Below are 72,089 nucleotides of genomic sequence, written 5' to 3'. Positions count from 1 at the left end.
TTTACCAGGAAGCCCAGGGATGGAAACCGAGTCCTCCCATATGGTAGATGGAAGCCCAATTACTTGAGCCACATCCACGTCCCTGTACTTCTTTACCTTCATTGAATTCTCAAAAGCAACTCCATGAAATAATATTTAATTGCATGTATTGTACAAACAAGGAGCCCCTGACCTACAACTACACAAAATATATTTGATAATCTAAGAAAATGGATATATTTATGGCAAACTGTGAAGTGCCAAAGGTATGATGAGGGAAAATGGAAAACATCAATAATCTAGAACCATTAAGAAAGTGAAATAATTGAAAATCTAATTGAAAAGCTTCTGACCTAGAAGCTTTTACCAAACTGATATCAAGAAGTAATTATTAAAGAAAGCAGAAAAAGATAAGGATGCTAAATATTTGTGAAGCTAGTATAACTTTTTATTTTACAAAATAGATAAAAACCACGAAGAAAATGCTGTACATCCATTTTATGTATGAAATATTTGCTAAAATCCCAAATCAATTATTAGCGAACAAAATCTAATTTATGTTATGAAATGCTTATCCCAGAAATGCTAGCATGTGCAACACCAGGAAACCTGCTACTACCACCACATTAATGAATTAGAGGAAAACTTAATTCACTTTTTAGATTTCCTTATAATTTATAGATACCAAAAAACTTTTGTTAAAAGCTAATGATATCAATTTACGATTAAGAAAAATCCAGAAACCTGGGAATAAAAGGCAACTTACTTAATGTGATAAAAGTGATATTCCAAAAATCTACAGAAAACATCACGTTTAGTGGGTAAATTCTAGATACATTCCCATTCCTATCTAGTAAGGGGCACTATCAGTGCTACTTTTTAACATAGTAGTGGATGCTCAGACTACACTGCCAGGGAAGAAAAAGGTAAAAGTAGTACAAGGTTTAGAAAAAAGGAAATTTTTCACCATTTGCAAATGATACAGTCCTCTACATAGAAACCCAATGGAATAAATAATATAAACTATTAAAACTAATAAGAGTTCAAGACTTTTGGGTATCAGACAAATTTTCAAAAATCACTTGCTTTCCTCTAGTTCATACTAGCAAAAACTGTCTAGAAAATATAATAGATAATTAGATAGCACTGGCAAAAAAGCAATGAATTCTCCAGAAGTCAGTTGAACAAAGCCTGTTCCAGATGTTTATAAGATTTAAAGCTCTATCAAGGGACATAAAATAAAAATTTGAATACATTTTTGACCTAACATTGCAAAGATGCCAATACTCCCAAAATTAATAGACAAATTCAATGTAATCACAGTCCAATTACAGATAAGTTATTATTTTTGATGGAATGCAACATTTGGAAGAATAAATAACAATATAGCATTTTACAAATACAGAGTATTTAAAATATTATGTTATTGGGCAGAAATAGACACATAGTCACAAAAAAGAGAGCTCAGATATGAAACCATGTGTGTTTCAGGACTTGATCATTTAGTAGATGGGTTGAGAAAACTGACTCAATATATGGGGAGAATTGAGTTGGATCTCTACCTTATATCATATATAAAACTTGCTCCAACTGGGTTAAAATCCTAAATGTGAAAGGCAAGTACATAAAGTTATGGGTAGGAGGAGTAGACTATGTCTAGTGTAGGGTACAAGAACTTAAAACTCTTCGAAGTCAAACCTGACCATGAAATATTGATAAGTTTGAATATATTCCTGGCCAAAGAGACCCACAAACAACTTAGTAATTGACAAATTGGGAAATATACTGGTAAACGACAAGGAAGCGATGTCAAATGTCAAGAATAGATAAATATTTCCTCAAATTCAAAGAGAATTTTAAAAAACAGGGAAGTGATAAGAAAATGAAGAAAAGATAAAATCAGAGATTTAAGAAGTCACCAAAATGGCTAACGAAATTTTGACAAGGTGCTTGAATCCCCCAGTGATCAGATAAAGTGAAGCAAAAACAATTAGATGTCACTTGACTGCTCACCAGACCAGCAAAAATTAGAAAGATGGATACTCTCCAGTGCTGGGGAACCTGGGAGGCAGGCAGGCTGGTTTATTGCTGGACTGTAGACTAGCACAACCATTCTAGAGGAGAGAGCCTGACAATCTTTAGTGAAATTAAATTTGCATCTGCCTCAGGGCCCTGCCATTTCCCTTCTGGATAATCTGCAAGAGAAATTCTCCCACAGATCCTTATAGCAATATGGTAGTGGGTACCTAAAGACAACCCAAGTGTCTATCCCAAATGGAATGGCCATGTAAACTGAGGTGGATGAACCTTATGGACTTCTCTACACCAGCCCAGAGCACGTGGATCCCAACAGCATAGTACTGAGTGAAAATTGGCAAAATAGTATCATTTCTCTTATCTCTCTCTAATTTTATATAAATTAAGACATCACAAGTTTTCAAGGATGGGTCGTATTTAAATGTGCATATTAAACACATTGTAGTAGCTGCCAATGCAGTAGGGGAATGGAAGTGTGATAAGAGATGTAGGGGCAAAATAACATGAAAGAAAAGAAAGCAAAAGAGGGGTCTTGCAGTGATTGATGATGATGATAAAATGCTCTGAATTGCCATAGGATTAACTGTTCACTTTTCTGTACCTGACATCTAAGAGAACAAACAAAAGTAGAGGGTCAGTGACTGCCCCAAGGTCACTCAGCAAGTGCGTGGTGGGTCCCAGACGATGCCCTCCCCTAACTCCTGTGGGCAGCAGGTGGAGGAAGAGGCTTAGCTTACTTCTTGCCAGGGTGGATCCACTCCCTGCGTGGGCTTGGCCAGGCCAGGCCAGGGCTGCCTGTGTAGTGCTGAGGACATGGCCAGCAGGCTGAGGAGGATGAGGAGCCTCCAGAGTGGATTCATCTCGGGTTCTGGTACCTGCTGCCAGGAAGAGTCAGGTAGGAATCAGGCAGATGGTGGCAGAGTGGTCGCCCAGATGGATGGGCTCATGGTTTTCTGCAGGAGGATGGCACCAGAGATAGCCCCCAGCATGATTTAGGGAATGTTATGATTAGCTGCAACTGGGGTCTACTCACATGGTGAGAGCAGCAGCTGGAAGCCTAGGAGGAGGCCTGGACTCCAGGGGGAGACTTTGTTGCTTGGAGACATCCAGCAGAGCCCACAGTTGAGTCATCCACCAGGAGCGCTCTCTCAGACATTGGCACAGGCTGGCTACTGGTGACTGGTGAAAAATGGATGAATGAATGAGTGAGAATGGCAAACTTGCGGCTTTCTGATGGGTAAGATCATCCTCAAAGCTTACCACGCTGTTCACATGCTAGAAAGTGGTGCTAACGAATGTTTGTTGGGTAACTAAACAACTGAATAAATGAGTGAATGAGGATGGCTGGTCTCTGAATCCCCCACCCCACCCCAAATTGTGAATTTCTTAGGGCAGATATGAGTTTAATGAAGCCTCACATCCATGGTGCCTCTTGTGATGCTTGCTACATGAAAGTTACAATGAGTGTGTGTTAAATGATACAGATGAGTGAATGAATGAGTGGAAGGATGGGTGAATGGGTGAATGGATTCTGGAGAGATTAAAGGAGGGGCACAGAGAAGCATGTGGCCAAAGCATTGGGTTTATCTTGGAGAGAATTCAGCGCAAATACCCCTGTCCTCCCCATCTCAAGAAATGGCACCACAATCCATCCAGTAGCTCTGTCCACAGCCCTGGGAATCATCCTCAACTCTTCTTTCATCTTCCATTGCCATCTGTCAGGAAATGCTGTTGCTTCTGGAATCTGACCACTTCAACAGCTTTGTCATCCACCAGCATTGGCCATGAATTATTGCATGGGTGTGCTGATTCGTTTCCTAGCTCTGCCCTTTGCCCACCTACAATCTCTTTTCCACACAGAAGCCTGAGAACTCATTTGAACACGTAAGAGCATGTCACTCCTGTGTCCCAAACGGTTCCAAGGTTCCCATGGCATGGAGCAAAAGCCAAACTCAGGTACCTTCTGGGCCCTGCAGGGCCCCCTGCTTTCTTGACCTCACCTCCTACCACCCTCTCCCTCACCTGCTCCACTCCAGCCACAACAACCTCGGGCACAGGGGCCCCCAACATTCCATTGCTGTGAGCTCTGAGACAAAGGCACTTTCCACTGTCTTCATGCCAACCTGTGGGGGATGTGCGGGGTCCTGCCCAGATAAGACATGATAACGTTCTTTGAAAATTTCACAAAAAACCCTGGGGCCATTCTTGGTCATTTCATTTCTGGTTTCATAAGATATTTTATCCTAAACATTAATTCAGGGCAATGACTTTCTCCCATTTGAGGTCCTCTCCCATTCTTTGGGAATGTTTGTAGAATATCAGTTACTGTGAAATGTACATTTCCTTCCTGATCTTTTGTAACCAGTTGGGTTTTGTTATTTGTTGTCAAGGAAATGGAGAAGAATGGTCAGTGTACGAAAGCAGAAACTGGTTGCCATTTGGATTTTCGGGTGTCTTACCAACTGGTATGTGTGTGGGGTGTCAGACCCATCAGAGGTTGTGGATCTCAGGGCTACGGAGTTTAAAGAAATGATGAAGAGGATTGTGTGGACTTTGGGGGCTTGATGCAGGACTAGGAAGATAGCTACAGCATAGAGAGGGGCCACCCTGGACCTATAGCCAGGTCGATGCAGAATCAAGTGGCACTAAGACAATGGGTTTAAATGCTGGTGCTGTCTCTTGGAAGAGTCAGTTTCCAAATCAGTAGAAGGAAGGTGACAATTGTGCAGTCTTCAAGACTGCAGCAAGGATTAAGGGGGATTATGCTTGGATCAGTGCTGAAAAATTGTGGTGTTATCATCACTGTCAACCTCCTCTTCGTCTCTCTGAACTTCAGCTCCCTCATCTGGTGGAAGCTGATGAAGTAAATGACAAAAAGCATCGAAAGTCCAGAGGCAGAGCCTGGGACCCAGTAAGTGCAAGATGCATAAAGCAGCTGCCTCTAGAGAACACTTTCACAGGTGAGAGTGGGCCTCTTTCAGCACCTCTGGTGGGCAGGAACTACCCACTGGAGCTGAAACAACAGCGAACGACCAAGCCTGGAAGGAGTTTTTGTATGACATTAGGTGACAGGAGTTGCTATCTTTCACTGGACAGAGAAACCAGCTAAAATGGTTGTGCTCTGACGAGTGCCGACGCTGAGGGCTCTGGGGTCAGGTGGAGAGCAGCCAGGCAATGCCTCGCCCTCATGGAGCACATGTGTCCTTGGCGAGGCTGACAGCCTTGGCCGTCCCTGCCACTGGGCATCTGATGAGGAGGCATGACAGGGTTGTGAAGGGGGTGGGAGGTGCCATGCGAGGGTACGTGAGGGGAGACCTGGCCAAAGGTGGAGGCAGGGAGGACAGACCACCCTGAGGAGGCACAGCTTGGGCTGACCTTTCTGTGTTGGGTGGCAGTGGCCGTGCTAAGCCTGCTCCGTGCAGTGTCTGCTTCCATCCTCACCCACACAGGTAAGCAGACAGGGACTCAGAGAGACCCTGTGGCCTGTCTGAGGTCCCAGGCAGGATGAGGCCATACTGGCATCCCAGCCACTCTCACCCTCCCCATATGTGCCCAAGAAGCTAATTCCAGGGAGGTGGAACCAACTGACACCCTGAAAACTCACCTATTAGCAAACTCCTTACTTTTTCAAATTGCCTCCTTCAGAACATGATTCTTTAACTTTTTTTGGGGGGGGGTGTATTTTGAAAGTGTGATGAAATTTTTCGTTTGTCTTTCCAGAAAAATAGACCTAGTGCTAAAGTGTTGCTAACAGAACTGGGCTTTCCATGGTCCTCCAGAGGCCTGCCCATTGACATGAGGTTAAAACTGGCTTTCAAGGAGTTTGACTTGGGAAACGTTCATGTATCTATCCATTATTCAATCATTATTTGTTGTGTGCCAGGCACTGTGCTTGGCTCTAGGCAGAAACAGACACCTGCTCTCCAAGGCAAGGTACAATAGGGGACCTCAGGGACGATGGCAGACAAGAAAGATTCAGGACTCTCTTCTCCACAAAAACAGCTAGAGGACAGGCTGAAATAGCCTAGAAAAAGATCTTCTAAGGTTTGGGACACCAGGAGAAGTCTGTACACTGTCCAGAGGAGAGAGCGACAGAAGAGGGTTATCATGACCACAGAACTGTGAGGCCAAACCAGTGGTTGCTGCTACTGGCACCCTCGTCCACACTAAAGACATTTTAGAATGCTCAGGTCTCTGGGCCTGTGGCTACCAACCAGAGGGCCCCAGGGATCCACCACCCCAGCAAAGGGGAGAGAGAGGGACACAGGTAACTTTGACTCAGTTTCTGACCCACAAATTTGGTCCAATGTGTCCCATGAGCCCTTCCAGGCCAGGTGCGGCTGCCCCATTGTCTGTCTTGTGAGCCAGCAAGGGACTGGAGGGGAGTGGAAATATTTCTTAATCAGGCCTGCCAGAAAAGGCTGGAGAATGTTTCTGAGAAAGTTTGAATGACAAGGCTCTTAGCCTCCAGGCAGGAACCTCTATCACATTGATTTGGTCTGTGTTGCCACAAACACACTCCAACCAGGCATTGAACTGAGAGCTGCTAAAAGGTGCCATCTTCTCCCAGGCCAAGGAAGTACATGTGAGAAAATTAAAAATAAATAAGGCTTTTTTTGGCCTTTATGTCCTCCTCCTCCAACGCCCTGGGAAGTCACAACGCAACCAGTTACTAGGTCCAGAGCTCAGTTTTGGGCAACAAACCAAGACAATCCTAATTATCGAGCTCAAAACAAGAATCAAAAGGCACAAGTAACACAGTGGCTCCTGTCACTAAATTCACATGAAAGAGAAAGAAATTGAGCATCTGAGTAAACTTCATCCTAATCAGATGCCTAGACATCAAGATGAATTGAACAAAATAATCACCAACTCTAATAAGGGGGAAAAGCAGGCTGTGAGGGCAGGAATAGGAAGGAGGCCACCGGAGGTTGGGGATCAGGAAAGGTGTCTCAAAGAAGGAGGCATTTGAGCAGATTCCAGAAGGTACAGATGATGAGGGAGGGCACATCCCATGCTGGCATCCACAGGTGCCAAGGTCCTCAGTTGGGCAAGGGCTTGGCAGGTTGGAGGAACAAAGGACAACTACTGTGGCTCCCTACTGGGTGAGCAGCCCCATGGGTGAGATTAGAAGTGAGCGTCCATGTGCCCAGGGAGAGCCCTCGGCTGATGTCCAGGGCTGCAGGGAAGGGTGGTGCAGAAGGACAAATAGCAAGACCTTCCCGGGCAGAACCCAGGGCAGAGAGCAGGCCTGGGTGCACGTGTGCCCTTCCGCGGCCTTCGGGACTCTCAGGCCATAGGTCCCTAGCCCAGGGCAGAGGGTGTGGAACTCTAGGGAACAACACAAGGGTAGAAGCATAAATTGCACATTCCTGCATGTGTTTCAGTAGGATCTGGGGTGGGCCCAGGAGCTTGCCTTGGAGCTATCACCCCAGGAGGATGATTCATGGGTTTCACCCATACTTTGAGCATCAACCTTATGACAAATTGAATTTGGTTATTCGGTTAATCATGTATCTATTCCATTCAGGACTTTTCTTCGCAAAAAAAAAAACAAACATGTATTTTTTAGCAATGTTAGAGTCAATAACTAGGGACTAGAGACTTGAACTTTAACCCAAAGGCCAATTTCCTTAAAATAGGGTGTCAGGCACCTTACTTGATGGAATATCAGCTTTGACAAAGGGTGATGATGACACCTCTTCTGAGTTCTGGTGTGGACTGAAAAGAGGCAAGGGAAAGAAAAGTGGAGTTTTTGAGGATGCGGCAGTGCTATTTTGGGAAAGAGACACTTATTAAAAATGCAGATTCCTTGGCCACCTCTGAGCCATTGAGTCAGAAACTCTTGGAAGAGGGAGCTGGGAAGAGGCTTCTGAGAAATTCTGAAGCACATGATGCATGAACACTACTGAGCAGAAATAATATGAATGAGGCCAGTGAATATTTATTGAGGTACAGGGGCCTTGCTTGTAATCACCTTATTTAATCCTCAACACCACCTTTTGAGGTAGGTGATGTTATAATCAGCTCCCCTTTGCAGAGGCACAGAAAGGTGGGTTAAATCCCCAAAGCCACCCAGCTGGAGAGGGCTTTGACTGGACAGGAGCCAGGAGCCTGCAGGAGAGAGCTCGGAGGCCTGGTCACTCAGTCCCCACTAACCCTCACATCCCACACTCCACTCTGCTCCCCAACATCTTTCCACATCCCACCATGAAGGCATTGCAAGGAGAGGCATTTCAAGTCATAGCAGCAAGCTGACACTGCCAGGCTTTGCTCAAACACTCTTGGTGGATTGACCAATTGATTTGAATAACCCTGTGAAGATTGTGCGGTTATGCCCATTTCACAGATGCAAAAGCTGGAGGCAAAGGGAGATGGTGGCATTTGCTCACAGACACACAGCTGGTGAGTCTGTGGCCAGGATTCCAAGCTTGCCTGGCTCTACTGTGTCTATCTCATCTCTGGATAAATTCAGTCATGGACATTGCCCTGCATCCCGGGATCTGCAAGCTTGTCTTTCCAGAGGTGTTTCCCCTCATAGTCTACAAAGGCCACTAGAGAATATGGGACATTCTCGGCAAATACTGAAGATTGTCAGTGAGCTGGAATTGCCCCATCAGTGGAGTGAAGAATGTAAGTTTCACCATAGCCATGAACTCTGAGGACCTCAGAGGGCAGGAATGGACTGGCCAAGCCCAGGGCCTTCCTTGGGACGATGTTCTCAGAGGAAAGGAAGAAGAGTGGGCTATGAGCGGTGACCAAACCATTCAGAGCCACACCTGCCTTAAATGTCAGCCAGCAGGGAGGAGGAAATGTGCTTGAGTCCTTGCCCTTATCATGCCCATCAGACCTTTGTTTGATCAATAAATTAATTATTCCAACAACTTGGCTTGCTTCCTCTTCCCTGCCTAGGACTGCCTTTTTCATCAGGCACCTGGCTTCCTTTCCTCTTTCTTCTCTTTTCTACTCTCAGTTCCCATTCCCCCTTGTATTATAAACAAACAGATGTCACTCAGAATTTGCTATTTTTGCTTTAACTGATCCTAAATTCTCATGATTGCTGAGAGTGGCTGCACTGGGGGGCTCTGGGACAGGGATAGGGGTCTCTGGCTGGCAGGAACCTTCCCCGTCCTATCATGTGTTCATGGCAGCTCCTGAAAGGTAGACTGTTTACAGTGAGTCAGTATATTTTACTGATAATCGCCCTGTACCAATAATCGAACAAAATAGATAAAACCTCCATCCTTATTGAACCTACGTTCCAGCAGGAGAAAAAGGCAACAAAGAAGTTAAGTAAGAATGAAAAAAGATGACTTCATAGAGAGATTGGTGCTCTGAAGAAAATAGAATAATGGGATGGCACCTTGAAGGGGTAGAGTGCAGGGGTCCCTCTAGATGGGCATAGGGTCCCTCTCAAAACAGAGACCTGGATATTTACAAAAGACATGTGCAGATTAAGAGGCACAGCATTCCAGGCCAAGAGAACTGCGAACAGGAAAGCCCTGAGGTAGGAATGAGCTTGGCATGTTGTGGGAAGAAAGCAAACAGGTGGAACCAGAATGCGTGAAAAAGGGGAAGAGCAGTGGGAGATGGGGCCATGGATGGGTGTTGGGAAAGATCAAGTGTGTCCTCACAGGTCATGGTGAGGACACTACGTTTTAGTCTAAGATAGACAAAGATTTGAATTCTGATAGCTGATTCCTTCTGAATCTGTTTCCCCAATCTAACAAAGGAGGTTTATCACGCGGATTAAATAAGAATAGGCACAGATAACGCCTGGCAAGCAGTAAGTGCCCATTGAGAATGTATGTGGCAGAACTGGGAACAGAGGACTGCAGATCTCATGAGTGGCAAGGCCTTGGCTGAGGCAGCCCGCTCACTCTGCTTCTTCACCATCTGCAAATAACATGTCCAACGTCCTTGAGGTATTGGGGCATTTAGCCTGTGGCCAAAGTTCAGAAGACATGGGAAGCTGAGGGAAACAGAAGTGGAAGTGAGGTCTGATGAGGAGATCCTGGAATGTTCCAAGTCAGGAGGCAAGCTCTGGGGAAGGAAGTGGCTGGGAAACACAGGAATGGCGAGGGACCAGCTAGAAAGGGCAAGAGAAGCAGATAAGCCTCATGTCTATGGAGCTCTCTCCAGCACCAGTCAGGGGATGTCTCCCTCCACATCTCTTGTTCTGACCTGCCCTGGAGGCAGGAGAGGTTGCATTCTTCTGTGGTCTGGGTGGTTTCACCAGCTCCAACCCTGTGCTATGTTGGCCTCACTCATTCCAATGACGACAGTGAAGCAGAAAAGAATCCACACAGGTAGAAAGGTCGGAGGCAGTCTGTTTGTTGGACTTACCCTGGCCAGCTGACAAGGCGTTCAAGAGGGTCAACCACCACATCACGGAGCCAAGAGTGACTACAACTTCAAGCAGGAGAATTGCATCCATCATCCATGCGGAATCTAAGTCCCCTCTTAATGTAGAGGGGGACTGGATATAAACATCCCAGGGTCCACAGGATGGAGGAAGAGAGTATGGATTTGAGTGGACTTACTGGTGATCTGCTGGGGAACTATTGTGATTAGTAATGGACAAAATTATAGTGATGTGGAGAGGGTGGTCATGGTGGCTGCAGATGGTAAGGAGAGAGAAGAAAAGATATGGTATGGGGGCATTTTCAGGATTTGGGGTTGTCCTGGGTGGTGCTACAGGAACAGATGCTGGACGTTGTGTGTCCTGCCGTGACCCACTGGGTGAACTAGGGGAGAGTGTGGACTACAATGTAGACCAGTGTCCATGTGGTGCAGGGGTGCTCCAGAATGTATTCGCCGGGTGCAGTGGATGTGCTGCGATGATGGAAAGATTGTTTATGTAGGAGGGGTGAGGGGGGTATATGGGGACATCATATATTTGAATGTATCTTTAAAAAGAGAGAAGATAAAATACAATACATGTACAATAAAAGTTATGAACACAAAAAAAAATTTAAAAAAGAGTCAGAGCAGGCAGAAGTGGGACCAGCTTCAATGCATCAATTTCTCATGGTGTGATTTTGGGCAAATCACACATAGAGTTTTTCTTATTATTTAAATATTTTTAAAGGATAATTGAGCATTTAAACAAAAATAACAATGTAGTACGGGGTTATAATATATATATATATGCAAGAAAACATACTTATGATACATAAAAGTTAAAAAATAAGAACAATATATCAAAGACTAGGAATTCTGGTACTATTTGTGAGGTGATATAATATAATCTGAAGGTATACTATCATATGTTAATACTAATTGTTAGGTCAAAAGCCTAAAGCAACCACTAAAGTAACAAAGCAAACTCTTTTAGCTCATAAGACAACAAAGTTGATAAAATCAAATGAACTCTCAGTTGCTGTCACTTCTGGGTTGGCCTGTGAGAAGCTTGGTAACTCTCTCCAGAAAAACAGCCACTTAAGTACTAAAAAAGATTGAACAAAACAAAACAACCAGTTAGCTTCTGGAAATTGTCCTGAGGGCATACAGCAAATGGAGAAACATTTATTCAAGGAAATTGAGTCTGTGCATTTGAGTCACAACATGCTCCCATATCTACACCCCAGATAAGTGTCATGAAGGTGAGTTCCAGGTTTGTATAGTCAAAACACTGGGGCTTCCTCTCTCCCCGGCTCCCAATCTAGGGCTGTAATTTTAATCCAGAAGAAGCATACCACTAGAATCTCACACGACTCTGAGCTCAGTGTTGCATCAGGTGTAGCTAAGAGGACTATGGCTTCAATTCCCCACCCGGACCCGACATGTACAACAGATGTTCTAGCCCAGACATGACAAACTGAGAACACTGGGTTCCAATTGCCCTCATATCAGCTCGCTTGTAGGGTAAAGATTCCACACATGGAGTGAGAAGCTGTGAAGACCAGTGGCTACAATGCCCACCCAGAGCCCCACTTACAGAGCAGGTATGCCACTATGGGACAGTGGACTGCTGTCCCTGAACCCAGCTCCAGTGGTAGAGGCATGCTGTAAAAACAGGAAGATGTCCCTAAAGGGACTGACTCTATTTGGAACAGAGCCTGGGGAAGAACCTGCCTAAGGGCATTGGCAATAAACAATGGAAATTTTGGTTTTAAGCAAATGATAGAGAAAATCAACAAAATCAAATGCTGGTTTTTATAGACGACCAATAAAATAGAAAAAACTCCAGTCAGACTGATCTGGAAAAAGTGAAAAGACGTAAATTATCAGGCATGAGAAGGCTGACATCATTACAGAACCTACAGATATTGAAAGGATAATGGGATATATGTGAACAACTTTATGCCAATAAATCCAACAACTTGCTTAAAAGAGACATACCACCAAAGCTCACTCCAGAGGAAATAGATAATCTGATCAGTCCTACCTCTATTAAACAATTTCCATTTGAAGAGAAAACCTTTCCACACAGTAACCTTAGGCCCAGACAGCTTCACTACTGTACTCTATCAAATATTACATTCTACTCGAACTATTCCAAAAAACTAAAGAGGAGGGAATACTTCTGATATAATTCCACAAGGCTGCCCTTATTCTGATATCAAAACCAGACAGTCATTACAAGCAAAGAAAATTCCAGGCCAATATCTTTCATGAATTAAAATCAAGGCTGAGTAGGAGAGAAAGTGGGAGCAGGAGAAATTCTGCCTGTAGACAAGGCACCCAGCAGCTCTAGGCCTTGTTGAAATTTCAGGCACACAGGTTTATAAGCATAGTCATCAGTATCAAGGGCTCACTATTGGACCTTCCTTCTTCACTGATCTTGGCCCTTGCACTTGGGTGATTTTTGCTGTTCCATTGGGGAATGTGACAGAGCTCCCCCTGGAGGAATAGATTTAGAACTGTGATATAACAGTAGCAGTCAGCCATCTTCCCTTCCCAATGACCTGCCTTATGGATTTTGGCCTTGCATAACCAATCCCCATAATCACGTACGCTAATTAATTGCAATAAAGCTCCCTCAGGCCCAACCTGTGCTTACTTCTTTTGTTTCTCTGGGTGAACTCTGACTGATACTAGCATTATCACCTTTTCATCCTTAAGTTTAAATTATGGTATTTCTCTATGAAATTCCCCCAGTGAAGTAGTATTGCTTTAGGTTTATTATCCTGAAGAGGGAGAAAGCGCCAGGAGTTTTCTACTTAGACTTTCCTACAAAAAAACTTTAACTCTATGGATCAGAGATTCCAAATGGGCATTCTGCCAGTTCCTTACCATATGCATTTAGGAACTGTTGAAATAATCACAGAATCAGTCCACAAAACTATGAGGGACTTTTGAATCAAATTTGTGCCAGAACTCCGTTTAACACTTGACAACAAGCCATGTTGACTATAAAGGTATATAAAGGACTATAAAGGTGTTTTGGGTTCCTGGGAAATTGCATAAATTCAGAGTCAGTATCACATGTCTCTGTAAGTCCTGGGCATTTCCTTTTCCCAGTGCACCACAACTCTAATAAATGACAACAGGTTCATTTGGGAAAGACGTGAAGATTTATAGCATATGCTTGTGGCAGTATTACAGGATCATTTGCCTCTCCTTCAATCAAGAGTGTTATTTTTCATTTTTTGAACTGCCTTAGAAGTGGAAATTGGGTGAGAAGCTCTGACTCTCCATTGTGGTAACCCAAGGCAGGTTTCTCCAAAACCAGAGATTTTTCTGATCAAGTAACATTTTATTAGGGTGTTCCTCTATTTCCTTTCTAGGGAAACTGTGACCAACTCATCTGGTGGATCAAATATTCATATTGCCCATTCAACCTTCTCGTTCATTATAATCAATATGCTATCTTGCTTCTGCCAGTTGAGCTTTGCCACTCGCCCTCTGCTACTGTTATATCACAGTTCTAAATCTATTCCTCCAGGGGGAGCTCTGTCTCATTCCCCAATGGAACAGCAAAAATTACCCAAGTGCAAGGGCCAAGACCAGTGAAGAAGGAAGGTCCAATAATGAGCCCTTGATACTGATGACTATGCTTATAAACCTGTGTGCCTGAAATTCAACCAGACCTAGAGCTGCTGGGTGCCTAAGAGTTACCTACTGAGAGCCTCCATGTTGCTCAAATGTGGCCACTCACTAAGCCAAACTCAGTATGTAAATGTATTCAATATCTTCCCCCCAGCATGGGACATGACTCTCAGGGATAAGCATCCCTGGCACAAAAGGATTGTTACCAATCACTAACTGGTGATTCAACTAGAAAAAGACCTTGAATAAAAGGGGGAAATGATATGGGAAGCGGACTTGACCCAATGGATAGGGTGTCCGCCTACCAGATGGGAAGTCCATGGTTCGAACCCTGGGCCTTCTTAACTCATGTGGAGCTGGCTCATTTGCAGTGCTGATGCATGCAAGGAGTACCATGCCACACAGAGGTCTCTCACATGTAGGTGAGCCCCACGTTCAAGGAGTGCGCCCCATAAGGAAAGCCACCAAGCATGAATGAAAGTACAGCCTGCCAAAGAATGGCACCGCACACTTGGAGAGCTGACACACCAAGATGATGCAACAAAAAGAAACACAGATTCCCGGTGCTGCTGATATGGATAGAAATGGTCACAGAAGAACACACTGCGAATGGACACAGAGAGCACAAAACTTGGGTGGGGGGAAGCAGGAGAGAAATAAATTAAGAAATAAATAAATAGATCTTTTTTTAAAAAGATGGAAATTATTAAGACAAATGAGTTTATATTGCTAAGAGTCTTCAAAAAAGAGTTGGGAGGTCATCAGAGGGGTTGCACTTATGCACGCCTCAGCAGGATCCCAGAGACAGCAAAAGTAGATGCAGCCCTGGGTACTTGTGGTCTTGAGGGCTATGAAGACTCAGAGGTTCTATGGTCATGGTGGATGGCTCTGGATTTCTGGATTACTTTGGAATTTGTGTTCCTGAGTGTGATAGAGTTGGACTCAGATGTGACCTTTCTACACATGCCTCTTCAGTCACTTTTACTGAAATTATGGCTTTTGGGGTTAGTGTATACTCAGGAGGCTTGAATCTCTGGACTGGCCATTTGTCAGCTGGGCCCTGAGCCTCAGCAGAGTTGTATCTCCTATTCTCCATTTCATTGGATTACCCAGGTCAGCTAATAGGGAGGTGAAGATTGTCAACCACCACACCAAGGAACTGAGAGTGCCTACAACTCGAAGCAGGAGAATCGCATCCATCAACCATGTGGGATATAAGACCCCTCTCAATATAGAGGTGGAGTGGACATCACCATCCTGGAGGAATAAAATATGGATTAAGGTTGAATTATTGATATTCTACTATAGAACTATTGTGATTAGTCATGGAAGAAACTGTAGCATTGATGTGGAAAAACTGGCTATGATAGTTGCAGAGGGGAGGGAGAGGGAAGAAGAGATGTGATGTGGGGGCATTTTCAGTACTTGGAGTTGTCCTAAATAATACTGCAGAGATACATACAGGACATTTTATATCCTGCCACAACCTGCTGGAAGTATTGGGGGAGTGTGTGAACTACAATGTAAACTCTAATCCATGCAGTGCAAGCAGTGCTCCAAAATGAATTCACCAAATGCAATGAATGTGCCACAATGATGAAAGAAGTTTTTGATGTGGGAGGATTGGGGGTTAGGGTGTGAGGTATATGGGGACCTCTTATATTTTTTTAATGTAACATTCTTTGTGATCTACATATCTTCAAAAACAAACTAGGAAACAAACAAAAAGAAATGCTTTTGAGCTCTCTTTGAGGGTGTGTGTGAACCAGGTCACAACTTTCCTACTATATGGCAGCTGTGTCCACTGGCACCAGCAGAGGCTCCTAATGAAGTCAGTTTGCTAATCTCTTTGTACCTTTCCTAGACTCTGTAACCCTCTTGGACTTGAATGTTTTACTCTTTGCCTGTCTTGAATTCCTGAAGTTCAGTAGGGGAACTGGGGGGCCCATGAGATGCCTCCCTTGAAGTCACCCACAAGAGTGTATGTTCCTGTGTGAACACTTACTACTTAGTCACCTAAGTGACTTCAGGAGAGGAGGAGGAGGTTACAGTTAGGAGCCCAGGCCTTGGAGTGGGTGAACGGGGAGACCCACCCGACCAGGGTGCATTGTGGGAGTGTGTTGAACATCAGTGGCATTCAGAAAGCACCCCCCTCCTTTGACCTAAACTCTATTTTCAGCACACGCTGCTCCTGGGCATGCTCTGAGAGAGTCCATTCCAGGGTTTCCTCACAGAGTGGGGCTGCCTTCTGACCTGTTCCACTTTTTCCCCACCTTGTGAGTCTCCCCACAAATGGTATCGTTGGCCATTCCTGCTCTCCACACCCACTGCCCATTCCTCACCTCTGGCCCATCACCTCTTCTGGCACAATTGCAGTAGTCTCCTCACTGGCCTCCTTGCCTCTGACTTGACCCCCTCAAGCTTATCCTCTGCATTGCAAGAACCACCTTTCCTCTCCCCAATATTTCATTGTGGAAAATTTGAAACACGGGGTGACGTTAAAGGAATTTTTGCAGTGGAAACCATGTATCTATCACCTAAATTGCACCAATAACTTTTTACAGAACTTGTTTTATTACATATCCATCCATCCATCCATTCATCCATCCATCTTATTATTGTTTTTGATTAAGTTTTTTTTTCATAATCATAAACTTTGCAATCCAACTACACTAGGAAGGGGAAGAAAAGGTGGAACCCAAGGAACTGTAGTGAGAGCGCAGCGATTATGGATACTGAGGGTGGACAGGGGGTGGTGGATGTTCTCCTGAGCTGCTGGAGGAATGGTCTGATGGTTAAGAAAAAGCACAAAGGAAATTTCTTGTATTTGTCCACAGGTGGCGACAGTGTCCGCAGTTGCCGGTCTTGCCGTTCCTGGACCCAAAGTGTTCCATGGCATCCACAGTACTCACACCCTCTGTCACCCTGCCAATGACCACATGCTTGCCATCCAACCACTCAGATCAAAAACCAGAAACCCTTTGTGTTGGGTCAATCACTGGCCATGGACAGGACGCCAGGACCAGTGTGCTTCTGGATGAAGTTCTGAACATCACACTTCTCTCTGTGCACAGAATTTCCACCATTGCCATTATGGCATGTAAAGTCACCACCCAGGCACACCAACCCAGGAATAATTCTGTGAAAGCAAGGGCCTTTATAACCAAACATTTCTCCCCAGAGGTCAGAGCATGAAAATTTTCTGTTGTCTTTAGAACTTTGTCTGCACACAGCCTGAAGGAGACTCAGCCCAAGAGGCCTTGTTGTAGACAAAAGTGTTGCGAATGTGTAGGGTTGACATAGACTGCAGCAGCAGGTGGTGGCATCTGCATGGCCTTGACTTATTTATTTTTTGATTTTTATTTTTAGGAGGTGCTGGAGATTGAACCCAGGACCTTGTTCATAGGAACCAGGTGCTCGACCACCGAGCTACACCTACTTCCCCCAACTTAGTTTTTGACGCTCTTCAAAGTAAAGTGCAGAGAAGCAGATGTGGGACAAGCAATTGGGCTCCTGTCTACGTATAGGAGGTCCAGAGTTCGGTAACCAGGGCCTCCTGGTGAAGTCAATTTGGCCTGTGTGGGAAGCTGGCTCACACAGAGTGCGGGCCTACATGGAGTGCTGCCCTGCTCGGGAGTGCTGGCCCACATGGAGAGCTGATGTAGCAAGGTGACACAACTAAAAGAGACACAGAGGAGAGACAAGAAGAGACGCAGCAGTCTAGGAAGCTGAGGTGGCGCAAGAAAATGATCGCTTCTCGGCCACTCCAGAAGGTCCCAGGATTGGTTGCTGGAGCCGCCTAATGAGAATACAAGCAGACACAGAAGAACAAACAGAGAATGGGCACAGCGGGCAGACAGTGGAGGGAGGGGGAAAAATAAATAAATAAACCTTTAAAAAAAAAACAGCAACAAAAAGAAAGTAAAGTGTAGATATGAGTACACATTTCCTTAAGCACTGTAGCATGCATTCATTACCTAGAGAGCACTATTAGTTTTTCCTTCATTTTTATTTAGTGGTATGATTATATTCAATGAAAAGCATTGATCTTAATGTCCATTTGTAGAGTTTGGAAAAATGCATGAAACAGTGTAACTCAAACCCCTATCAAGATATAGAAAGTTTCTTTATGTCCCTTCCCAGTCAATCCTCTGGTCCCCCAAGGGCAGACAGTCTGATTTTTATCCAGCATACATTCGTTTTGTCAGGTCAAGGACAATCTGACTTTTTTGCATCTGGCCCTTTCATTAAGAGTGCTGGTTTTGATATTCATCCATGCTGCAGGTATTGGCAGTTCATTCCTTTTTCTAGGTGCACAGTTTTCCATCACATGCACATACCAGTGTGTTAATTCATTTTGTTCCTGTTGATAGATGCATGGGCTGTTTCCAGTTTTTGGCTATTTTGGATGCAGGTAGTATGAAGGTTTTTTCCCTTCCTCCCCCCCCCCTTGTATCCCCTTCCCTCCGTGTCCCTTCCCCTCCCTACTGTTTTTGCGGTCTCTGTCCATTCGCTGTGTGATCTTCTGTATCTATTTCTCTTTTTGTCTTCTCTTCTTGTCTTTCTCCTCTAGGATACAGAGGGATTCGATCCTGGGGACCTCTGATGTGGAGAGAGAGGTTCCCTGTCAATTGCACCCCCTCATTTCCTGGTCTCTACTGTGCTTCACTTTGACTCTTCCCTTAGTCTCTTTTGTTGAGTCATCATCTTGCTGCGTGACTCACTTGCACTGGCACTGGCTCACCATACAGGCATTTAGCTCCCCACGCGGGCACTGGTTCACTATCCGGACATTGGCTCACCATGTAGGCACTCACATGGGCATACGGCTTGCCACGCAGGCATTGGCGCAGGAAATTGGCTCACTTTGCAGGCACTTGGCTCGACAAGTGACACTTGGCTCTCCATGCAGGCACCTACATGGGCACTTGCCTTGCTGAGTGAGTACTTGGCTCACTGTGTGGGCACTCAGCTCACCACGTGGGCACTGACTCGACACAGAGACAGGTTTCTCTTCTTCTTTTCCACTAGAAGACCCCAGTTGAACCCAGGTCCTCCCATATGGTAGGCAGAGGCTTTATCACTTGACCCACATCCACATCCCCTGTGAACATTTTTGTACATATGTTTCATTTCTCCTATCCTGGGCCCTAGGGTAAATGTATGCTTAATTTTATAAGAAACTGCCAGAACTTCTTCCAAAGTGGTTGAACCATTTAACACTTCTGCCCACAGGGTATGAAAGTTCTGGTTGCTCGGCAGCCTCAGCAACATTTGGTGTTGGCAGTCTCTCTGATGTTAGGCTTTCTAGCAGGTATGCCAGTGTCATCTTTTTAAATATGTCCCTGGCTCCATATGGCTCTCAGGAGAAAGCTCCTAACCTGGCATTCAAGCCCTCTAAGGTCCAGGCCTTCTTCCACCAACCTCTCCATGGTCCTAGCTTTTTTACCCTCATGTCATATTATGTCCCATAATATCTCAGGTGAAATCTCACCTGTAAATTGAGGACAATTCCACAGAGAAGTGGGAGACTGTGAGCTGTCAGCAGCCTATACTCGCAGCCACTGGGGGATGGTGCCAGGAGGAGGGATCTGGGCAAAGCAACCCAAGTGTCTACAGTCCACCCCTTGAACTGCTCACATCAACTTGTTTTTCACATTAATTTCTAGGCACAGCTCCTCCAGGATTCTGAATGTTCATAACACTTGAGATAGTTGCAAGATTGACTATAGTCCCTGATGCTGCAATTGACCAAGAAGCCACAATCTATTTATTCTACTACCTCTACTACCTTTTTCTTAACTGCCCTAATCCTCAGCACAAATGCTAGTGCAGGTGACTCATCTTGGTCAGGTAACCGAGACTTCAAGCCTGAGGAATATGACCCTCTGGTTACCATGGCCTCAGCAAGCCTTGGTAATTGTACTTGTCCCTTTAGAATTAAAACTCGGCATGGGGGAGTGGGTGTAGCTCAGTGGTTGAGTGCCTGCTTCCCATGCATGAGGTTGGTTCAATCTTTGTCTGCTACAGATAACTCTGTACTAGGGGTTTGCCTGATTATGTGGCTCAAGCAAGACCCCTGCTTGAATGCAGACTGGAGCTGCTGCAGAGCCTTTAATTGCTCTGAATTCCATCCCAATTAGCTGTCTGCTGTATCACTTAATGAATGGGTTGTAGCACTATTTCCCAGCATGGAATATAATGCCTCCCAAACCTGAAAGTGTTGTGTTTATTTCTGAATGGTGGGAGGTGTGGGGTACAAAGCCTTGTTTCTTATGTTGGAGGGGATATCCCGGAATGCCCTACATCATTAGACTTCTAAAAGCTTCACAAATGTCTCAGGCTTATGAATCCTTTTAAGGTTTATCTCTCCATATCTGAAGCACTAGCAAGGCATGCAAAGCACTTGGTACTTTCTGCTCATCAAGTTAGATTATTAATGCCATGTTTTGTGTAATGTCCAGATAGTCCAGGTCCCTTTGATAATATAGATACTCTACAGAGAGCAGGAGGATAATCTAGGTTGGCAGTAAGAATGTGACTGTATACTGTTCTCTGTCATGTGGACATAGATCCTCCTTCCTACTGGGTATGAAAAAGAATTTGCAAGATCAATGGCTGCATATCATTATTCAAGAGAGTTATGCTGCTTTCGTAAAGTTACCACATCTGGCACTGCAACTTATATAGGGGCCACTACGTGGTTCAAATTGTGGTAGACCCAGGTTCTATGGTCATGGCAGACGAGGTTCACTGCCATGTGAGTAGGCTATTCTTTGGACCTGGTGTTTCTCCGTGATGGAGCTGGACTCAGATGGGATCTCTTTTCACAAGCCTTTCATGCTACTTTACTGGAATTGTAGTTGGTGCTGGGGTTTAAGATATAGCTTGGGGATTTGAATCTCTGGACTGACAATATGATAGCCAGGCCCTGAGCATCAACAGACTTCAGCTCCTACACTCTGATTTATTGGACTTACCCCACTCAGCTAACATGGAGGTGAAGAATGTCAACCACCACACCATGGAGCCTAGAGTGCCTACAACTGAAAGCAGGAGGATTGCATCCAGTATCCATGTGGAATCTAAGCCCCCTCTTGACGTAGATGTGGAATGGATACAACCAAGCCAAGGTCCACAAGAAGGAGGAATACAGTAAGGATTAGAGTGGATTTATTGATATTCTATTCATGAACTTTAGTGGTTAATAATCGAGAAAATGTGGCATTGGTGAGGAAAAAGTGGCCATGGTGGCTGCTGGGTGCGGGGAATGGGAGGAAGAGATGAGATGTGGAGGCATTTTTGGGACTTGGAGTTGTCCTGGGTGGTGCTGCAGGGACAATTGCTGGACATTGTATGTCCTCCCATGGCCCACTGGATGGAATGTGGGAGAGTGTGGGCTATGGTGTGGACCACAGGACATGGGGTGCAACGATGCCCAGAGATGTACTCACCAGTTGCAATGGATGTGTCATGATGATGGGGAGAGTGTTACTGAGGGGGGAGTGGTGGGGTGGGGGCGGTGGGGGTAATGGGGACCTCATATTTTTTTAGTGTAATAGTTTTTAAAAAATGAATAAATTGAGTAGAATTTGGGGAAAAAAAAATTTTGTGGTAGACCATTGTTATTTATCATGACTCACTCAGTTTTCCCAGGAGCAAGGCAGGGGACTAATTTGGGATTTCATGGGGACCATCGTCCCTATACTTTTAGGCCTTTCAGATTAGCACTAAGGTAAGTGGATGTGACTCAAGCAACTGGGCACCTGTCTACAATACAGGAGTTCCTGGGTTCGATACCCAGGGCCTCCTGGTGAAGGCAAATTGGTCTGCATAGTGAGCTTGCCATTGTGGAGTGCTGGCCCACGCGGATTGCCAGCCCATGCGGATTGCCAGCCCATGCAGAGTGCCGCCCGTGCAGGAGTGCTGCCCCTCCCAGGAGTGCCAGCCAATGCGGAGAGCTGATGTAGCAAGATGCTGCAACAACTACAACAACAACAAAAGATCAGCACTAATACCTACTTTCCAGCTCACTCCCTGGGATATCACATTATTTTTGAGATTTTACCTTGGTTGAGGAGTTCGTTGTTTCAGGGACATCCACTTGGTCCTTCCTGCACAAGAAATTTTATTTCATAGGTCAAGGAACCAACTGCTAAGTATGTCCATTCTGACCAGGTATTCAGGAGTCAGGGAATAAGCACCAGAAGATCCAGGGTGACGTGGTTCTGCTGTGAGACAAATCTATGCCAGAACTGCATTCATTATTCTGTAATTTTGAGTTTTGTAACAATCTCAAAACTACAGAAAAGTTGTGGTACAGTACTGTGGCTGACATATGCCTGAATCGCTCCTGAATACTTCAGTGTGTGACTTCTACAAATGAGGACATTCTCCTACATAACCCAAACACAGTAATCAAAATCAGGATTTAATCACTGATACATTCCTACCATTTTATCTTCAAAGCTTATTCAGGTTATACTAATTGTCCCAATAATGTGCTTTATGTAAAAAGGGCTGGAGTTTCTCTCATCTGAAACAGTTTCTCAGTTTTTCTTTGACTTTTATAAGCTTGACCATCTTGAAGATTACAAGTCAATTGTTCTGTATAATGTCCCTAATTTCGACTTTGTCTTTTGTTTCCTCATAATTAGGTTCAGGTGATGCATCTTCTGCAAGACTATCAGAGATGTAATGCTTTGACAGAACACTACCAAGTGGCACTTGATTGCTATTTATAAAGTTATTGGTTATATTAACTATGATAACTCAATTAAGGTGCTGCCTGCCAGGATTCTCCATTATAAATTTACTCTTTTCCTAATTGTAATGAATAAATATTTTCTAGTGAAGTACTTTGAGACAACATAAATATCCCATCCTCACCACACTTTCAATTTATTTATTTAGTTTTATTCATTAATTCATGTTTTCCTATGTGAGGGGTTATAAATCACTACTACCAGTATTTATTTGCTTATTTATTTTTATTTTTTTACCAGTATTTATTTTGCTGCTCAAATTGATGACAGCTCTTTCAAACTGACTTTATTTGTCCCTACACGTCCCCATCTTTACTTGAACACTTCCGTACTTTCTGGCATAAAATTTTCCAGGCTCATCTTTCTTCTTTTTCTTTTCTTTTGTTTAACACATATATAATATAAATTTTTCCATTTTAGTGATTTTTCAGTGCACAAGTCAGTGGCATTAATTACCTTCACAGTATTGTGCACCACCACCACCACCCATTACCAACACTTCTTCATCATCCCAAACAGATCCAGGCTCATCTTGTGGCTTCCGGCCTATGCACTGGAACTAGGCATTTATCCAAGGACCTCTGGTTCCTTTTGGTGGAGAATATTTGGTAAATATTTAGAAGCTAAGATCTGGCTGCTAGGTATGTTCAAAGATATTGGCATAACTTTACTCCGAAACCTCTCAGTTGACAGAACTGGGGATATATGTCTGTACATCCATATCCATATCCATATCATCATCTATACCATCTATCTGTATTTAACCATGCATCCTACTTGGAAATAATCCCAACTCACCTTGACGGGGTTCATTTTAATTTTTCTCTTTTTATATTTGTCCTTGTTAACCTGATAGTGAAAAACCTGACTCCCATTTTCCTCACTACATCTATTTATTTGATCAGCCGTACGGGAGATAATCATATATCCCATTGCTCCTGCTTCCCCATCACTGAGTGAATGTCCTCTTCACCTACTCTAGTTCCGATAACTTGCATTGGTTGCTGCTATCTTTGCTCACATCTAGAACCATCTCACCCTCCGTGGACTTTAATACCAAGTTGGGCCCCTGAGTGGGAACCCTCTTTACCCTGCTCAGGCTTGGCTCTAATACCGTATGTCACTGACACCCTCAGTGTGGCCATGGGGATGCCTTCCTCACTTTGCCAAATATCCCAATACTATTTCTTGAATGGCCCTTCCTTTATCTGTGATTTGAGATGTCATCTTCATGATATATTATGTTTCCACAAATGCATGGGTCTGTTTCTATAAACGCTAGTCAGCTCCATGGACCAATTTAAATACTATAGCTCTATAATATGTCTTATATACTGGCAGGGCAATTCCCCTTTTTTGTTCTCCTATTTCAAATATACTTTGGCTATTTCCTCCAAACTTTACCTTTCTGTATGATTTTTAGGGCTGGCTTGTCATGAAATTTCTTATTAAGATTTTATAGAGTTTACACATTAATCAAGGAAGATTTGGTTTCTTGGTGTCTTCAACTTTGGGCCCAGACTTGGTGCTAATCAGAGTTTGTTGAGTGATGATAATAGAAGCTACTTGTTGCAGCCCATGGCAGAGCAGGAGAGGAGGAAGCCAGTGATGCCTGCTCTATCTTCCTTGGACCCCAGGCTCAGGTATGCCCAAGGCCCAGGCCCTCATCTCCAGTCTCTCCTCCCAGACTGAGTTCCAAGCAATGGAGCTCAGATGCCTCACCCTGAACCTCGTAGTAGTTACCACCCTGCTTCCAGGCCACGCTGCAACAATGTACAGATGGGGCGACTTAGAGCCAGCCTAGAAATGGATCCCACATAGGGGAGTTAGCAGCACTTCCATGTTTGGGGTGTGTGTGTAATTTGGAAATCTGAGTTAAAACCTGACATAGTGAGAAGGAATGAGAAGGAAAGAAAGAGAAATAAGCTCTTCATGGTACCTAGAAGTAGATGCTCAATAAAAATTTCCCTTTGTAGTGTGCCTCTTTCTCAGGGCAGGAGAACACACAGCAGAAGCTGCAAATACTTTTCAATAGAGCTACCGGATAAAACAAAAACACAGGTTGTGCAGTTAAATGTGCATTTCAGAAAAACAATGAATCAACACGCAACATTTAGGACATACATTAGAAAATTACTCATAGTTTATCTTAAGTGCAAATGTAACTGGCATCTTGTATTTGTATTGGTAAATCTGGCAACCCTACTTTAGGGACCAAGCATTTAAAAGTGTGAGACAACATGGTGTGATGAGGATTACAGAGAATTGAAGACGGCAGCAGAGTCTGACTGGGAAATAATCAGCACTCAGAGTAAAACTAAAGAAGTATAACAAATTTGGTTTCAAGTTCATGAGTTTGCAAACCCTGCAAAGAGCAAACTGCTAGGATTTGGACACGGGGTCCGTTGCTCATGAACTCTGTGACCTTGGACCATAGAGGCCTCATCTCTGGGAGGATTAAATGAGTTCCTCCCTTTGAAGAGTTTAGCGAGGTGCTGGGCCAGGTTAAGGCTAAATGAAGATTAGCTTTTATCAGGGCCCTCACAGCTGAGAAGCATGCACACAACAGCTCCCTCCACAGGTCCCAGGATGTAATGCGTGAGAGCTGTCTTGGCTTGAGGGAATCCCTGTAGCCAGGCTGGACAGCCTCTGGAGAGGGTTTCCGAGCTCCCCAGATTCCAGTCATTCACATATCATTTGCCACATCTCAGCCACTGTTACTTTCATTTACTTACTATTCTTTTTCATGTTGTCTCCCTATTTTTGAAGAAATCCTTTGTTACAGGAACCTTTCCCTCACGATTTTAAATTTAAAATCCCAGCATCAACTCCCCGAAATAGAAGATAAACATAAAGTGGATACAAGTGAAACAGTCGTGTTTTAGGTTATCCTGGATAATGCAGTAAGAAGTTTTTCCACCCAGCCCACCTTTCTTCTTTTAAAAGAGGGACATCCCCAGAGTATTAAAGACTGTTTAGCTCCCGCCTGAGACATCCTTCGTCCTGTAATTGGAAGAGGGAAAAAGAGTTAAGACGGGACTAACCACACTCCTCCTTGGTGTTTCAAAGTGATTTCATGCTAATAGCAGCTATGTACAGCAGAGGAAGCACAGAGACATGGAGGAGTGAAGAATTTTCTTGTTAGTTTCTTGTTACTATTTTTGAAATAATGAAAATGCTCTAATGATGATTGAGGTGATGAACGTACAACTCTGTGATTTGTATATATATGTGTGTGTGTGTGTGATTATTAAAACAAATGCCATTGATTGTACACTTTGGAGGCATTGTATGCTTCATCAGTAGGAATCAATAAAATTTTTATTTTTTTAAAAAAGTTTTTAAAAAGTGATTTCAAGCAATGTCTGGTGTCCACCTAGAGACCTGATGAGGTCAGAGATATTGAGACTGACCCTAGAGACCTCCCAGGTCTTCTGGGCCCTCCTCTCCGCTTTGACTAGAGTACATCTGCTTTTATCTGGTTTGAATGCAATGTGAAGAAAAGTTGCTATAAACAAATGACCAGGCAAAATACCAATACAGGGAAGCGGATGTGGCTCAAGCAGTTGGATGCCCGCCTAGCACACGGGAGGCCCTGGGCTTGGTTTGTGGTGTGTCCTAAAGAAGACGAGCAAGACAGTGAGCTGATGAAATGAGATGGCTCAACAAGGAGACACAATGATGAAACACAAAGAGAGACTCAACAAGCAGGGAGCGAGGTGTCTCAAGTGATTAGGTGCTGTGTTAGTCAGGGTTCTCTAGGGAAAGAGAATCAACAAGAGGTATCTGTCAATAGTATGCGGTTCTATAACAGTATCTCACGCAGCCATGGGGATGCACGAGTCCAGGTTCTGCAGACAGGCTGCAACCAGGGGCTGCGATGTAAGTCCAGTGGAAGTCCTTGATGACTTCTGGGAGATGCTGGCTGTCCAAAGATGAGCTGGGAAATTCTCTCTCAATGCTGGAATCACTTCTACTTTTAAGGCATTCAACTGATTAGGTTAAACGTCACTCACTGCTGATGGCAATCTCCCTGATTAATGTAATTATAACCAGCTCTCCATGATTTACCACTGCAGTAAAGTCAATGGTGACTAAAGCCCATAAATGCCCCTGAATTACAGTTAGGCCAGTGTTGGCCTATCTCCTCAAACAGCTGTCCTGGAGGCTTGGATAGCGGACTCCCGCCTGATCAATTCCCCCCTCTTTCCCACCCACCCCCCCCCCCCCCCGCCCCTAGCCTCTCCGCCTGCCCTCTGCCTAGCAACCACCTATCGGAAGGCAGTACCCGCCTGCACCAATCCCCGTCCCTATAGACCTAATACCCGCCCCCATCCCTAGTAACTGCTTACGGCAGCCAACCACAAGTCCGCCCATGCTTCTGCCAATCCCCTACTGCCACGTCTCCCCCCGCCCTCTGCGTTTCCTATATAACCCACTGTACTCCCTCAATAAATCGGACTTGCGCACAGACCTGGTCTCCGCGGCTTCTTCCTTCTCCCCCGCCGTGCGTCCTCCACACCTGAGAGCCCCCGAGGCTGTCTGCCGCGACCTCGAACCCCGCTGAAGTGCGGCTCTCCTGACCCCTCCAGCCGCCCACATCAGGAAGAGATCCCCCCGCAGCCCAGTGCTTGCTTGACCAAACAACCAGGTACAATTACCTGGCCGAGTTGACACAATAGCCAGCAACATGATTCACAGTTGCCAAAAGATGGAAACAACACTGGTATCCATCAACTGACAAATGGATAAACAAACTGTGGTATATACACACGATGGAATATTATGCAGCTATAAGAAGAATGAAGTCATAAAGCATACGAAAACATTCATGAACTTGGAGGGCATGATACTGAGTGAGGCAAGCCAAGCACAAAAGGACAAATATTGTATGATTTCATTTCTATGAACTAAATAGAATGAGCAAAATCACGGAGTAAATAGCTAGAGTACAAGTCACTAGAGAATAGAATATGGCTAGAGAATGGAAAGCTGAGGTTTAATCTGTACAGAATTGTTAAGAAGTTGTGTGAAAATAACTAGAAATGGTGAAAGCTTATTACAGGATTTTAAAAAAATGATTTATTTCTCTCTGCCAACCCACACACCACCTGTCTGCTCTCTGTGTCCATTCACTGTGTGTTCTGTGTCCTCTCGCATTCTCTGCAGCACCAGGAATCTGTGTCTCTTTTTGTTGTGTCATCTTGCTACATCAGCTCTCCATGTGTGTGGCACCACTCCTGGGTGGGCTGTGCTTTTTTTCATGCAGAATGGCTCAGTGCATGGAGCACTCCTTGCACATGGGGCACTCTACACTGGGACACCCCTGCACGGCATGTGTGCCACAGTGCCGCACATGGGGCAGGTCACCACACAGGCCAGGAGCTCCTGGGTTTGAACTCTGGACCTCCCATATAGTAGGCAGACATTCTGTCAGTTCAGCCACATCCGCTTCCCATATTATAGGATTTGTAATTAATAGTACCAATATATAGGTATGATAGTGATTTTTGTTGTTGTTTTTTTAATCATGAAAATGCGCTAAAATTGAAAAAAAAAGACAAGGTGACAAAATGGATTTTAAAAAGAGCACATCCAACTATATGTTGTTTACAAGAGACTCACCTTAGACCCTGTGATGGTTAGACTAATGTGTCAACTCAGCCAGGTGATGGTGCCCAGTTGTTTTGTCAAGCAAGTACTGGGTCAATTGTAATAAAAGGACATTTATGGACTTCAGTACCAGTGAGTTTATTGCATAGATGGCTGATTATGTCTACAATCAACTAAGGAGCTTGCCCGTCAGCAAAGAGTGACATTATATCCAATCAATTGAATACTTTAAAAGGGGGTGTAATTTTAGCATTCAGAGAGAATTTTCCAGCTTGAATTTGGACAGGCAGCATCTCCTGGGAACTCATCAAGGACCTTCATCAGAGGGCCTTGTCTGCAGTCTGCCTGCAGAATTTGGACTTGTTCATCCCCGGAGTCAAATGAGAGAATTGCATAAAATCTTACATTATTTACAGGTATCTCCTGTTGATTCTGGTTCCCTCAAGAACCCTGAAGAATAAAGACCCAAAGACACAAAAGGTTGAAAGAAGATGATGGGCAAAGATAATCCATATAAATAGTATCTAAGAGAGCTGGGGTAGCTACACTACTATGAGATAAAATAGACTTTAAGTCAAAAACTGTTACAAGAGACAAAGAAGGACACTACATACTAATAAAAGGGCCCCTCCCCCAAGAAGAAATAACAATCATAAATATGTACCTAAGTACAGTGTCTCAAAATACATGAAGTAAATAGTGGCAAAACTGAAGGGAGAAGTAGCAGATACCTGTACAATAATAGTCACAGACTTCAAAACCCTACTCCCATCATTAGATGGAACATCTAGATAAATATCAATAAATAAACAGAGAACATGAATATGATAAATGAACAGACTCAACAGATATATACAGAACACTGCATCCCAAACAGCAGCATAAACATTCTTCTCCAGTGCACACAGAGTGTGCTCCAGGCTAGACCACATGTTGCATCATAAAACAACTCTCAATAAATTCAGAAACGTTGAAATTATACAAAGCACCTTCTCTGACCACAATGGAATGAAGTTAGAAATCAATAACAGATGCAAAACTGAAAAAGCCACAAATACATGGAAGGTAAATAATAAGCTCTTAATTGGTGGGTCAAAGAGGAAATCACAAGAAAAATCAATAAAATCTTGAGATGAATGGAAATGAGAACACAGCATGACAAAATTTAAGGGATACAGGGAAGACAATGCTCAGAGGGAAATTTATTACCCTAAAGGCTATATTAAAAAAGAAGAAAGAACTCAAATAAATTACCTAAGCATACACCTTGAGGAATTAGAAAAAGAACAGGAAACTGAACACAAAGCATGCAGAAGGAAAGAAATAATAAAGATTGCAGCAGAAATAAATGAAATAGAGACTAAAAAAATAGGGAGAGGGGAGCAACTTAATAGCTCAGTGGTTGCACACTTATTTCCCATGTATGAGGACCTGGGTTCAAACTTTGATTCTTCTGAAAAAAAAAAAAGATTTTTTAAAAAAAAGATTGATTGATTGATTTCCTCTCCTTTCCCCACCCCTCCCCACACCCTGCTGTTTTTGCTTCTGTGTCCATTCAGTGTGTGATATTCTGTATCAATTTCTTTTTTTGTCTTCTCATTTTTCCTCCTCTAGGATTCACTGGGATTCGATCTGAGGACCACTGATGTGGAGCGAAGTTCCCTGTCAGCTGCACCACCGCAGTTCTTCTTTTCTGCTGTGCTTCACTTTGACTCTCCCTTTCGTCTCTCTTTTGTTACGTCATCATATTACTGTGAGACTCACTCGCACGGACATTCGCATGGGCAATCGGCTTGCCGCGCAGGCCCTGGCTCACCACACAGACATGCTTCCTCTTCTTCTTTTTCACCAGGAGGCCCCAGGGATCAAACCAGGGTCCTCAAAAATGGAGAATTAAGACAGCCAAAAGTTGGTCCTTATAAAAGATTGGTAAAATTCCAAACTTTTAGCTAGACTGACAAAGAATAAAGAGGATGCAAATAATTAAAATCAGACATGAAAGGGAGAGCTTTACTACTGTCCCCCACATGAATAAAAAGGTTGCCTAAGTGGATACTATGACAACTGTAAGCCAACAAATGAGACAACCTAGATGAAGTGAACAAGTTCCCAGGAACAGTCAAACTACCTACAATGACTCTAGAAAATAAGAGAAGACCTCAAAAGAACAAATACAGGTAAAGAAATTAGTACTGAAAACCTCCCCAAAAAGAAAAGGCCAGCACCAGATGGCATCATGGGTGCATTCCACCAAACATTCCAAGAAGAATTAACACCAATCTTGCTCAAACTCTACAAATACTGAAGAAGAGGGAATACTCTGTAACTCGTTCTATAAGACCAATATACAAAAGGTAGATAGATAAAGTTACTATAAGAAACTATTCGTGTTGCGATGTGGCTCAAGTGATAAGGCCTCCACCTACCATATGGGAGGAACTGGGTTCAAACCCTGGGAACTCCTGGTGAAAAAGAAGAAGAGAAAGCGTGCCTGTGCAGTGAGCTACTGCTCGCATGGCAAGCCGAGTGCCCATGTGGGTGCCTGTGTGGCAAACCAAGTGCCCATGAGGCGAACCGAGTGCCCATGCGGTGAGCCAGGTGCCCACGCCAAGTGCCCACGTGTAAGCCAACAAATGAGAACCTAAGTGAAATGAAGTGGACAAGTTCCCAGAAACACACAAACTACCTACAACCAGAGGGAATTGTCTTTCTCGAGAGAATCGCAGGCTCCCAATCAGTTAGGGCAGTCTAATATGTCAAGCCCTCAGCACTGTTGCAAGTATCTGTAAATCTGGTCCCGCAAGGAATGAAGATTGATTGTCACTGTGGGCCCTGAGGGGAGGGGAGGGAAGTATAGAATAGATGGAGGCAGGGCAACCGGGGGGCAATGGAAGTGCTCCGCAAGATCAGGTAATAATGGATATAGGACATGTTAACTTACACTTAAAATGTATAAAAGTCTATAAGCTCAAAAGCTAACCATAATGTGAATCATAAGGAAACTCAAAATTTTAACATGTGTACTGTCTAAATTATGAACCATAATGTAAACCTGAAGGAACTGTGTTTGATAGCCCTGTTTCAAAATCTGTACATCAGCTGCAGCAAATATAACATGAACGTGTAAAAAGATCATGGCTGGGAAAAGAGGAGAAGGGTTTGATGTTGGATATATGGGAGTCCCCTATATTGTGTATGTGAATTACTGTGCTCTAAAACATTTTGAAGACCAAAATAAAAATTAGGGAAGAAAGAAAAAAGAAGAGATGTGGACACTGGCAAAAGAAACGGCTGAGTTGGGTTGGAATTTTGCAAACCGGGTTGTTTTGAGTGTTTGCAGGACAGGAGGTGTCTGGACATCAATTTAGTGGGATGGTGACAGAGAAGATTCTTGTAAAAGGTAGATTTTTGGGTCTCTTTTACGGAGATCGGGGCTGCGTGTGGGATGCTTCCCCCTGGGGCTGGCGGCCTGGTGGCACCGATTCCTATAGGCTTTGCCGTGTTGGGGAGTTCCCAAGCCCTGAGTGGGCTAGTTGGGTGCTTGGAGGGTGGGAGATGTCTGGAAGTAGATTTAGTGAGACAGAGATGAAGATTTTTGCGAGACGTGGAATTTTGGACTCCTGACATGGAGATCAGAGCTTCTGGCTAGAGCCCCTGCCCCTAGGGCAGACGGCCCATCTGCAGCATCCCTGTACTGTTTGTAGTACAGTGGCGCCCCCAGTAGGCTGTTTCAGGGGCTTGCAGGGTGGGAGGTGTCTGGAAGCTGATTTGGTGAGACAGAGATTTTTGCAAGACAAGGAATTTTGGGTTTCTGACACAGAGATCAGAGCTTCCGGCTAGAGCCCCTCCCCCTAGGGCAGATGGCTGATCTGCAGCATCCACGTACTGTTTATAGTACAGTGGTGCCCCTAGAAGGCTGTTTTGGGGTCTTGCAGGGTGAGAGGGGTCCTGAAGTTGACTTGGTGAGACAGTGACAGAAGAGACTCTTGTGAGAGGTGGAATTTTGGGTTTCTGACACAGAGGTCAGAGTTTGTGGGCGTGACCCCTCCCCCTAGGGCTGGCACCCAGCTGCGGGGATCCCTGAAGGCTGTGTTGCACTGCAGTGCTTCCAGGCTCCCTGTTAGCTGGATGCGTGGTTCCCATGTCTGTGTCCCCTAAACCCTGGTGGCCCACACCCCAGAGACTCACACCTCTTCAGTCTGCAATATCACAGACTTCCCATCCCTGAATCTACCACGCCCTGAAGTCCATCTGAGGTCCTTGATTGTCCTAGCCCTCAGCATTTGTAGGTTTTTTTTCCTTCTTCTCTTTTTTCTTTTCTTTTATTGCCTTGCTTGCTAATATTGCATTATCTCCTGGTCTTTTCTCCCATTGTATCCCCCAAGGACCTTTTTCGTTTATTTAGGTTTTTTTTTTCTTTCTTTCTTCTTTTCTTTTTCTTGCTTGTTTCCCACACTTTTCTTTGCCCACACCCCTTTTTTTCTTCTCTATTTTTTCTTTTCTCTCTTCTTCTTATTTTATTGTATTTATACAATAGGTGCTGGAGGGAGTACCTCACGTTTGCTGTGTTTCCTCATCCTCCATTTCCTCTTTTCTGTGTGAATTGATTTTGACCACCTACAATATCCCCTTTCCCCCACATCTTGCTATCCTCCATCATCTATTGCCTCTCTTACATTCCCTCCCTTTCTTTAGTCCCCAAATTGTCTGTTTTAATTTCTAATACCTTTGTTCTGTTTTCTGTCTTTTATCCACTCTTGATATTATTGTCTTTCTTTTCTCTTTCCCTCTCTCATGAAAACACTGGCTTTTTAAGTCATACTATATTCCTCTCCATATTCAGTTGACTATCTCATTATAGGTACTCTGCTTACTGCTATAACTCTACACAACTTACATGAGTCTAATATCCATTCTCACAGATCTTACATTGTTGCTCTGTTAACATTTATTACCAATACTACTTTACACATTTTCTTTTCTTACACAATTTCCTTTCCCTGGTCCTAACATTTTCCTTCAAAGTGAACTCAGCCAGCAACAAGAAATTAGAATAAGAAGAACAAACTGACAAAGAGAAGACATAACACTTATGCAAGAACAACAATTAATTAATCCCCAAGACTAGACAAAGAAGCTAAGGAACTGATTAAACCCATCAAGATAAAATGATGACCAGACAGCAACAAAAAAAACTACAAACCAAACCAATAATCAGGAAAACATGGCTGAATCCAATGAACAAACTAAAAACCAGGAAGGGGAGCAGAACATTGGACAAGTAATTAAATATCAGAACATATATTAGAGACCAACTTAATGAAATAAGGAAGAATTTAACAATATGAAGAAAACACGAGGAGAGGAAATTGCAGACATACACAAAAAGATAATGGATATGATGGGAATGAACACCACAGTTCAAGAAATCAAAGATACACTCGCAGAAAATAGTAGCAGATTAGAAGAGGCAGAGCAGAGAATTAGCGACGTGGAAGAGTCTACATCGGAAATCAAACAGATAGTAGAACTGATGAATAAAAAGACAGAAAAAATTCAGCTAGGACTTAGGGACCTGAATGACAATGCAAAATGCACAAACATACGTATTACAGGCATCCCAGAAGGAGAAGAGAAGGGAAAGGGGACAGAAGGTGTGTTGCAGGAAATAATGGCTCAAAACATCCCAAATCTACTGAGAGAGACGGATGTACATATCCAGGAAGCATAACACACCCCAAACATCATAAACCCCAAGAGGCCCCCCCCAACACATGTACTTGTCAAATTATCCAATGCCCAAGACAAAGAGAAAATTCTAAAAGCAGCAAGAGAAAAGAAAACCATCACATACAAGGGAGGTTCCATAAGATTAAGTGCTGATTTCTCACCTGAAACCATGGAGTTAAGAAGGCAGTGGTATGAAATAGTCAAGGTACTAAAAGAAAAAATTTCCAACCAAGAATACTCTACCCAGCTAAACTAGCATTCGAAAATGATGGAGAGTTCAAAATATTCACAGATAACAGAAATTGAAAGAGTATGCCAACAAGAAACCTCCCCTTCAAGAAATACTAAAGGGAGTTCTGCAGGAAGAAAGGAAAAAACAGGAGAGGCACAGTTGGAGGAGAGTATAAGAGCAACAAAAAGGACAAAAAGAGAAGGAAAACAAACAAACAAAATATGACAAACACAGGTCCAATCAAAATATGGCTATCATAAATAATTCCTTGAAAGTAATAACACTGAATGTTAATGGATTAAACTCACCTATCAAAAGATTCAGACAGGGACACTGGATAAGGATATATGACCCATCTATAAGCTGTCTACAAGAAACACATCTCAGACCCAGGTATTCATAGAGGCTGAAAGTGAATGGTTGGAAAAAAATCTTACAAGCAAAGAATAACCAAAAAAAAGGCAGGAGTAGCTATATTAATATCAGACAAAATGGACTTTAAATGCAAAACAATTGTGAGAGACAAAAAAGGATACTACATATTAGTGAAAGTGACAATCTCTCAAGAAGAATGAACAATCATAAATATTTATGCTCATAACAAGGGCGCCTCCAAATATGTGAGGCAAACACTGGAAAAACTAAGTGAAAGAATAGAGGTCTCTACAGTTATAGTGGGAGATTTTAATACACCACTATCAACTTTGGACAGAACATCTCAAAAGAGAATCACTAAAGAAACTAAAACTTTGAACAGTATATTAGAGGAGCTGTATCTAATAGACATATAGTGATCATTACACCCGAATACAGCAGGATATACATTTTTCTCAAGTGCACATGGATCATTCTCCAAGACAGACCGTTTGCTAGGCCTCAAAGAAAGGCTCAATGAATTCTGAAACATCGAAATCATACAAAATAATATCCCTGCCACAGTGGAGTGAAGCTGGAAATCCACAAGGGCCAGAGGAGCAATTTCACACCAAGATATGGAAATTAAACAGCACACTCTTAGAAAAACAGTAAGTCAAAGAGGAAATCTCAAAAGAAATTAATAACTACCTTGAAACTAATGATAATGATAACACAACACACCAAAACTTATGGGTTGCAGCAAAAGCAGTACTGAGAGGAAAATTTTAGCCATAAATTCTTACATCAAAAAAGAAGAAACAGCAAAAATTGAAGAACTAACTGCACATTTGGAGGAATTAGTAAATAAACAACAAGTAACCCCACAGGAATAAGAAAGAAAGAAATAACAAAGATAAGAGCAGAACTAAACGAAAAGGAAAATAAGAAAGCACTTGAAAAGATAAACATGACCAAGAGCTGGTTGTTTGAGAAGACCAATAAAATTAACAAACCCTTAGCGAGACTAACAAAGAAAAAAAGAGAGAAGATGCAAATACACAAAATAAGAAATGAGAAAGGAGATATCACCACTGACCCCACAGAAATAAAGACTATCATAAGAGGATACTTGGAAAAACTATATTCCAACAAAAATGACAATTCAGAGGAAATGGACAAATTCCTAGAAACACATAAGTAGCCCATATTGACGAAAGAAGAAATTGATGATCTCAACAAAACAATCACAAGTAAAGAGATAGAATCAGTCATTAAAAACCTACCAAATAAGAAGAGCCCAGGGCCAGACAGCTTCACAGGTGAATTCTACAAAACATTCTGGAAAGAACTAAAACCAGTCCTGCTAAAACTCTTCCAAAAAATCAAAACAGAAGGAACATTACCGAACTCATTCTATCTTGCCAACATTACCCTAGTACCAAAGCCAAACAAAGACACCAAAAGAAAGGAAAATTACAGACCAATTTCTCTAATGAACCTAGATGCAAAAATCCTCAACAAAATACTTGCTAACCATATTCAACAGCACATTAAATGAATTATACACCATGACCAAGTGCGATTCATTCCAGGTATGCAAGAATGGTTCAACATAAGAAAATCAATCAATGTAATACACCATATAAACAGATTGAAGGGAAAAAATCACATGATTATATCTATACATGCAGAAAAAGCAATTGACAAAATACAGCACCTTTTCTTGAAAAAACACTCCAAAAGATCAGAATAAAAGGAAAGTTTTTGAACATGGTAAAGAGTATATATGAAAAACCCACAGCCAACATCATTTACAATGGAGAAATTCTAAAATCCTTCCCTCTAAATTCAGGAACAAGACAAGGATGCCCACTCTCTCCCCTTGTATTTAACATTGTCTTAGAGGTACTTGCTCGAGCACTGAGGCAAGAACCAGATAGAAAAGGAATTCACATTGGAAAGGTAGAAGTCAAAATTTCATTATTTGCAGATGACATGATCCTATACATAGAAAATCCTGAGAGATCTACAACAAAGCTTCTAGAACTCATAAATGAGTTTAGTAAAGTCGCAGGTTATAAGATCAATGCGCCAAAATCAGTAGCATTTCTGTACACCAATAATGAGCAAGCTCAGGAGAAAATCAAGAAACAAATACCATTTACAATAGTCAATAAAAAAATCAAATACCTAGGAATAAATTTAACTAAGTATGTAAAAAACTTATACACAGAGAACTACACAAGACTGTTCAAGGAAATCAAACAAAACCTAAACAAATGGAGGAATATTCCCTGTTTTGGATAGGAAGACTAAAGATTATTAAGATGTCTATACTACCAAAACTGATCTACACATTCAATGCAATCCCAATAAAAATCAACACAGCATTCTTTAAGGAACTAGAAAAAACTAACTATGAAATTTATTTGGAAAGGAAAGAGGCCCTGAATAGCCACAGACATATTGAAAAAAAAAAAAAAAGAAATTGGAAGAATCACACTACCTGACTTCAAAACATACTACAAAGCTACAGTAGTGAAAACAGCATGGTTTTGGCATAAGAAGAGACACACAGACCAATGGTACCGAATTGACAGTTCTGATATAGATCCTCATATATATAGTCATATAATATTCGATAAAGCCACCAAACCCTCTCAACTGGGAGAGAATGGCCTATTCAACAAATGGTGCCTGGAAAACTGGATGTCCATATGTAGAAGAGTGAAAGAGGATTACCATCTCACACCTTATACAAAGATCAACTCAAGATGGATCAAAGACCTAAATATAAGAGCAAAGACCATAAAGACTTTGGAAAGTAGTGTAGGGAAGCATATACAAGACCTTGTAATAGGAATTGGCTTCATGAACTTCATACCAAAAGCACAAGCAGCAAAAGAACAAATAGTAAATGGGACCTCCTCAAAATTAAAGCCTTTTACACCTCAAAGGAGTTTCTCAAGAAAGTGAAAAGGGAGCCTACACAATGGGACAAAATATTTTGTAACCATATATCTGATAGGAGACTTATAACTTGCATATAAAGAACTCCTATATCTTGAAAATAAAAAGATTAACAACCATTTAAAAAATAGAAAAAAGATTTAAACAGACACTCCTCCAAAAAAGAAATATAAATGGCTAAAAAGCACATGAAAAAATCTCTAGCTATCAGGGAAATGCAAATCAAAGCTACAATGATATACCATCTTACTCCCATAACATTGGCAGCTATGAAAAAAAACAGAAGAATACAAATGCTGGAGAGGATGTGGAGGAATGGGAACACTCATCCACTGCTGGTGGGAATGCAGAAGGATCCAACCCTCTGGAGAACAGTTTGACAGTTTCACAAAAAAATTACCATAGACTTACCATATGATCCAGCAATTCCACTGCTGGGTATATACTCAGCAGAACTGAAAACAAGGTCACAAACCGATATATGCACACCAATGTTCATAGAAGCATTGTTCACTATTGCCAAAAGTTGGAATCAACCCAAATGCCTATCAATAAATGAATGGATAAATAAAATGTGGTATATACATACAATAAAATACTACTCGGCTTTAAGAACAAATACACTACAAACACACGTGATAACATGGATGAATCTTGAGAACCTTACGTTGAGTGAAGCAACCCAGACATTGAAGGACAAATACAACATGACCTCAATGATATGAAATAAGTAAACCAAGCTGCCTCAGAGAGCTAGAGACTGGATGATAGGCTTACAGGAAACCAGGGGGGTAGAAGAAAGATGTAAGCTGACATCTACATGGGTGAAATCTATGATAAGCTGGAGGTAAGTATGTGTACATGAAAGAGAAAAAATGGGGGCATAGTGTTACCTCTGGGTGGGGCTTTGCATACTTGAGGGGGGCTACGGATGGAAGGACAGGTAATATTGCCCAAGAAATTGGGGGGAGGGTAGGGTAACATACGAACATAGGAGATTGTCAGATGTTCATTGAGAGTATAACGCTGAGAAAATCTTTTCAAAAATATAATAAGGAAAGTTACCTGTTTAAGATACTTAAAGGGGATAATCTGACACAGGACAGACTCCTAGGGAATATGTGAATGCTCATTTTGCCAGAGTGGGTTATACTATTGGGTAGAGAACCATATAATGAGAGTGAATGTAAACCCAATTCCTGGGGAGGACTGAGGCCATCAAATAGAGGGAACTGTATCAACAGACGAGTGGATCAATAAAATGTGGTATATACACACGATGGAATACTACTCGGCTGTAAGAAAAAATACACTACAATCACACGTGATAACATGGATGAACCTTGAGAATCTTAAGTTGAGTGAAGCAACCCAGGCATTGAAGGACAAATACTACATGACTTCAATGATATGAAATAAGCAAACTGCCTCAGAGAGCTAGAGTCTGGAAAAGAGGCTTACAGAAAATCGGGGGGTGGAGGAAGGAGGTGAGTTAACGTCTGCAGGGGTGGAATCTGTGATGAGCTGGTGGTAAGTATGAGCACAAAGAAGGGACACAATGGGGGCAAGGGGTTGCCTTCGGGTGGGGCTTTGTGGGTTTGAGGAGGGCTGGGGATGGACAGAGGGGTAATATTGTCCAAAAATTGGGGGGAGGGAGGGGCAACATACAAACATGGGAGAGTGTCAGGTGTTCGTTGAGAACAAAATGTTGAGAAAATCATATCAAAGTATAAGTAGGAGGGTTACCTGTTTAGGATGCTCAGGGGGTATGGTCTGATGCGGGACGGACTCCGGGGGAATAGCTGAAGGCTCATTTTGCCAAGGTGGGTTGTACCATTGGGAAGAGACCCAAGAAGTGAGAGTTGGGGTGGACCCACATCCTGGCGAGGACTAATGCCGTCAAATAGAGAGAACTGTATCTCTCATGAGAAAGGATGGCTCCCAGGGCATTAGGGCAGTTGAGAAAGTCAGGCCCTGAATACTGCTGCAAGTATCTCTGGACATGGCTTCTTGGGAAATGGAGATTGGCTGGCGTTGTGGGCCCCAAGGGGAGGGGAAAATGGATGTGGAATGGATGAAACCAAGGTAAATATGGGGGCAAGAGAGGAGTTTTGTGAGAGTACACGAGGATGAATATAAAACATGTAATATTACACCAAAAACATATAGGGGACGACAGACTAATAATGTAAACCATAAGGCAAAACATAGGATAACTAAAAAATTTAGAAAACTCTACAACCTAAAGTATGGACCACATAGTAAGCACAGATGTCACCTTGTTTGAAAGCTATTGTTTCAGAATTTGTACATCAGTTTCAGGAAATATGATATGAATAAGTTAAAAGATTATCACTGTGGAAGGGAAAATGTTTTATGGTGGATCTGGGGAAGTACTGTATATTGTATATATGAGTTTCGGTGATCTAAGACTCTTGTGAAGCTGACATTATGTTGGGATTCACTTTACAGGAAGTTTTGGATCACAGAGTGGTTCAACAATGGCAGCGGAGGAATACTGATATGAATACTGAGGAATATTGATATACTGATATATATATACTGATATATATGGTTGACAGGGAGTTATACAGGGCATATGCCCAGGGTATATAGTAATGTCTAGATATACTCATAGTGGAAACAACTAAAAACAACAGCTGGGGGGGTACTGGGCCCCTGGCCACGGGGGTCACTGTCGTGGACCCTGGGGGAGCAGCGGCAGTCCCCCAGGTGCAACGGCAAGAACCAGGAAGGAAGGAGGGCCCAACAGTGGGCTCCTGATACTAATGGATATGCTTTTGAGCCTATACACCTGCAATAAGAACCAGGCCTAAAGTAGCACTGTGCCTGGGAGTTTCCTCCTGACAGCCTTCATGTTACCCAAATGTGGCCACTCTCACAGTCAAACTCGGCATGTAGATGCAGTGCATTGCCCCCAGCGTGGGACATGACACCCGGGGATGATCCTCCCTGGCACCGAGGGATCACTACCACATACCAGCTGAAGATGCAACTAGAAAATGACCTTGAATTAAAGGTTCAACACGGATCAGCAGAATATCCCTGTCTACATATAATAACATGACTTCAAAATGCTGTTTGACCTAATGTAAGGGGGAAATGGGAAGGAGAAATGAGATTATAAGGCTATGAGTCTCTAAAAAAGAGTCTGGAGGTTGTCAGAAGGAATGCCCTTATGCACAACTGAGCAGAGTCTAAGAGACAGATAAAGTAGATACAACCCCAGGTATTGGTTCTTTTGAGGGATAAAGAGACCCACGGGTTCTATGGTCATGGCAGATGGGGTTCACTGCCATGGCAGATGGCCCTTCTTTGGAGCTGGTGTTTCTGCATGATGGAATTGGACTCAGAGGGGATCTCTTTTCACAAGACTTGCATGCTACTTTATTGGAACTGTAGTTGGTGCTGGGGTTTAAGATATATTTAGGGGATTTGAATCTCTGGACTGATAATATGACACCCAGGCCCAGAGCCTCAACAGACTTCAGCTCCTACACTTTGATTTATTGGACTTACCCCACTCAGCTAACATGGAGTTGAAGAAGGTCAACCACCACACCATGGAGCCTAGAGTGTCTACAACTGAAAGCAGGAGGAGTGCATCCAGTATCCATGTGGAATCTAAGCCCCCACTTGACATAGATGTGCAATGGACACAACCAATCCAATGTCCACAGAGAAAATGTGGAATGGGTGTGGGAAGGGTAGCCATGGTGGCTGCTGGGTTTGGGGAATGGGAGGAAGACATGAGATGTGGAGGCGTTTTCAGGACTTGGAGTTGTCCTGGGTGGTGCTTCACGGACAATTACTGGACATTGTAGATCCCCCAGGGCCCACTGGATGGAACGTGGGAGAGTGTGGGCTATGATGTGGACCATTGACTATGGGGTGCAGTGATGCTCAGAGATGTACTTACCAGGTGCAATGGATGTGTCACGATGATGGGAGAGAGTGTTGCTGTGGGGGGAGTGTGGGGTGGGGGCGGTGGGGTTGAATGGGACGTCATATTTTTTAATGTAATTTTTAAAAAATAAATAAATAATTTTAAAAAAATAAAAAATAAAAAACAAATAGAGGGAACTGTATCTCTCAAGAGTAATGGTTGCTATCAGGACATTAGGGCAGTTGAGCATGTGAAGCCCTCAACACTGTTGCAAGTATCTCTGAACATGGCTCTTCAAGAAATGAAGATTGACTGTCACCGTGGGCCCTAAGGGGAGGGGGAAATAGGTATTGAATAGATGGAACCAATGTAACTGTGTGGGCAATAGAAGTGTTAAACAAGAGTACACAAGGATGGATATAAGACATGTAAAATTACACCAAAATATATAGGGACTGATATGCTAAAATGTAAATCACAATGTAAAACTTATGATAACTAAAAATTTAGAAACTTGTATATTCTAAAATATAAACCACAATGTAAATACAAATGTTACCTTGTTTGAAAGCTATTGTCTCAATATCTGTACATCAGTTTCAGTAAATATGGTATGAATATGTTAAAAGATTATTGCTGTGGAAGGGAATAGGTTTTATGTTGGATATGTGGGAGTTCTGTATATTGTATACATGAATTACTGTGATCTAAGACTCTTGTGAAGATAAGCTTAATAATGAGAAAAAAGAAAAAAAATGATAGGATGTAGAATTTTTCCAAATTAATATGTATTCTATATCTAACCTTTGAGCTCATTGCTATATTCCATTTTACTGTTAAGGGAACCTGGCAATAAATTGGGCTTCACTTTTCAGGAAGTTTTGTATCACAGAGAGGTTCAAACAATGGCAGAGGAGGAATACAAGTGTGGGATGTTATTGACAGAGGACACATGGTTGGCAGAGAGTTCTACAGGGCATATATCCAGGGTACATAAAAATGTTTGGATATTTTCATAGTGGAAACAATTAAAAACAACAACTGAGGGAGTGCTGAGATTCTAGCCAGGGGAGTTCTATCACAGTCCCTAAAGGAACAGCAACAATCTCCCAAGTGCAATGGCAAAGACCAAAAAGAATGAAGGTCCAACAAGAATGAGCCCCTGATACTAATGGCTATGCTTGTGAGCCTGTGCACCTGAAATAAGGACAAGGCCTAGAGCAGCAGTGTGCCTAAGAGTTACCTCCTGAGAGCCTCCGTGTTGCTCAAATGTGACCAGTCTTGAAGCCAAACTCAGCATGTAAATTCGTTGCCTTCCCCCCAGCGTGGGGCATGACTCCTGGGGATGAGCCTCCCTGGCGCCGAGGGATCAATAGCAAGTACCAGCTGATGATGTAACTAGAAAATGACCTTGAATAAAAGTTCAACTCAGACCAGCAGAATATCTCTGTCTACATATAATAACAGGAGTTAAAAATGCTTTTTGACCTAAATCAAGGGGGAAATGGAAAGGACAAATGAGTTTATATGGCTAAGAGTCTCTAAAAAAGAGCCGGCAGGTTATCAGAGGGGTTGCCCTTATGCACAACTGAGCAGAGTCCCAAAGACAGATAAAGTAGATACAACCCCAGGTATTGGTTCTTCTGAGGGCTAAACAGAGACCCACAGGTTTTATGGTCATGGCAGATGGAGTTCAGAGCCATGTCAGTTGGCCCTTCTTTGGATTTGGTGTATCTGTGTGTTGGAGCTGGACTCAGATGTGATCTCTTTTCACAAGCCTTTCTTGTTACTTTTGTAGTTGGTGCTGGGGTTTAAGATATACCCAGGGGATCTGAATCTCTGGACTGACATGATAGCCAGGCCCTGAGCCTCAACAGACTTCAGCTCCTCCACTCTGGTTTATTGGACTTACCCCACTCAGCTAACATGGAGTTGAAGAATGTCAACCACCACACCATGGAGCCTAGAGTACCTACAACTGAAAGCAGGAGGATGGCATCCAGCATCCATGTGGAATCTAAGCCCCCTCTTGACATAGATGTGGAATGGACACAACCAATCCAAGATCCACAGGATGGAGGAATAGAATATGGATTAGGGTGGACTTACTGATATTCTATTCATGAACTAATGTGGTTAGTAATTGAAGAAAATGTGGCATTGGTGTGGACAAAGTGGCCATGGTGGCTGCTGGGTGTGGGGAATGGGAGGAAGAGATGAGATGTGGAGGCATTTTCGGGACTTGGAGTTGTCCTGGGTGATGTGCTGCAGGGACAATTACCAGACATTGTAGGTCCTCCCATGGCCCACTGGATGGAACGTGGGAGAGTGTGTGCTATGATGTGGACCATTGACCATGAGGTGCAGCAATGCTCAGGGATGTGTTCGCCGAATGCAATGAATGTGTCATGATGATAGAAGGTGTGTTGTTGTAGATGGAGTGATGGGGTGGGTGGGGTGGGGAGTACATGTGGACCTCATATTTTTTTAATGTAATATTTTTAAAAATGTATTAAAATATTTTTTAAAAATGTTTACACTGAGGAAGAGAGGAAAGAAAGTGCCTTTCCACTGTACACACACAGCGACTCCTATTACAGTGATGAAAGTCAAAAGGTTAAAAACAAAGCTTTACAATATTTTCCCTTTTTTCCATACACCAACTTATTTTTACTTTATTTTAGTATTCCTAAATTGGTATGTATTCTATTTCTAAACTTTAAACCCATCACTACATGTCAATTTCCTTTTAATTCAATTTTGCAATATATTAGGCTTCATTGTTGAAGAAGATTTGGACCTCAGAGAGCTTCAACTATGGAAGGTGAGGAACGCTGATGTGCGGTTTGATTGCTGGGGGGGCACATGGGTGGGACGGAGTACTCCAGGTCATGTATATAGGGGACATAAAAATGTTCTGACATATGGAGTGTATTTTCATAGTAGTTACAGTCACAGTCTTCAACTGAGGGGGTGCCAAGTTCCTACCCAGGGTAGCTGTGTCACATTCCCCAATGGAACAGCAATAATCCCCCAAGTGCAATGGCAAAGACCAACAAGGAAGGATAATGAGCCCTTGATACTGATGACTATTCTTAAGAGCCAGTGTGCCTGAAAGATGAACTAGGCCTAGAGCAGCAGAGTGCCTAAGAGTTACCTCCTGAGAACCTCCATGTTGCTAATATGTGGCCACTCTTTAAGTAAAATTCAGCATGTAAGTGTGTTACCTTTCCTCCAGCATAGGACATAACTCCCAGGGATGAGCCTCCCTGGTGCTGAGGGTTTACTACCTATCACTAACTGGTGATGCAACTAGAAAGAGACCTTGAATAAAAGGGTCAACTCAGACCAGCAGAATATCTCAGCCTATGTGTACGATCATGTGTTAAAAACTGCTTTCTGACCTTGAATAAAAGGGGGAAATGGCAAAGACAAATGAGTTTATATGGTTAAGAGTCTTCAAAAAGAAGTGTCAGGAAGTCATCAGAGGGGTCACGCTTATGCACACCTCAGCAGGACCCCAGAAAAAGCCAAAGTAGATAGAATCGTAGGTACTGGTTCTCCTGAAGACTATGGAAACCCACAGGGTATATCGCCATGGCAGATATATTTGGAGTCTTGCAAATGTCAGAGGGCCCTTCTTTGGAATTTGGGCTTCTGAGTGTGATGGAGCTGAACTCAGGTGTGACCTTTCTATACATGCGCCTTCTGTCACTTTTACTGAAACTGTAGTTGGTGCTAGGGTTGGTATATACTCAGGAGACTTGAATCTTTGGGCTGCCCATGTGCCAGCTGGGCCCTGAGTCTCAGCAGAGTTGCAACTCCTACTCTCCGGTTCATTGGACTTACCCAGGTCAGCTAACAGAGAGGTGAAGATGGTCAACCACCACACCAGGGAATCAAGAGTGCCTACAGCTGCAAGCAGAAGAATTGCATCCATCATTCATGTAGAATCTAAGCCACTTCTTGATCTAGTGGTGGAGTGGACATCACCATCCCTTGGTCCATAGAATGGAAGAATAAAATATAGATTAGAGTTGACTTACTGATATTCTACTATAAAAGTATTATGACTTGTAATAGAAGAAGCAGTGGCATTGAGGTAGAGAAAGTGGCCACAGTAGTTGCTGAGGACAGGGAGAGGGAAGAAGAGATGTGATGCGGGGGCATTTTTGGGACTTTGCATTGTCCTAAATGATATTGCAGGGTCAGATGCTGGACTTTATATATCCTGCCATAACCCACTGAATGTTCTGGGGGACAGTATGAGCTACAGGGTAAGCTATTATCCATGTAGTTCAGCAGTGCTCCAAAATGTGTTCACCAAGTGCGACGAGTGTTCCACAATGATGGGGGTGGTTGTTGGTGTGGGAGGAGTTTGGTGAGGGCATGGGAATATATGGGAACCTCTTATGTTCTTGAATGTAACATTTTTTGTGATGTGTATATCTTTAAAAAAATACAATTTACGAAAAAGATGGGGGTGAGGAGGTGGGGAGTGGGTTGTATGGGAACCTATTCTGTTTTTCAATGTAATGTTCTTTGTGATCTATTAACTTTAATTTAAAAAGTTTAAAAATGTAAATGGAATGAAAGTGGTGTCTTTATAAAGTGGGAAGTGGAGAGGAACTTTGCAGGGGAAGCAGATGTGGCTCAAGCGATTGAGCTCCTGCCTACCACATGGGACCTCCCTGTTTCAGTGTCTGGTACCTCCTAAAGAAAATGAGCAAGACAGCGAGAAGAGACAGAAAAAGATGATGCAACAAGTGACACGAGGAAAACACAATGAGAGACACAACAATGCAGGGAGCAGAGGAGGCTCTGGTGATTAGGTCCCTCCCTTTCACATTGGTGGCCCCAAGTTCAGTTACCTGTGCCTTCTGAAAGAAGACCACCACACAACAAGCAGACACAGCAAATGCAGACTACAAAGGTGTGGGGAGAAAGAAATAAAACAAATATTTTTTAAAAAGAGGTACCATGTGTTGTTGAAAGAAAACAAGATGTGTTTTTTATTTAAAAGATAGCCACAAAGTCTAAAGAAGTATAAAATTATATTAAAGAAGGAGGAGAGTAGAGGAGAATTGCATGAAGTCAACAGGAAGTGCCTGAAGATAGAGTGTTCAGGTGTGATGTCTCAAAAAGAAAAATTAAGAGTACTTGATGTATTTACAGTTATAAATAAGAGATGTTTAGTTTTCTGAAGAGTTTGGAGTTAAGGAGGCATAGATCTTTAAAATGAAGAAAACATAACTGAGGTGATTGTGAACACCAGGGAAAGTTAAAAGTTGTCAAAGAACTACACTGCAGACCTCAACTGTGAATACTTGTCATTTAAAGTCAGGCATTATTTTGTAAACACTGAATACTGATTTAACAAGAAATGATTATGTACCGTTGGGCAATAGGAGAGCAGAGAGGTGTGTATGTAATTGAGGGGAGTCAAATGAAATCTAATTATTTATAAAGGACTATAAACATGATATTGAGAAAAATGGAGGTAACTACAGTATGAAATAGTTAAGATAAACGTGACTGTCTGGAGAAAGGAAATCTGGAGGAGGTAGAAAACAAACAGAGGAAAGCTTTTATTCCACTATCAGTCTAATGGTATTTGATTTTTTGAACTATCTGTAAGTATTTCTTTGAGTAATATTAAGTTAAATAAACTTCATTTTTAAAAGCCCCCCAGGTAATTAAAAGTGTACACCTTGGGTTAAGATCTCCTAGAATAGATTAATTACATGGGTAGATATAAACTGACAGTAATACTGCATTTTTGCTTTGTAAATCCACTTTTACTTTTTACAGTATCTAAAAGGAAAATACATAAATGTACTGATAAACAAGTTGGTTTTGCCCGTATGAAACTGGAATTTTGTGACAAGAACTACATAATGTGGTGAGACAAAGGGGTATAGGAACTTAGTTTGTGTATACCATTGATGTTAAGTTGGTATCTAAGCAAACAATGGTGTTATAGAATGTTTGCAATGATGAACTTAAGCTCCATGGTAACTTACAAAGAAAATATCAGAAAATATGCAAGCTCACAGAGACAGAAATTAGAATACAGGATGCCAGGTGTAAAGGACAAGGCAAACAGACGGGGAAGCAGGTTTGGATCAACTGATAGAGCATCTGCCTACCACATGGGAGGTCCAGGGTTCAAACCCAGGGGCCTCCTGACCTGTATGATGAGCTGGCCCACACAAAGTGCTAATGCATGCAAGGAATGCCGTGCCACGCAGGGGTGTACCCCGCATAGGGGAGCCCTATGCACAAAGAGTGAACCCGGTAAGGAAAGCCATCCCACGCTCTAAAAAGTGTAGCCTGCCCAGGAGCAGAATAGTACACACAGAGAGCTGATGCAGCAAGATGACACAACAAAAAGAGACAAGATCCCCAGTGCCGTTGACAAGAATACAAGCAGACACAAAAGAACATACAGTGAATGGACACCGAGAACAGACAATGGGGAGGGGGCAGGAAGGGGAGAGAAATAAAAAGTTTTTTAATAAAAGACTGTTTTTAGAAAAATGCATAATGGGTATAGGGTTTCTCTTTGCGAAGATGGGAAAGTTTTAGTAATGGAAGGTGGTGAGGGTTCCTTAACAGTGTAAACATGAGTAATCCCACTGAGTGGTATGCTTAGGAGTGGCTGAGATGGGAACATATATGTTGTATATATTTTCCCAAATTAAAACAAAACAAGAGTAACTAAAGAAACAATGGGTTTGGTATTATTTTTGTTTCTGTTTAAGTTCGAGGGGTATTTTAACATGGAAAGTTTAAACTTAAAAAAATTCTAGAAACACTCATAAGTCACACTGATGCTATGTACTCCTCATATCATCGAATGAGAATCACATTTACCCTCTGTGGTCTTCCTCCCCAAAACAGAGAACCCCAGACTTACCATGACAAATCAGACAAATCCCACCTCAGGACATTCATTCAAATACCTGACCAGTACCCTTCAAAATGATCAAGACAAACAAAAATAAGGAAAGACTGAGAAAAGTCACAACCAAAAGGAGTCTAGGGCATGTGACTACTCAGTGTACTCTGGTGTCCTCATGGGATTCTGCAACAGAAAAGGTAATAGGGGGAGCTCCAGTGGTACAGGTGGCTCGTGTGTGGAACTTATACAGAAAGGCAATAAGGGAAAACTGAGGATCTGGATCAAGTATGGGTTTCAGTCTAATAATGTATCAATTTCAATTCAGTAATTATGATCAAATGTATCATACTAATGTAAGATGCTAATAAAAAGAAACTGGATGTGGGGTATTCAGAAATTCTCTCTACTATCTGCAATAATTCTGAAGGACCAACAATTGTATATCTGGCAAAAAAAAAACCTCCTTCAAAAAATGAGGGAAAACAACAAAAGGGCAACAGGTTATTAAAAAACTGGAAAAGACAATCTCCAAAGAAGATATACAAATGGTCAATATACACACAAAAAGATGATCACCATCATTAGTCACTAGAGGAATGCAAATCAAAACCACAATGACCTACCACTTCACACCCACTAGGATGGTTATTAATTAAAAAAAAAAAAAGGAAAATAGCATTGATGAGGTTATAGAGAAATAAGAAACCTTTGAACATTGTTGGTGGGGGCAAAAATGGTGTAACTGCTATAGAAAACAGTTTGGAACATCTTCAAAAAGTTAAATATAGAATTACCATATGACCTAACAATCCCATTTCTAGGTATATACTCAAAGAACTGGAAGTAGGAACTCAAACAGATATTTATACACCAATATTCATAGCAGCATTATTCGCAACAGCCAAAAGGTAGAAGCAAGCTAAGTGTACATCAACAGATAAATGAATAAACAATATGTGCTATATAAAATCAATGGAATATTTTTCAGCTAAAAAAAGGAATGACGTTCTGAATACATGCCACATCATGGATGAACTTCAAAAACATCATGTTGAATGAATAAGCCAGACAGTACAGGGCAAATATTGTATGATTACTCTTACATGATATGGTACAACACTTAAGAAAACAGTTTGGCACTTTCTTTAAAGACTTAAAAACATATATCTAACATACATAATCCAGTCATTCCACACCTAGGTATTAACCCAAGACAAGTGAAAATGTTTTCTTATGAAGTCTGCACACAAATGTTCATAGTAGCTTCATTTGAAATAGCCAAACACTAGAAATTAACCCAAATGTCTATCAACAGGCGAATGGATAAATTGTGATCTATCCAAATAATAAAATAATACTCAGCAGTTAAAAGAAATACACAAAACAACATAAATGAATCTCAAAATAATCATACAGTGAAAGATGCCAAACAAAAGAATAAAACTCCATTTAAATAACATTTTAGAGAATGCAAACAAATCTATGAGGACAGAAAGGAGAACAATGGTTACCTGGGCACAGGGTAGGAAGGAAAATGGGATAAACAGAGGTAGAAAGAAATTTTTGAAGATGATTATTTATCTTGATTGTGTTGATAATTTTACAAGCATATATGTATATCAAATTCATCAAATTGCAGATTATGTGCACTTTAATGTTTCTTCATTAGACCTCATTGAAGCTGTTTTAATAAAAGGAAAACATCTCCACTAGTATGTTCAAACACCACTCCCGGGATGTGCACAAATTTTCAGGTTGCCCGAAAGACTTAGGTATAATCCAAAAAGTGAGAATTTTCTATCAGGAGCAGGTGAAAAGGCCTTGAAATGAAGCAAAAATTTTCTTTCTCCTTCCTGAGATAACCCTCTTTAGATTTTGTCATGAAAAACCCATCTCTATTAGTGCACATTCAAAACAGTAAGACAAGTCATCAAGTTTGATTAGAGATCTTACCTGACCAATTGGTCCGCTAGAAGTGCAAAAGAGAACCTGACTACAAGAAGACCCCTAGACGGCCAACAGGAATTGACACCACCCACACCAATAACATGAGGGCCATGGAAATCCTCAGTATATCCAGAGGCTCCTACTCCTGCCCTCAGCTTATATTTGACTGCATTGATTTTTTTAAAGATGTATTTATTTATTTATTCCACCCCTTGTGGCTTGTTCCATTCTTTGCTGTCTCTTCTCTGTGTCCTTTTGCTGTGTGTTTTTTCTGTATCTCCTTATCTCCCTTTGCTGTGCCAGCTCTCTGTGGCCCATGGGCCATCAGCTCTCTGTGGGGCATGGGCCATCAGTGCACAAGCCAGCTTGCCTTCATAAGGAGGCCCTGGACCGTGAACCCAGGTCCTCTCATAAAGGAGATGGCAGCCCAACTATTTGAGCCACAGCCGCTTCCCTGGCTGCATTAATTTTCACATGCAAATTGTATAACCTTCCATTTCTTAGAAGGCATTTTCATCAAAGAAAAGGGTGCTTCACTGCACATAAGATTTCAAACCAGGAATACTACCAGTGCTGATGAGGTCAAGGGAGAACACCATTGGCAGGAGGGTAAAACAGTACAGTTCCTTTGATGAGGAAGGCTTATCAAAATGTCTAATAATATTCAAGACTTTTGACCATTTCACTTATAGAAATATGGTGTGTGTTTATTTACTCATTTATTGTCAAATTTATTTATGAAATAGCACAAGAGTTGAAACAATCTCATGTCCATCAGTAGAGGACTTGTTAAATAAATCAACTCGATCCATTCAATAGAATATTATAATAAATCAATATCTGTTGATGTGGGAAATCTCCGTAATGTACGGTTAAGCTACTGATTAGTGAATTCAGCTGCCTACAGTGTAACTCTAAGAACAGTTAAAGTGTGAACCTGTCCAAGTCAGAAAGAGGCCAGTAGCCACCATTTAACACCACCCCCAGCATGAAGGGAAGCCGGGCTAACTGAAAATCACAGTGATGGTAAGAACCACTTTCTTTTACCCACATCAGCCTGCAGCCCTAGCTTAGACTTCAGCCCCACCTCTGGCAGGAAGGAGGCCGGTGGGCCCTGTGCCAGTCTATCCTGCTAACTGTAGATAAATTTCACCAGCACAGACTTAATAATCAGAAGTCTACTGGGGCAATTGCAGTCATCTTGGACCTGCATTACATAGATTGTTGTCCACACCTGCAGCTGGATGCCTGTTCCAGGCAGGGGATAAAAGGGCCGTGAAGTTCAAACAGTCTCTCTGGGCAACTACAGTCTATGCCTGCACAACTTGGATTATTCCACACAGATGTGACTCTGTCCCTACCACTGGAAAGGAGAAAGTTGGGAAAGATTCTTCAGTCCCTGGAGCAATGAGGGCAGCTTGAGCCTCCACAGCTTATAGCACCAACTACATCCTTGGCTCCTACTGCACAAGCAGAATGGGAGAAAGGGCAGGAAGCCCTGAACTAACAAGAAAATCTGCACCCAGAATAAATACTGTAGTAAGCCAGATTCCAGGACAATAACAAAAATTTACAATCCACACCAAGAAACAGGAAGCTATGGCCCAGTTAAAGGAACAAGATAAGCCTCCAGATGACATAAAGGAGTTGAGACAACTAAAAAGCACAACATATTCCCATCCGAAAAAAGCCAAATAGACCAACTCCAAGATATATACTAATCAGTAGGTTAAATGCCAAAGATAAAGGGAGAATTCTGAACAGCCAAGAGAAAAGCAATGCATAACATACAAGGGATACCAAATAAGATTAAGTGCTGATTTCTCATCAGAAACCATGGAGGTGAGAAAACAGAGGTATGATATATTTAAGATACTGTAAGAGAAAAACTTTCAGCCAAGAATCTTATATCTGGAAAGACTGTCTTTCAAAAATGGGGACAAGTTTAGAATATTCCCAGATAAACAGAAACTGAGAGAATTTCTAAGCAAGAGACTGTATTTTCAGGAAATTCTGAAGGGTGTGCTAGAGATTTAAAAATAAAGAAAGGAAAGAGAGGCCTGGATGAGAGTCCAGAAATGAAGATTATATCAATAACAGTAACAAAGTATCAAAAGAGAGGTGAAAATAAAATATGACAGATAAAACTCAAACTGTCGGGAAAAAGTTAACCAACAATGTAAAGCACTTGTATTCAGAAAACTGCAACTCAATGTTAAATCAAAAAAGTCCTAAATAACTGGAAGAACATTCCATGCTCACAGACTGGAAGACTAAGTATCATTAAGATGCCAATTCTACTCAAATTGATAGACTCAATGCAATCCCAGTAAAAATTCTTCCACCTTTTTTAAAATTGAAAACACGATTATCAAAGTTATTCAGAGGGTTCCCGGCAAGATGGTGGCTGAGTGAATTTGCCTGATAGTATCTCCTGCAGGGAAGCGGCTGGATGGCATTGGAGCCTCTTTGGGACCAGGCTGTTTCAGGATTTTTGCGGGTCGGGAGGTATCTGGACATCAATTTGGTGGGAAGGTAACAGAGAAAATACGTCTATAAAATATACGCGGAGGTCCCAGCTGCACGCGGAAAGTTCCCTCCCTGGGTGGGCAGAGCCGCGGCATCAGGCGCTGCCACAGCAAAAAAAAAAACACAAAAACCTGCCACAGCAGCGTCCTGTGCTTTTTGGACGTGGATATCTTTGTCCTTCATTAGGATTGGGTAATTTTCTACTGTTATTTCTTCAGATATTCCTTCTGCTCCTTTTCCCTTCTCATTTCCTTCTGGGACACCCATGACATGTATGTTTGCACATCTTTGGTGTAATTTAGTTCCTTGAGATATCGTTCAATTTTTTCCATTCTTTTCTTCACCTGTTCTTTCTTATGTTCATCTTCAGAGGCCATTTCTTCAAGCTCATCAATCCTTTCTTCTGCCTCCTCAAATCTGCTATTATATAAATCCAATGTTTTTTATATTTCATTTATTATACCTTTCATTCCCACAAGATCTGCTATTTTTCTATGTATGCTTTCAATTTTTCTTTGTGCTCATCCAAAGTGTCCTTAATGTCCTTAATGTCTTTAGCCATCTCATTGAATTTATTAAGAGGATTTGTTTGAACATCCATGATTAGTTGTCTCAACTCCTTTATGTCATCTGGAGGCTTATCTTGTTCCTTTAACTGGGCCATAGCTTCCTGTTTCTTGGTGTGGATTGTAAATTTTTGTTATTGTCCTGGAATCTGGCTTACTACAGTATTTATTCTGGGTGCAGATTTTCTTGTTAGTTCAGGGCTTCCTGCCCTTTCTCCCATTCTGCTTGTGCAGTAGGAGCCAAGGATGTAGTTGGTGCTATAAGCTGTGGAGGCTCAAGCTGCCCTCATTGCTCCAGGGACTGAAGAATCTTTCCCAACTTTCTCCTTTCCAGTGGTAGGGACAGAGTCACATCTGTGTGGAATAATCCAAGTTGTGCAGGCATAGACTGTAGTTGCCCAGAGAGACTGTTTGAACTTCACGGCCCTTTTATCCCCTGCCTGGAACAGGCATCCAGCTGCAGGTGTGGACAACAATCTATGTAATGCAGGTCCAAGATGACTGCAATTGCCCCAGTAGACTTCTGATTATTAAGTCTGTGCTGGTGAAATTTATCTACAGTTAGCAGGATAGACTGGCACAGGGCCCACCGGCCTCCTTCCTGCCAGAGGTGGGGCTGAAGTCTAAGCTAGGGCTGCAGGCTGATGTGGGTAAAAGAAAGTGGTTCTTACCATCACTGTGATTTTCAGTTAGCCCGGCTTCCCTTCATGCTGGGGGTGGTGTTAAATGGTGGCTACTGGCCTCTTTCTGACTTGGACAGGTTCACACTTTAACTGTTCTTAGAGTTACACTGTAGGCAGCTGAATTCACTAATCAGTAGCTTAACCGTACATTACGGAGATTTCCCACATCAACAGATATTGATTTATTATAATATTCTATTGAATGGATCGAGTTGATTTATTTAACAAGTCCTCTACTGATGGACATGAGATTGTTTCAACTCTTGTGCTATTTCATAAATAAATTTGACAATAAATGAGTAAATAAACACACACCATATTTCTATAAGTGAAATGGTCAAAAGTCTTGAATATTATTAGACATTTTGATAAGCCTTCCTCATCAAAGGAACTGTACTGTTTTACCCTCCTGCCAATGGTGTTCTCCCTTGACCTCATCAGCACTGGTAGTATTCCTGGTTTGAAATCTTATGTGCAGTGAAGCACCCTTTTCTTTGATGAAAATGCCTTCTAAGAAATGGAAGGTTATACAATTTGCATGTGAAAATTAATGCAGCCAGGGAAGCGGCTGTGGCTCAAATAGTTGGGCTGCCATCTCCTTTATGAGAGGACCTGGGTTCACGGTCCAGGGCCTCCTTATGAAGGCAAGCTGGCTTGTGCACTGATGGCCCATGCCCCACAGAGAGCTGATGGCCCATGGGCCACAGAGAGCTGGCACAGCAAAGGGAGATAAGGAGATACAGAAAAAACACACAGCAAAAGGACACAGAGAAGAGACAGCAAAGAATGGAACAAGCCACAAGGGGTGGAATAAATAAATAAATACATCTTTAAAAAAATCAATGCAGTCAAATATAAGCTGAGGGCAGGAGTAGGAGCCTCTGGATATACTGAGGATTTCCATGGCCCTCATGTTATTGGTGTGGGTGGTGTCAATTCCTGTTGGCCGTCTAGGGGTCTTCTTGTAGTCAGGTTCTCTTTTGCACTTCTAGCGGACCAATTGGTCAGGTAAGATCTCTAATCAAACTTGATGACTTGTCTTACTGTTTTGAATGTGCACTAATAGAGATGGGTTTTTCATGACAAAATCTAAAGAGGGTTATCTCAGGAAGGAGAAAGAAAATTTTTGCTTCATTTCAAGGCCTTTTCACCTGCTCCTGATAGAAAATTCTCACTTTTTGGATTATACCTAAGTCTTTCGGGCAACCTGAAAATTTGTGCACATCCCGGGAGTGGTGTTTGAACATACTAGTGGAGATGTTTTCCTTTTATTAAAACAGCTTCAATGAGGTCTAATGAAGAAACATTAAAGTGCACATAATCTGCAATTTGATGAATTTGATATACATATATGCTTGTAAAATTATCAACACAATCAAGATAAATAATCATCTTCAAAAATTTCTTTCTACCTCTGTTTATCCCATTTTCCTTCCTACCCTGTGCCCAGGTAACCATTGTTCTCCTTTCTGTCCTCATAGATTTGTTTGCATTCTCTAAAATGTTATTTAAATGGAGTTTTATTCTTTTGTTTGGCATCTTTCACTGTATGATTATTTTGAGATTCATTTATGTTGTTTTGTGTATTTCTTTTAACTGCTGAGTATTATTTTATTATTTGGATAGATCACAATTTATCCATTCGCCTGTTGATAGACATTTGGGTTAATTTCTAGTGTTTGGCTATTTCAAATGAAGCTACTATGAACATTTGTGTGCAGACTTCATAAGAAAACATTTTCACTTGTCTTGGGTTAATACCTAGGTGTGGAATGACTGGATTATGTATGTTAGATATATGTTTTTAAGTCTTTAAAGAAAGTGCCAAACTGTTTTCTTAAGTGTTGTACCATATCATGTAAGAGTAATCATACAATATTTGCCCTGTACTGTCTGGCTTATTCATTCAACATGATGTTTTTGAAGTTCATCCATGATGTGGCATGTATTCAGAACGTCATTCCTTTTTTTAGCTGAAAAATATTCCATTGATTTTATATAGCACATATTGTTTATTCATTTATCTGTTGATGTACACTTAGCTTGCTTCTACCTTTTGGCTGTTGCGAATAATGCTGCTATGAATATTGGTGTATAAATATCTGTTTGAGTTCCTACTTCCAGTTCTTTGAGTATATACCTAGAAATGGGATTGTTAGGTCATATGGTAATTCTATATTTAACTTTTTGAAGATGTTCCAAACTGTTTTCTATAGCAGTTACACCATTTTTGCCCCCACCAACAATGTTCAAAGGTTTCTTATTTCTCTATAACCTCATCAATGCTATTTTCCTTTTTTTTTTTTTAATTAATAACCATCCTAGTGGGTGTGAAGTGGTAGGTCATTGTGGTTTTGATTTGCATTCCTCTAGTGACTAATGATGGTGATCATCTTTTTGTGTGTATATTGACCATTTGTATATCTTCTTTGGAGATTGTCTTTTCCAGTTTTTTAATAACCTGTTGCCCTTTTGTTGTTTTCCCTCATTTTTTGAAGGAGGTTTTTTTTTTGCCAGATATACAATTGTTGGTCCTTCAGAATTATTGCAGATAGTAGAGAGAATTTCTGAATACCCCACATCCAGTTTCTTTTTATTAGCATCTTACATTAGTATGATACATTTGATCATAATTACTGAATTGAAATTGATACATTATTAGACTGAAACCCATACTTGATCCAGATCCTCAGTTTTCCCTTATTGCCTTTCTGTATAAGTTCCACACACGAGCCACCTGTACCACTGGAGCTCCCCCTATTACCTTTTCTGTTGCAGAATCCCATGAGGACACCAGAGTACACTGAGTAGTCACATGCCCTAGACTCCTTTTGGTTGTGACTTTTCTCAGTCTTTCCTTATTTTTGTTTGTCTTGATCATTTTGAAGGGTACTGGTCAGGTATTTGAATGAATGTCCTGAGGTGGGATTTGTCTGATTTGTCATGGTAAGTCTGGGGTTCTCTGTTTTGGGGAGGAAGACCACAGAGGGTAAATGTGATTCTCATTCGATGATATGAGGAGTACATAGCATCAGTGTGACTTATGAGTGTTTCTAGAATTTTTTTAAGTTTAAACTTTCCATGTTAAAATACCCCTCGAACTTAAACAGAAACAAAAATAATACCAAACCCATTGTTTCTTTAGTTACTCTTGTTTTGTTTTAATTTGGGAAAATATATACAACATATATGTTCCCATCTCAGCCACTCCTAAGCATACCACTCAGTGGGATTACTCATGTTTACACTGTTAAGGAACCCTCACCACCTTCCATTACTAAAACTTTCCCATCTTCGCAAAGAGAAACCCTATACCCATTATGCATTTTTCTAAAAACAGTCTTTTATTAAAAAACTTTTTATTTCTCTCCCCTTCCTGCCCCCTCCCCATTGTCTGTTCTCGGTGTCCATTCACTGTATGTTCTTTTGTGTCTGCTTGTATTCTTGTCAACGGCACTGGGGATCTTGTCTCTTTTTGTTGTGTCATCTTGCTGCATCAGCTCTCTGTGTGTACTATTCTGCTCCTGGGCAGGCTACACTTTTTAGAGCGTGGGATGGCTTTCCTTACCGGGTTCACTCTTTGTGCATAGGGCTCCCCTATGCGGGGTACACCCCTGCGTGGCACGGCATTCCTTGCATGCATTAGCACTTTGTGTGGGCCAGCTCATCATACAGGTCAGGAGGCCCCTGGGTTTGAACCCTGGACCTCCCATGTGGTAGGCAGATGCTCTATCAGTTGATCCAAACCTGCTTCCCCGTCTGTTTGCCTTGTCCTTTACACCTGGCATCCTGTATTCTAATTTCTGTCTCTGTGAGCTTGCATATTTTCTGATATTTTCTTTGTAAGTTACCATGGAGCTTAAGTTCATCATTGCAAACATTCTATAACACCATTGTTTGCTTAGATACCAACTTAACATCAATGGTATACACAAACTAAGTTCCTATACCCCTTTGTCTCACCACATTATGTAGTTCTTGTCACAAAATTCCAGTTTCATACGGGCAAAACCAACTTGTTTATCAGTACATTTATGTATTTTCCTTTTAGATACTGTAAAAAGTAAAAGTGGATTTACAAAGCAAAAATGCAGTATTACTGTCAGTTTATATCTACCCATGTAATTAATCTATTCTAGGAGATCTTAACCCAAGGTGTACACTTTTAATTACCTGGGGGGCTTTTAAAAATGAAGTTTATTTAACTTAATATTACTCAAAGAAATACTTACAGATAGTTCAAAAAATCAAATACCATTAGACTGATAGTGGAATAAAAGCTTTCCTCTGTTTGTTTTCTACCTCCTCCAGATTTCCTTTCTCCAGACAGTCACGTTTATCTTAACTATTTCATACTGTAGTTACCTCCATTTTTCTCAATATCATGTTTATAGTCCTTTATAAATAATTAGATTTCATTTGACTCCCCTCAATTACATACACACCTCTCTGCTCTCCTATTGCCCAACGGTACATAATCATTTCTTGTTAAATCAGTATTCAGTGTTTACAAAATAATGCCTGACTTTAAATGACAAGTATTCACAGTTGAGGTCTGCAGTGTAGTTCTTTGACAACTTTTAACTTTCCCTGGTGTTCACAATCACCTCAGTTATGTTTTCTTCATTTTAAAGATCTATGCCTCCTTAACTCCAAACTCTTCAGAAAACTAAACATCTCTTATTTATAACTGTAAATACATCAAGTACTCTTAATTTTTCTTTTTGAGACATCACACCTGAACACTCTATCTTCAGGCACTTCCTGTTGACTTCATGCAATTCTCCTCTACTCTCCTCCTTCTTTAATATAATTTTATACTTCTTTAGACTTTGTGGCTATCTTTTAAATAAAAAACACATCTTGTTTTCTTTCAACAACACATGGTACCTCTTTTTAAAAAATATTTGTTTTATTTCTTTCTCCCCACACCTTTGTAGTCTGCATTTGCTGTGTCTGCTTGTTGTGTGGTGGTCTTCTTTCAGAAGGCACAGGTAACTGAACTTGGGGCCACCAATGTGAAAGGGAGGGACCTAATCACCAGAGCCTCCTCTGCTCCCTGCATTGTTGTGTCTCTCATTGTGTTTTCCTCGTGTCACTTGTTGCATCATCTTTTTCTGTCTCTTCTCGCTGTCTTGCTCATTTTCTTTAGGAGGTACCAGACACTGAAACAGGGAGGTCCCATGTGGTAGGCAGGAGCTCAATCGCTTGAGCCACATCTGCTTCCCCTGCAAAGTTCCTCTCCACTTCCCACTTTATAAAGACACCACTTTCATTCCATTTACATTTTTAAACTTTTTAAATTAAAGTTAATAGATCACAAAGAACATTACATTGAAAAACAGAATAGGTTCCCATACAACCCACTCCCCACCTCCTCACCCCCATCTTTTTCGTAAATTGTATTTTTTTAAAGATATACACATCACAAAAAATGTTACATTCAAGAACATAAGAGGTTCCCATATATTCCCATGCCCTCACCAAACTCCTCCCACACCAACAACCACCCCCATCATTGTGGAACACTCGTCGCACTTGGTGAACACATTTTGGAGCACTGCTGAACTACATGGATAATAGCTTACCCTGTAGCTCATACTGTCCCCCAGAACATTCAGTGGGTTATGGCAGGATATATAAAGTCCAGCATCTGACCCTGCAATATCATTTAGGACAATGCAAAGTCCCAAAAATGCCCCCGCATCACATCTCTTCTTCCCTCTCCCTGTCCTCAGCAACTACTGTGGCCACTTTCTCTACCTCAATGCCACTGCTTCTTCTATTACAAGTCATAATACTTTTATAGTAGAATATCAGTAAGTCAACTCTAATCTATATTTTATTCTTCCATTCTATGGACCAAGGGATGGTGATGTCCACTCCACCACTAGATCAAGAAGTGGCTTAGATTCTACATGAATGATGGATGCAATTCTTCTGCTTGCAGCTGTAGGCACTCTTGATTCCCTGGTGTGGTGGTTGACCATCTTCACCTCTCTGTTAGCTGACCTGGGTAAGTCCAATGAACCGGAGAGTAGGAGTTGCAACTCTGCTGAGACTCAGGGCCCAGCTGGCACATGGGCAGCCCAAAGATTCAAGTCTCCTGAGTATATACCAACCCTAGCACCAACTACAGTTTCAGTAAAAGTGACAGAAGGCGCATGTATAGAAAGGTCACACCTGAGTTCAGCTCCATCACACTCAGAAGCCCAAATTCCAAAGAAGGGCCCTCTGACATTTGCAAGACTCCAAATATATCTGCCATGGCGATATACCCTGTGGGTTTCCATAGTCTTCAGGAGAACCAGTACCTACGATTCTATCTACTTTGGCTTTTTCTGGGGTCCTGCTGAGGTGTGCATAAGCGTGACCCCTCTGATGACTTCCTGACACTTCTTTTTGAAGACTCTTAACCATATAAACTCATTTGTCTTTGCCATTTCCCCCTTTTATTCAAGGTCAGAAAGCAGTTTTTAACACATGATCGTACACATAGGCTGAGATATTCTGCTGGTCTGAGTTGACCCTTTTATTCAAGGTCTCTTTCTAGTTGCATCACCAGTTAGTGATAGGTAGTAAACCCTCAGCACCAGGGAGGCTCATCCCTGGGAGTTATGTCCTATGCTGGAGGAAAGGTAACACACTTACATGCTGAATTTTACTTAAAGAGTGGCCACATATTAGCAACATGGAGGTTCTCAGGAGGTAACTCTTAGGCACTCTGCTGCTCTAGGCCTAGTTCATCTTTCAGGCACACTGGCTCTTAAGAATAGTCATCAGTATCAAGGGCTCATTATCCTTCCTTGTTGGTCTTTGCCATTGCACTTGGGGGATTATTGCTGTTCCATTGGGGAATGTGACACAGCTACCCTGGGTAGGAACTTGGCACCCCCTCAGTTGAAGACTGTGACTGTAACTACTATGAAAATACACTCCATATGTCAGAACATTTTTATGTCCCCTATATACATGACCTGGAGTACTCCGTCCCACCCATGTGCCCCCCCAGCAATCAAACCGCACATCAGCGTTCCTCACCTTCCATAGTTGAAGCTCTCTGGGGTCCAAATCTTCTTCAACAATGAAGCCTAATATATTGCAAAATTGAATTAAAAGGAAATTGACATGTAGTGATGGGTTTAAAGTTTAGAAATAGAATACATACCAATTTAGGAATACTAAAATAAAGTAAAAATAAGTTGGTGTATGGAAAAAAGGGAAAATATTGTAAAGCTTTGTTTTTAACCTTTTGACTTTCATCACTGTAATAGGAGTCGCTGTGTGTGTACAGTGGAAAGGCACTTTCTTTCCTCTCTTCCTCAGTGTAAACATTTTTAAAAAATATTTTAATACATTTTTAAAAATATTACATTAAAAAAATATGAGGTCCACATGTACTCCCCACCCCACCCACCCCATCACTCCATCTACAACAACACACCTTCTATCATCATGACACATTCATTGCATTCGGCGAACACATCCCTGAGCATTGCTGCACCTCATGGTCAATGGTCCACATCATAGCACACACTCTCCCACGTTCCATCCAGTGGGCCATGGGAGGACCTACAATGTCTGGTAATTGTCCCTGCAGCACATCACCCAGGACAACTCCAAGTCCCGAAAATGCCTCCACATCTCATCTCTTCCTCCCATTCCCCACACCCAGCAGCCACCATGGCCACTTTGTCCACACCAATGCCACATTTTCTTCAATTACTAACCACATTAGTTCATGAATAGAATATCAGTAAGTCCACCCTAATCCATATTCTATTCCTCCATCCTGTGGATCTTGGATTGGTTGTGTCCATTCCACATCTATGTCAAGAGGGGGCTTAGATTCCACATGGATGCTGGATGCCATCCTCCTGCTTTCAGTTGTAGGTACTCTAGGCTCCATGGTGTGGTGGTTGACATTCTTCAACTCCATGTTAGCTGAGTGGGGTAAGTCCAATAAACCAGAGTGGAGGAGCTGAAGTCTGTTGAGGCTCAGGGCCTGGCTATCATGTCAGTCCAGAGATTCAGATCCCCTGGGTATATCTTAAACCCCAGCACCAACTACAAAAGTAACAAGAAAGGCTTGTGAAAAGAGATCACATCTGAGTCCAGCTCCAACACACAGATACACCAAATCCAAAGAAGGGCCAACTGACATGGCTCTGAACTCCATCTGCCATGACCATAAAACCTGTGGGTCTCTGTTTAGCCCTCAGAAGAACCAATACCTGGGGTTGTATCTACTTTATCTGTCTTTGGGACTCTGCTCAGTTGTGCATAAGGGCAACCCCTCTGATAACCTGCCGGCTCTTTTTTAGAGACTCTTAGCCATATAAACTCATTTGTCCTTTCCATTTCCCCCTTGATTTAGGTCAAAAAGCATTTTTAACTCCTGTTATTATATGTAGACAGAGATATTCTGCTGGTCTGAGTTGAACTTTTATTCAAGGTCATTTTCTAGTTACATCATCAGCTGGTACTTGCTATTGATCCCTCGGCGCCAGGGAGGCTCATCCCCAGGAGTCATGCCCCACGCTGGGGGGAAGGCAACGAATTTACATGCTGAGCTTGGCTTCAAGACTGGTCACATTTGAGCAACACGGAGGCTCTCAGGAGGTAACTCTTAGGCACACTGCTGCTCTAGGCCTTGTCCTTATTTCAGGTGCACAGGCTCACAAGCATAGCCATTAGTATCAGGGGCTCATTCTTGTTGGACCTTCATTCTTTTTGGTCTTTGCCATTGCACTTGGGAGATTGTTGCTGTTCCTTTAGGGACTGTGATAGAACTCCCCTGGCTAGAATCTCAGCACTCCCTCAGTTGTTGTTTTTAATTGTTTCCACTATGAAAATATCCAAACATTTTTATGTACCCTGGATATATGCCCTGTAGAACTCTCTGCCAACCATGTGTCCTCTGTCAATAACATCCCACACTTGTATTCCTCCTCTGCCATTGTTTGAACCTCTCTGTGATACAAAACTTCCTGAAAAGTGAAGCCCAATTTATTGCCAGGTTCCCTTAACAGTAAAATGGAATATAGCAATGAGCTCAAAGGTTAGATATAGAATACATATTAATTTGGAAAAATTCTACATCCTATCATTTTTTTTCTTTTTTCTCATTATTAAGCTTATCTTCACAAGAGTCTTAGATCACAGTAATTCATGTATACAATATACAGAACTCCCACATATCCAACATAAAACCTATTCCCTTCCACAGCAATAATCTTTTAACATATTCATACCATATTTACTGAAACTGATGTACAGATATTGAGACAATAGCTTTCAAACAAGGTAACATTTGTATTTACATTGTGGTTTATATTTTAGAATATACAAGTTTCTAAATTTTTAGTTATCATAAGTTTTACATTGTGATTTACATTTTAGCATATCAGTCCCTATATATTTTGGTGTAATTTTACATGTCTTATATCCATCCTTGTGTACTCTTGTTTAACACTTCTATTGCCCACACAGTTACATTGGTTCCATCTATTCAATACCTATTTCCCCCTCCCCTTAGGGCCCACGGTGACAGTCAATCTTCATTTCTTGAAGAGCCATGTTCAGAGATACTTGCAACAGTGTTGAGGGCTTCACATGCTCAACTGCCCTAATGTCCTGCTAGCAACCATTACTCTTGAGAGATACAGTTCCCTCTATTTGATTTTTATTTTTTATTTTTTTAAAATTATTTATTTATTTTTTAAAAATTACATTAAAAAATATGATGTCCCATTCAACCCCACCGCCCCCACCCCCCACTCCCCCCACAGCAACACTCTCTCCCATCATCGTGACACATCCATTGCACCTGGTAAGTACATCTCTGAGCATCACTGCACCCCATAGTCAATGGTCCACATCATAGCCCACACTCTCCCACGTTCCATCCAGTGGGCCCTGGGGGATCTACAATGTCCAGTAATTGTCCGTGAAGCACCACCCAGGACAACTCCAAGTCCTGAAAACGCCTCCACATCTCATGTCTTCCTCCCATTCCCCAAACCCAGCAGCCACCATGGCTACCCTTCCCACACCCATTCCACATTTTCTCTGTGGACATTGGATTGGTTGTGTCCATTGCACATCTATGTCAAGTGGGGGCTTAGATTCCACATGGATACTGGACGCACTCCTCCTGCTTTCAGTTGTAGACACTCTAGGCTCCATGGTGTGGTGGTTGACCTTCTTCAACTCCATGTTAGCTGAGTGGGGTAAGTCCAATAAATCAAAGTGTAGGAGCTGAAGTCTGTTGAGGCTCTGGGCCTGGGTGTCATATTATCAGTCCAGAGATTCAAATCCCCTAAATATATCTTAAACCCCAGCACCAACTACAGTTCCAATAAAGTAGCATGCAAGTCTTGTGAAAAGAGATCCCCTCTGAGTCCAATTCCATCATGCAGAAACACCAGCTCCAAAGAAGGGCCATCTGCCATGGCAGTGAACCCCATCTGCCATGACCATAGAACCCGTGGGTCTCTTTATCCCTCAAAAGAACCAATACCTGGGGTTGTATCTACTTTATCTGTCTCTTAGACTCTGCTCAGTTGTGCATAAGGGCATTCCTTCTGACAACCTCCAGACTCTTTTTTAGAGACTCATAGCCTTATAATCTCATTTCTCCTTCCCATTTCCCCCTTACATTAGGTCAAACAGCATTTTGAAGTCATGTTATTATATGTAGACAGGGATATTCTGCTGATCCGTGTTGAACCTTTAATTCAAGGTCATTTTCTAGTTGCATCTTCAGCTGGTATGTGGTAGTGATCCCTCGGTGCCAGGGAGGATCATCCCCGGGTGTCATGTCCCACGCTGGGGGCAATGCACTGCATCTACATGCCGAGTTTGACTGTGAGAGTGGCCACATTTGGGTAACATGAAGGCTGTCAGGAGGAAACTCCCAGGCACAGTGCTACTTTAGGCCTGGTTCTTATTGCAGGTGTATAGGCTCAAAAGCATATCCATTAGTATCAGGAGCCCACTGTTGGGCCCTCCTTCCTTCCTGGTTCTTGCCGTTGCACCTGGGGGACTGCCGCTGCTCCCCCAGGGTCCACGACAGTGACCCCCGTGGCCAGGGGCCCAGTACCCCCCCAGCTGTTGTTTTTAATTGTTTCCACTATGAGTATATCTAGACATTACTATATACCCTGGGCATATGCCCTGTATAACTCCCTGTCAACCATATATATCAGTATATATATATCAGTATATCAATATTCCTCAGTATTCATATCAGTATTCCTCCGCTGCCATTGTTGAACCACTCTGTGATCCAAAACTTCCTGTAAAGTGAATCCCAACATAATGTCAGCTTCACAAGGGTCTTAGATCACCGAAACTCATATATACAATATACAGTACTTCCCCAGATCCACCATAAAACATTTTCACTTCCACAGTGATAATCTTTTAACTTATTCATATCATATTTCCTGAAACTGATGTACAAATTCTGAAACAATAGCTTTCAAACAAGGTGACATCTGTGCTTACTATGTGGTCCATACTTTAGGTTGTAGAGTTTTCTAAATTTTTTAGTTATCCTATGTTTTGCCTTATGGTTTACATTATTAGTCTGTCGTCCCCTATATGTTTTTGGTGTAATATTACATGTTTTATATTCATCCTCGTGTACTCTCACAAAACTCCTCTCTTGCCCCCATATTTACCTTGGTTTCATCCATTCCACATCCATTTTCCCCTCCCCTTGGGGCCCACAACGCCAGCCAATCTCCATTTCCCAAGAAGCCATGTCCAGAGATACTTGCAGCAGTATTCAGGGCCTGACTTTCTCAACTGCCCTAATGCCCTGGGAGCCATCCTTTCTCATGAGAGATACAGTTCTCTCTATTTGACGGCATTAGTCCTCGCCAGGATGTGGGTCCACCCCAACTCTCACTTCTTGGGTCTCTTCCCAATGGTACAACCCACCTTGGCAAAATGAGCCTTCAGCTATTCCCCCGGAGTCCGTCCCACATCAGACCATACCCCCTGAGCATCCTAAACAGGTAACCCTCCTACTTATACTTTGATATGATTTTCTCAACATTTTGTTCTCAACGAACACCTGACACTCTCCCATGTTCGTATGTTGCCCCTCCCTCCCCCCAATTTTTGGACAATATTACCCCTCTGTCCATCCCCAGCCCTCCTCAAACCCACAAAGCCCCACCCGAAGGCAACCCCTTGCCCCCATTGTGTCCCTTCTTTGTGCTCATACTTACCACCAGCTCATCACAGATTCCACCCCGCAGACGTTAACTCACCTCCTTCCTCCACCCCCCGATTTTCTGTAAGCCTCTTTTCCAGACTCTAGCTCTCTGAGGCAGTTTGCTTATTTCATATCATTGAAGTCATGTAGTATTTGTCCTTCAATGCCTGGGTTGCTTCACTCAACTTAAGATTCTCAAGGTTCATCCATGTTATCACGTGTGATTGTAGTGTATTTTTTCTTACAGCCGAGTAGTATTCCATCGTGTGTATATACCACATTTTATTGATCCACTCGTCTGTTGATACAGTTCCCTCTATTTGATGGCCTCAGTCCTCCCCAGGAATTGGGTTTACATTCACTCTCATTATATGGTTCTCTACCCAATAGTATAACCCACTCTGGCAAAATGAGCATTCACATATTCCCTAGGAGTCTGTCCTGTGTCAGATTATCCCCTTTAAGTATCTTAAACAGGTAACTTTCCTTATTATATTTTTGAAAAGATTTTCTCAGCGTTATACTCTCAATGAACATCTGACAATCTCCTATGTTCGTATGTTACCCTACCCTCCCCCCAATTTCTTGGGCAATATTACCTGTCCTTCCATCCGTAGCCCCCCTCAAGTATGCAAAGCCCCACCCAGAGGTAACACTATGCCCCCATTTTTTCTCTTTCATGTACACATACTTACCTCCAGCTTATCATAGATTTCACCCATGTAGATGTCAGCTTACATCTTTCTTCTACCCCCCTGGTTTCCTGTAAGCCTATCATCCAGTCTCTAGCTCTCTGAGGCAGCTTGGTTTACTTATTTCATATCATTGAGGTCATGTTGTATTTGTCCTTCAATGTCTGGGTTGCTTCACTCAACGTAAGGTTCTCAAGATTCATCCATGTTATCACGTGTGTTTGTAGTGTATTTGTTCTTAAAGCCGAGTAGTATTTTATTGTATGTATATACCACATTTTATTTATCCATTCATTTATTGATAGGCATTTGGGTTGATTCCAACTTTTGGCAATAGTGAACAATGCTTCTATGAACATTGGTGTGCATATATCGGTTTGTGACCTTGTTTTCAGTTCTGCTGAGTATATACCCAGCAGTGGAATTGCTGGATCATATGGTAAGTCTATGGTAATTTTTTTGTGAAACTGTCAAACTGTTCTCCAGAGGGTTGGATCCTTCTGCATTCCCACCAGCAGTGGATGAGTGTTCCCATTCCTCCACATCCTCTCCAGCATTTGTATTCTTCTGTTTTTTTTCATAGCTGCCAATGTTATGGGAGTAAGATGGTATATCATTGTAGCTTTGATTTGCATTTCCCTGATAGCTAGAGATTTTTTCATGTGCTTTTTAGCCATTTATATTTCTTTTTTGGAGGAGTGTCTGTTTAAATCTTTTTTCTATTTTTTAAATGGTTGTTAATCTTTTTATTTTCAAGATATAGGAGTTCTTTATATGCAAGTTATAAGTCTCCTATCAGATATATGGTTACAAAATATTTTGTCCCATTGTGTAGGCTCCCTTTTCACTTTCTTGAGAAACTCCTTTGAGGTGTAAAAGGCTTTAATTTTGAGGAGGTCCCATTTACTATTTGTTCTTTTGCTGCTTGTGCTTTTGGTATGAAGTTCATGAAGCCAATTCCTATTACAAGGTCTTGTATATGCTTCCCTACACTACTTTCCAAAGTCTTTATGGTCTTTGCTCTTATATTTAGGTCTTTGATCCATCTTGAGTTGATCTTTGTATAAGGTGTGAGATGGTAATCCTCTTTCACTCTTCTACATATGGACATCCAGTTTTCCAGGCACCATTTGTTGAATAGGCCATTCTCTCCCAGTTGAGAGGGTTTGGTGGCTTTATCGAATATTATATGACTATATATATGAGGATCTATATCAGAACTGTCAATTCGGTACCATTGGTCTGTGTGTCTCTTCTTATGCCAAAACCATGCTGTTTTCACTACTGTAGCTTTGTAGTATGTTTTGAAGTCAGGTAGTGTGATTCTTCCAATTTCTTTTTTTTTTTTTTTCAATATGTCTGTGGCTATTCAGGGCCTCTTTCCTTTCCAAATAAATTTCATAGTTAGTTTTTTCTAGTTCCTTAAAGAATGCTGTGTTGATTTTTATTGGGATTGCATTGAATGTGTAGATCAGTTTTGGTAGTATAGACATCTTAATAATCTTTAGTCTTCCTATCCAAAACAGGGAATATTCCTCCATTTGTTTAGGTTTTGTTTGATTTCCTTGAACAGTCTTGTGTAGTTCTCTGTGTATAAGTTTTTTACATACTTAGTTAAATTTATTCCTAGGTATTTGATTTTTTTATTGACTATTGTAAATGGTATTTGTTTCTTGATTTTCTCCTGAGCTTGCTCATTATTGGTGTACAGAAATGCTACTGATTTTGGCGCATTGATCTTATAACCTGCGACTTTACTAAACTCATTTATGAGTTCTAGAAGCTTTGTTGTAGATCTCTCAGGATTTTCTATGTATAGGATCATGTCATCTGCAAATAATGAAATTTTGACTTCTACCTTTCCAATGTGAATTCCTTTTCTATCTGGTTCTTGCCTCAGTGCTCGAGCAAGTACCTCTAAGACAATGTTAAATACAAGGGGAGAGAGTGGGCATCCTTGTCTTGTTCCTGAATTTAGAGGGAAGGATTTTAGAATTTCTCCATTGTAAATGATGTTGGCTGTGGGTTTTTCATATATACTCTTTACCATGTTCAAAAACTTTCCTTTTATTCTGATCTTTTGGAGTGTTTTTTCAAGAAAAGGTGCTGTATTTTGTCAATTGCTTTTTCTGCATGTATAGATATAATCATGTGATTTTTTCCCTTCAATCTGTTTATATGGTGTATTACATTGATTGATTTTCTTATGTTGAACCATTCTTGCATACCTGGAATGAATCGCACTTGGTCATGGTGTATAATTCATTTAATGTGCTGTTGAATATGGTTAGCAAGTATTTTGTTGAGGATTTTTGCATCTAGGTTCATTAGAGAAATTGGTCTGTAATTTTCCTTTCTTGTGGTGTCTTTGTTTGGCTTTGGTACTAGGGTAATGTTGGCAAGATAGAATGAGTTCGGTAATGTTCCTTCTGTTTTGATTTTTTGGAAGAGTTTTAGCAGGACTGGTTTTAGTTCTTTCCAGAATGTTTTGTAGAATTCACCTGTGAAGCTGTCTGGCCCTGGGCTCTTCTTATTTGGTAGGTTTTTAATGACTGATTCTATCTCTTTACTTGTGATTGTTTTGTTGAGATCATCAATTTCTTCTTTCGTCAATATGGGCTACTTATGTGTTTCTAGGAATTTGTCCATTTCCTCTGAATTGTCATTTTTGTTGGAATATAGTTTTTCCAAGTATCCTCTTATGATAGTCTTTATTTCTGTGGGGTCAGTGGTGATATCTCCTTTCTCATTTCTTATTTTGTGTATTTGCATCTTCTCTCTTTTTTTCTTTGTTAGTCTCGCTAAGGGTTTGTTAATTTTATTGGTCTTCTCAAACAACCAGCTCTTGGTCATGTTTATCTTTTCAAGTGCTTTCTTATTTTCCTTTTCGTTTAGTTCTGCTCTTATCTTTGTTATTTCTTTCTTTCTTATTCCTGTGGGGTTACTTGTTGTTTATTTACTAATTCCTCCAAATGTGCAGTTAGTTCTTCAATTTTTGCTGTTTCTTCTTTTTTGATGTAAGAATTTATGGCTAAAATTTTCCTCTCAGTACTGCTTTTGCTGCAACCCATAAGTTTTGGTGTGTTGTGTTATCATTATCATTAGTTTCAAGGTAGTTATTAATTTCTTTTGAGATTTCCTCTTTGACTTACTGTTTTTCTAAGAGTGTGCTGTTTAATTTCCATATCTTGGTGTGAAATTGCTCCTCTGGCCCTTGTGGATTTCCAGCTTCACTCCACTGTGGCAGGGATATTATTTTGTATGATTTCGATGTTTCAGAATTCATTGAGCCTTTCTTTGAGGCCTAGCAAACGGTCTGTCTTGGAGAATGATCCATGTGCACTTGAGAAAAATGTATATCCTGCTGTATTCGGGTGTAATGATCACTATATGTCTATTAGATACAGCTCCTCTAATATACTGTTCAAAGTTTTAGTTTCTTTAGTGATTCTCTTTTGAGATGTTCTGTCCAAAGTTGATAGTGGTGTATTAAAATCTCCCACTATAACTGTAGAGACCTCTATTCTTTCACTTAGTTTTTCCAGTGTTTGCCTCACATATTTGGAGGCGCCCTTGTTATGAGCATAAATATTTATGATTGTTCATTCTTCTTGAGAGATTGTCACTTTCACTAATATGTAGTATCCTTTTTTGTCTCTCACAATTGTTTTGCATTTAAAGTCCATTTTGTCTGATATTAATATAGCTACTCCTGCCTTTTTTTTGGTTATTCTTTGCTTGTAAGATTTTTTTCCAACCATTCACTTTCAGCCTCTATGAATACCTGGGTCTGAGATGTGTTTCTTGTAGACAGCTTATAGATGGGTCATATATCCTTATCCAGTGTCCCTGTCTGAATCTTTTGATAGGTGAGTTTAATCCATTAACATTCAGTGTTATTACTTTCAAGGAATTATTTATGATAGCCATATTTTGATTGGACCTGTGTTTGTCATATTTTGTTTGTTTGTTTTCCTTCTCTTTTTGTCCTTTTTGTTGCTCTTATACTCTCCTCCAACTGTGCCTCTCCTGTTTTTTCCTTTCTTCCTGCAGAACTCCCTTTAGTATTTCTTGAAGGGGAGGTTTCTTGTTGGCATACTCTTTCAATTTCTGTTATCTGTGAATATTTTGAACTCTCCATCATTTTCGAATGCTAGTTTAGCTGGGTAGAGTATTCTTGGTTGGAAATTTTTTCTTTTAGTACCTTGACTATTTCATACCACTGCCTTCTTAACTCCATGGTTTCAGGTGAGAAATCAGCACTTAATCTTATGGAACCTCCCTTGTATGTGATGGTTTTCTTTTCTCTTGCTGCTTTTAGAATTTTCTCTTTGTCTTGGGCATTGGATAATTTGACAAGTACATGTGTTGGGGGGGGCCTCTTGGGGTTTATGATGTTTGGGGTGTGTTATGCTTCCTGGATATGTACATCCGTCTCTCTCAGTAGATTTGGGATGTTTTGAGCCATTATTTCCTGCAACACACCTTCTGTCCCCTTTCCCTTCTCTTCTCCTTCTGGGATGCCTGTAATACGTATGTTTGTGCATTTTGCATTGTCATTCAGGTCCCTAAGTCCTAGCTGAATTTTTTCTGTCTTTTTATTCATCAGTTCTACTATCTGTTTGATTTCCGATGTAGACTCTTCCACGTCGCTAATTCTCTGCTCTGCCTCTTCTAATCTGCTACTATTTTCTGCGAGTGTATCTTTGATTTCTTGAACTGTGGTGTTCATTCCCATCATATCCATTATCTTTTTGTGTATGTCTGCAATTTCCTCTCCTCGTGTTTTCTTCATATTGTTAAATTCTTCCTTATTTCATTAAGTTGGTCTCTAATATATGTTCTGATATTTAATTACTTGTCCAATGTTCTGCTCCCCTTCCTGGTTTTTAGTTTGTTCATTGGATTCAGCCATGTTTTCCTGATTATTGGTTTGGTTTGTAGTTTTTTTTGTT

The sequence above is a fragment of the Dasypus novemcinctus genome, chromosome 24, assembly GCF_030445035.2.
Source record: "Dasypus novemcinctus isolate mDasNov1 chromosome 24, mDasNov1.1.hap2, whole genome shotgun sequence".
NCBI classification, from domain to species: domain Eukaryota; kingdom Metazoa; phylum Chordata; class Mammalia; order Cingulata; family Dasypodidae; genus Dasypus; species Dasypus novemcinctus.
The sequence above is the reverse complement of the archived record's forward strand: the minus strand, read 5'-3'. Positions refer to the sequence as shown.